The sequence below is a fragment of the Ctenocephalides felis genome, unplaced genomic scaffold (assembly GCF_003426905.1).
Source record: "Ctenocephalides felis isolate EL2017-DRISC unplaced genomic scaffold, ASM342690v1 CF-g0.4_SCAFFOLD_01170, whole genome shotgun sequence".
Taxonomy (NCBI): domain Eukaryota; kingdom Metazoa; phylum Arthropoda; class Insecta; order Siphonaptera; family Pulicidae; genus Ctenocephalides; species Ctenocephalides felis.
In genome coordinates this window covers 11120186-11176476 of record NW_020537324.1, presented here as the reverse complement: position 1 = coordinate 11176476, position 56291 = coordinate 11120186, and the positions used below count along the sequence as shown (strand labels likewise).

Genomic DNA, 56291 nt, shown 5'->3' with positions numbered 1-56291 from the left:
AAAAAGTATAATTAATTAAAAAAAGAACCGATGCAAAAGTTTCAGATTCGTTTTCATTTTAAAGTTTTAGATTCGTTTTATTTTGATGCACACCAATTTTATCTATATAAATAATTACTACAATTCACTGAATATCCAGTCACCATCTATCTCCAACATATCACTAGAAACTTATCCAAGTTACAAACATATTTCCCTAAAGTTCCCTGAAAAGCTTGCAAAGTTTTTCGTTGAGCTTTGAAAGCTCGCAACAGATGGTAGAGCAGAAAACATTCCAAATTTCACAAAATGAGCAAATGTACAATACTATATTCTTCTCACGTTTTTATATCGCTCGGATCAGATTAAATGAAAATCTATTAAGACTGTTAAGTAAAACAATCGCCTCCCCAGTTAATTTATTTACTGCTAACTGTATTCTTGCAATTTTTATTCCAACATAATAAAGTCAAGGATTGACATGAACAAAGCGACAACAAACATAGAAATTGCAAATTTTAGTATTATAAATACTTGTTCAATGGAAACGCCCGTAGATGATGTGAATTTAGTATTTTTGTATCGAAACGACGAAGGTCGAGTGATCGATAATTAGTTCAAGAGCATTTAATTCAATAACAGTTGATTTTTAAGAGCTTTGATAAATTCTACGTTATTTATATTTTTTTATTCATTCAAAATTAATAAAATTGTATTCGTTTGTAAACCGCTATAGTGGTGGCAGATTGATACCTCAGAATTTAAAATTTAAAAACATCTAATGCAAGTCAAAGTCAAAGTCACAGTTTAATTTCATTCAAATTTCAGTATTGAGACATGGTTGAAAGATAGATACAAAAAAAATATTTTTCCTCAAAATTTCAATAATGTGTGATATAAAGACACTAGATAGCATTTTTTATATAATCATAAGAAAGTCTGAAATATGATATTACCAGTCTTTATTGTTTTATGACTTTGTAATATGTGTTAGCAACAAATATTCTTAATAATACATATTAAGAATTGAAAAAATAGTTGTACTAAATACATTTACAAAATTATCAGTATCAAACTACTTTATCATATTTCTTTTCATGTTATTGTAAATATTAATTCAATGCATTATAATCAAAAAAATGTTTATATTTGAATTATACAATAGAAAGCGATATTGTAATCTGAGCACTTATTCATAGATAACTATTAAAGTTTGTGTGATTGTGATTAAACAATGTTGTCATTGCATTATTTGACTTCGATAATAATAAATCAATTGATATCTGTATTTTTGTATGAATCGATTGTATAATTCATTACCACAATATAAACGCAAATGTTTAAAAACAATTTTTTAATTGTCTACTTTGTCATCTATGTAATAATACAATCACAAAAACTTCAAACAAATTATAACAAAATATGAATTTAAACTATTTAGTTTTTCTTACTATTTGGAGACAAAAAAAGTAAGTTCTTGGTTCGATATTTAAATTTATCCTATATTGTGTTAATTAAGTTTCCTATAGTGTTTTTAATGAAAATATTCGACCTTTGCACACTTATTATGGGTTTTATACTTTGGCAAAATATTGGTACTTAATAATATATTTTGTATTATATTGTATAAACTATAGATAGCTAAATTTTATATAAACTATGGATAGCTAAAATTTATTTATCTATAGGAAAATGTGAAATGCTGTGCCAAAATCCCCGTATTCAAGTTTTTCACATATATCACTATTTGCAACCAAATTTTGCAAATATGCAAATATGTGCCAAAGAAAATTATACAAATTGCATAAAGAAATACTATAAATTGTTACTTACCAAATTTGTCATGATGAGTGATAGATAGGTATTTTCTCATTGAATAGTCCTGCAAATAAAAAGGCAAAATTAGAATAGATATTAAAAAATGTATAAAATAGATTCCTAATATCAGAAATTTCTTACTCAAGTAAACTTCTACACAATTAGGTATGAGACCCCTTTTAAAAAATTATGTATGTATATGAGATAATACTTATATAAACCAATTAGTAATTTTGTAAGCGAGCTTAGACAATTTCCATCTTTGTTCAATAAAATTATCTCAAATGGTGCATTGGTGACACATATATGAATAATAATACTATACCAATATATACTAAATAATATTAAAAAAATCTACTGTAAAGATTCGATATAAAATATACACATATACCTATATTAATTTACATGTATATATGTATGTGTATATATATTTCACTAGAATCATTGGGATATTTACAAAGTTAATTTGTGTGCAAACAATATTTGCATTTATCTTAAAATATCGATTCAATTAGAGAGTTAAAATTAGATTAGCTGCTGATTCGATATGGAATTAGCTGATATTATTTGCTGTCGTGTCAGAGATTATATATAGAGAGTAAATATGTACATAATCACAATCCAACAATGGATTCTACACACGTGTAATATATATATATATATATATATATATATATATATATATACATCAATAGTTTAGGACAAAGGTTGATGAAACATCAATACAAGAATAGATTGAACAGCACGTGTATAGTTCCGCATTTAATAAAAGAATCATATCGATATATTCATATGGAAAAGCTAATAGAAACACAAAGGTATTGACATCTATTTGGTTTTAGTTTTTAGAAATTTCAATCCTCATTCTAATAGTAAATTTAAAATCATAATTAATATATACTAAGCATAGGAATATGAATATTACACAGTAAAATTCCAATTTAATTAATATTTATAGGTTTACTAGAAGCAAAGCCAAGATGTTTTTCCTAGAACTTTCGGAAAAGAAGTCACGTCTATCGCAGTAAAGTACATGGAAAAATAATTATGTATTCATAAAGCAAAACGTAAAAGCACCATGAGGCAGAATATATCTTACATGGAATTTCTGAAATATTTCTAATATATTTTCATATTTTTTATATGCTCTTACGTGTATAGAAATACGTTTAATTCAATATTTGCAAATAATAAATAATATTTAGTAAAAAAAGTTCAAGCGAAGGCAATCAAGCGTAGGCGATCAAGATCTGTAATTTTATTTTATTTATGAATTATATAGTACCTAATCTCACATTTTTAAACTGTCAATTATGAAAGTTCGATTTGTTTATTATCAATAATATTTCAGTAATTTTATTAATGTTAAAAAGTAACTCAGTAGTTGCCTTTTCTAGTTGTGACATTATGCTGAATAGCATTTTCTTACTTTATATAATAATTTATTCAGACAAATTTCTTTACATAAAAATATATGCATATTTAGTAAAAGTTATATTTGAAATACTCATTCAGTACAAACAAGAACAAAATTAGAACCGCTTAATCATTACATTTTTATTTCTTCAGTATGTTTTAATTTTAGTGTATTAGTACAGATTTTATAAGCATGAAATTATTTTACAATATGAAAATATTGTAAGATAAAAAAATAGTTTGTAATAACTTTTTAAACAAATATCGAAAAGGTGTTATTTCTAAAAACATAAAAAAATTATTTCTGATTAGACATTTTTGAACTAACTGCTGTGAAATTACTATGTGAGAAATAGTACTGAAGATCGGAAACTCACAATTAGAGTTGATCTTACAATTAGATTATTTTGTGCAAAATTAATTCAAGTTAATTTTAGAATACAAGCATAAATAATGAGATATAATATGATAAATAAAACTTTATAATTCACCACAATCTGTGATAAAATTCAGGACATAATAAAATGCATTCATTAATTGTTACTATTTTAACTAGCATCGGTACATATATTTAATAGTAGTAAGAATTCATTTAAATCATTATACAAAATAATAAAACAAAAAATAAATAAGATAATAAATAATTTATAGAAATATATGTTTTACGTTCGATATTATAATGCAAGTCATACATATATTTTAGAATTCATTCAATAAACTTCAGACCATTTTTTTCGGTATGTATTATTCAATCTGTAATTCAATGTTCCTATAAAAGTTTGATACCTTAATTATGTCTACCATAAACTGGCAAATATAAATATTTGCGGATCCAATATACACAAAGATAGAATAAATGATGTGCCTCACATTTGCGTGTTCGACCTACGCAATCTGTTCTCAAATAAAAGACTCGGATAATACGCCACGTTGAGTTGAGCAAACATTGTTTAGATAAATTAGACAAATTGGTCGGTTAATTACTTCGGTATGTGCTGATTTCAATTTTCTAGCACAGATTCATAAGTAAAATATTATTAGGTAAAATAGTTGACAAGAAAAATAAATGTTTTTTTTTTGAAGGGCCGACATTTAGAATCCACCCAAGATGTGGGCGCCAACGAATTTCCTTCAAATCTAACGAGAGAAAATAAATACCAGCAATTTCCTACTCGAAATATGTATAGAAATGTTAGTACATTTCATAAATATTAATACAAGTATTATTCTTGCTTTCTACTTTTTCTCTAAAGGTTAAGCAATTGATGGCCCACTCTTTATAGTATGTTAGACATAAAAGTAACCAAGAGTACTTGATCCTAATTTTTTTTTTGCTGAAATTGTGTAATTATACATGGCTAAAAAGTTCATTAGGACTATGAACTTCATCATCATACAATGTTTTATCAAAATCACAACAACAAAAATTCAATATTTAATAACAAGGATACGACAAGGTAGATATCTCCACCAAAAACTAAACAGAATGATTTCCAACGGTATTTTAATTATTGCTTCAGTTTTTTTGCAAACGTAATATTATGCACTTTTCCGATAATTTTCAAGAAATTGCTCACCATCAAGTTTCAACAAAAGAATTTTTAATTTTTGAGATCGGTTCAGCCGTTTTTAAGATAGCCCTGATGAAAGTTGAATTTTGGACAACATACACATACTTCTTCTAAATTTGATTTTGAACTATTCAAGATAACTTAAAAAATTAAAAAGCAAAATTAGATAATCGGATTTTTTTGACAAAAAACGTAAAATTAGGCTTCAGGAACATTTTAATTTTTGTTTCTATTTAAAAACAATCAATAAAAATTGTACTAAATCATGCATTGCACAACCTGCAGATGAAAAGCAAAACAATTTTTTATAATTAGTAAAGTACGAATATATTAATTAATTTTCATTATAATTAGAACACATCTGTTTTCTTTGTTAATTAAATTTGTACCTGAATTATAAAATAGGAAATGTTTTCTTCTCACCTGCTTAAAGAATCTGAAAACTTGAGAGCCGTTTTAATTATGAATAATTATTTTAATTAAGCTCATTAAAAATTTCCACGTATGTCACAATAAAAAGTGAAATTAGTAAACAATCATAACTTCTGAAATACTTCTTGTGATTTATATGCGACCCAAAAAAATTGTAATGCCGCATAATTTATTCAAAATTATGAAATGCATCAAAATTGTATACAGTAGTAATTTTTAATTCTGCATATATTAAGAACATCAAAACAGTTTTAATTATAATATCATAGTAGTTCAAGGTTTTATTGTTAAATTAAATTTCTTCATTTTTTCATTCATAACAATTTAATAAAATAATTCTCATGGTTGATTAGATAGAAGATAGAAATAAAAATAATTATTTCATATTTTATTATAAGTATTGTATTTACATTAATCCAAGTAAACAATCGACTTTCAGTTTTTTGTAAATGCTCATATCTCAAGTGATGTGAAGTGATTTTTGCCCAAGGAATTTATAATTCACACTTCTATCAATTAGGTGAAATTTTAAAAATAAACGACGCAATATTTAATTATTATGTACTGTGGTTTAATTGGCTTTTAACACGCATGAGCACTAAAGCAAATACCTCATTATTAAGAGTGCAACATAACTTGGTATATTATATTCATGACACATAGTTGTAAAAATGATGTAATATGTGTTCCAATAGTAATTGAAATTATCACGAGTTTAATTAGTGCGATTTGGTACTATATAAATATATAATTTGGTAATAAAATAATATATAAATATAGAAATAAATATGTTCATGACAATATATACATATTTTTCATAGGTTTTGCTCAGACGTAATTTATATTTTTAAAAATTTGCCTACAATAACTGGTAAAAGAACTAAATATAAAAGATATTTATTCTACATTAGGTATGTGTTATAATTCAGACGTTAATATCAAGAAGAACACAATAAAAAAACTAAACATTTTTTTTCTTTAACAGTGAACCAAAATCAAAATAATTAAAATACAAATTTCAAAATTAAAATATTTTTAATATAATTTTGTTATTAATGCCATATTTTTTTTACAAATTGGATTAAAGTTTTGATAAAAAAATTGATTGAATAACATTTTTTTAAGGATTTCGAATAATCTTTTTATGATGATAGAGATCATGGTCTTATAGAACATGCTAAAATATTATGGGCCTATGGCAACTAGTTCAATGTTAAAATTCCATAAAAATTTCTTTAGAAAAATAGGCGGTGCTTTAGTAATGTCAGCAAATATTTTACTCTTTGTCGACGTTTTATCAAAAACGGCTGAACCGATTTAAAAAAATTAAAAGTCATTCGTTTCAACTTAAGGATTCTTGTTGCCAGCTTTGCGAAACGATCGGCTGAGCCGTTTTTTTTTAGCAAATTCTCAAGACTGTGAAGAACATGTGCTAAGTTAGAAGATAAAAAAAATTAAGATAGATCGTACATAGTTCGGAAACATCGATATATATCTATATATACTTATTTTCAGAAAAAAATAGTATAAAAAATAACTAAATTAGTATAACATAAATTGATTGTAAGTATGAAAGTATGATGAATGTAATAGAATTTAAATGAAAGAGGCACCTACAACAAATAATATGAATTGTTCACTCTGAATATTCACTCTTCTACCACAAATGCTTATTTTTTAAATCTCTATTTTTAGTAAACGATTCATTTTTCTCCCCGCTTTTAGTCAGTGAATATTTTTCATAGAGTTTTAATTCAGATTTTTTTGCCATTAAGACAAAGCTAAAATTTTGCCTAGCAAAATAAGTTATTAAGGTTGTCCACCCCTAAGACTTTTTGAAACACATATTATAAGGTCTTGAAATAAAGAAAATTGGTTCCAGATTTTAAAAAAAGTTTTGTTTTGAACAGCCCTTAATTGAAAATATCTTGTTTTATACTTAAATTCAAACTTCAGGAAAATCCTAATCGAAATTCAGGAAAATCCATTTATTGACTAAAATGATGGATAAAAAATCATTCTATTACCAAAAAATTGGGGTTTGTAGTAAAATGGTAAAGATTCTTCACCAAAATTACGAACTCTAAAAAAAATAAAAATAAAGAAATTGGTGGAAAATATAATAAATAAATATTAAGGATGGCTAATCGCCACCACTTATCGTTAGGTTTATAAAAATATATGTTTTTTGGTTCCCAGTCATAGTGATAGCAAAATTTCATGATGATTGGTCAAACGGAGGAGTATTGCTACTAACATCATGATATGAGACATATATATATATATATATATATATATATATATAGTTACACTTTTTTATTATTATTCCAGAGCCTGTAATGATACGCGTGTGAGTATTTAATTTCTGTCTTCCACTAATTCCACTTATCAGGGCGCCCTTCTTAATATTTTCGATAACGATGTTCGCAGCATGTTTTGGATCGGCGTCTCCTATTTAGTCTTCACATGTCTAAATGTCAGTTTATGTACACAAAGTATTAGATTTCAGTCTTGTTCATTAACACGTCAAATGTAAAGTAGTAACCAAAGCATAGTGATTTTGCAAGTGACTGTCCGTGCTGTGTCTATATACCGATTGTTGGAAACTTTATCACCGGCAGTCGGGTTGTGTAACTCGGCGCGAATTAAAGCCGTCGAGTCGTCTCTCTTGGTCTCTTGAGCCGCTCGTTTTCGCGATTAGCATTTCTCGGTACAAGAGCGCTACTTGAAATTAATTTAAAATTGTTTCCAACGTTCGACAGACTTCTAGTGTTTTGTAATTGAAGTGTTACAGTTAAATGCAGGATACAATGCTAATCGTATGGGGTAATTGAATTATTACACAAGAGTGCAGTGCTTTGAACATTTTAAGTGCAATAAAAATTTATTAATATTTGACTTTGGAAAAAGAAATGTGTTAACATTGTTACTGCAGTGAAATAATGTTATAAATAATAAAACATTTAAGAGTGCAAAACTATGTTTGTATTTTAGTATTAGAAGCGTGAGAAGATGTAATATTCGCATAGCAGAAGGGCACAAAAAATATTTCCTGCAAGAGGTGAGTCTCAAATTACTCCTGATTTTCTTTTAAATATTTTAAAAATGAATTAAAAACATTTATTTCAATCAAATTTACTTATAAATTAGTATTTGTTCAACAACTAATAACGCACAAACGGTCCAGCCGAACTCTACTAAAACCAAATATTCTAACTAATCTAACATAACCAAATATTAGTATTACTAACAGGTGAATTTAAAACAATTTTTGAATTTTCTAAACTAATACAGTGTTTTTCGCTAAAACGTGGATAAATCATTTTAAACGTTGTATGGATCGTCTCCAATTAAAGTGGTAATCCTATATTTTTATTCTATTATTATAAGCCAGAAAAAATTATTAATCACATATAATAAAAATATTTACCACAAGGTTAGTTATAAATTGAAATTACCTTTATTAAATAAACCCTAAAAAATTAAATAAACCTTTCAACTAATAAGTTATTGCTTAAGTTTGTTTACATTCAATAGGAGAGATGTAAGGAAATCATATTTGTATTTTAGTAATTTTGATATCTCTTCAATAAAGTGTCATAATTTACTTGATAAATTATTTTTTAGTCTCAAATATATAAATCGAGTATAAAATATTAATTAATTACTAACTAAATTTACTATATTGGAAAAGACTATTTTGGATTTCGTGCCATTTAGATGTTGTATCTAGTTTGAATTCTTGTAATTTGTTTTTAATATTAAAAGTGTAATAAGATCAATTTATTTTAGACTATATTTTTAGAACAGACAAATTTTAAACTTAAGATTTGACGATTAAACTAGTTATTATGAAACGTTAAAATAAATAAAATGTTTTGGAAAAAAGTGCAATGTTTGGATATCTGATTTGGAACGCTATTAGCAAATTCAAAATTCCCTCTATATATTTATATATATATATATTATATATATATATATATATATATATATATATTTGCCATATTACGATATTTCGCTCTCAATGTTCTATAATATTTAGGATTATGTACATAAGCTTTACAGGAAATCCCATTATTCGACTTTGTGCACATGACTTCCACTTTATGTTTGTCGGCTAACTTTGATCCCTTAATCCGATTTTGATTTTAAAATTTACTTATAGAATGCATGAAAAAAACTTACGGAGTCAAAAATTGAACATGATTTTTGCTTTCAATTAAGCTTTTCATTTTTTTCAGGAAAATATAATAATTTTCTTATGGCGATAGGTTTTAGGATCTATCAAAAGATCTGATATATTATTTATAACTAAATTACTTTAATAAAACTAAATCTATGCTCTAATATATGGAACGCAAAATTATTCTTTCAAATTTTTATATACTAAAAACTCAAAAACAAATTTGATTCATGTGTATAAAATATTGGTATATAATACAAATTATTCACAATGCAGTATTGTAGACAATTTAAAATAAATATTATTTGAGATTGTTCCATCTAAACATACAAACAATATCGCATAGAAACATTTTTAAGCGAGAAATAATAATTAGTGATTCATTTAGCAAAACATGTTATTCGAATCAAAACGTGCTAATTTAAAATAAACACATTTAAAATAATATTTACTTTCTATTTTACGTCGGTTTAAAAACTGAGTAATGATATATACATATCAATTCTATTTGAGATGAGTAAAAAGAAAGAGATACAGTAAAATTAAAATTGATGAAAAATTTGTTATAAGAGGCATTTTGCCTTAGGGAAAAATACATGATCCTTCCCAGTAAATTTGTAAGTCTTCGACTCAATCAGTAAGAATTCATATTGAGCAAATTTTTAAATTGTGAAGATACAATATTTGAATTTTGGTTCAGCTTTTAAAACTTTGACCAGAAGCCTAAAATCGGCTCACACAAACATACATACTTTTTCCAGATTTAGTTTCAAACGGTTCATCATAATAAGAAAAATTGTGTTCTAAACTTTGGCGATTATAATGAAACTTTCCATTTGTTCTAATTGAACTAAGTTTATGGTCTAAAAAAGTGATTCCCAAAATGGCCCACGTGGAACCCCAGGGGTGCATGGAAAATTTCAATGGGTTCATGGTAGAAACGAAACAGGAATTTGGAAAACCACGAAATGAAAACGGAGGTCTATGTTAGTACTAAAACCCCGAATGAACATCTAAAATTATAGGCCTACAAAAAGTAGTTCAACTCGAGTTTCGAATTATAAAGAAAATTTTATCACCACAAGTTTAAGAGAAATTATATATTTTATTTATCGTCGTTTATTTACACAGCTTATTCATGAATGAAATTAAAATTTAATTAGGTTATAATCAAATCAAATAATAAATCGACATAGAGAAATATGTTCCATCATATTTCTCATTTTCCTATTACATTTTCATTTCACCTCCTACACTACGTTACTCATCAAAAGTTATATCCAGCGGTCCATGTAGGAATTATCTAATATTTATCTCTGAGAAAAGAAAAAACGGAGTTTTTCTCTACAAATCCCTACGCGTGCTGTAATGTTCACGCATTCTTTCCTAACGGTTTTCTGCTTTGGCATGTTTTATTTCTGACAAAACTAAAAGAAAATCAATGCCGCTTATAAAGGCGAAGTATGTAGGCGAAATGATAAAAGCTCGAGTTATTGGAAACAGCGAATTTCACTTATATTATATAGAATTTCATTTATATTATATTCGTTTTCGATTTGAAAGAAGTTCTCGATGGTATTTTAGAATTTTTATAATAGTTTTGAAAAACTTGGTCAAATTTTTGTATTGTATGAAGACTTTTGAAAAATAAAGTATCATGTATAACAGTTGAATTCAAGTAGACGTGGATTTAGCTGATAAATCTAATTTTGGTATGGTGGACCTCTAAGGTGGACCCTTTAGTTTAGTGGGGGTCGGTCATACATTTGGTCACTATTGGGGCGCTCTAAATGAGCCAAGGCAGGATTTTTCAAAATTTTACCCAAAGTTTGGGTCAATGCAGGGCCATCAGAATTCATTTTAGAGATATGGTTTCTTCGGTAAAGTATCTTCTCTTGGTCCCTAGTATCCTATGTGGCTATGCGACATTTTGTACCCATACAAATAGACCCGCCCTAATATATATACTGCCAATTTTTATTATATTATGCAATATGTATTATTCACAGATTAGAATAATTGTGACCACATGAGACCTTTGTCATCTACTATAAATAATCTTCTTCTCCTCATAATAATATTTCTATTACAGTAACTATAAAGAAAAACTTCAAACTATGAATCTCAACTCAAAAGTATATTATCCGCTCCAACGTAAATAATCTTTCAAAACTTTGTTCACAGTTGAAAGTATAACTTTTACAACTTGTATTATTTAATTCCGTTTCAGACTTGACGTGAAAAGGTAACAATAGAATTATGTTCAATAGTAAAAAGTTGGTCAGAGGCGTCATGAACATAGTTCTGTAGTCTCTGAAACTTTATCATTTTAATTATAGTTGACTGAAGACAAAGAAATAGGAGATATTAATACTTAAATGAACAAATATTTGAATTCAGAGAAACCATTTTTGAATTTAACAAATGAGACAAATATAATATTGAAGTTTATACAAGAAACAGAGAGAAAAATCTATATATTAATATGAAGACAAATTGAATAGAAATATCTCTGATCAGTAAAAATTTTATCAGTAACAAAAGGTGTTCCGAAATTAATACAGGATTTGTTTGAAGTATAAAAAAGTTTAATTTTTAATTATTTTTGTTCAATTACAAATTTAAAATGGAACTTTCTCATACAAACTTATAACTTGAATTCAAGCAATGGTGTTTGATGAAATATGATAGTATGATTCGAAGTTAGATCTAGAAGTTATTTGTTTTATTCAAAAATAATAAATTGTTCATAAATAATTGCATAAATCATACAACTATCATACAACTATGATAGACTTCTAAATAACCATCAAAAAGGTGCCAACATTTTTATGCAATTTATATTTTTGAATTATATAGTGCCAATAGATTTGAAATAGTTATGTGTTGTTTTATAGTCAAAAATTTTGAAATTCCATCTTTTCAAGAAATATTTCTGAAAAACTATCAATAAAGCAGAAGCTAACAAGGCATCTAACGACAACTTTCAACAAATGCTAAGTGTGCCACTTATATTAATTAGTTACATTCATTAAGTATTTACAAATCGAACTATACTAGTATATTTCAGAAAGTGTTAGTTTATAGTCAAAACTATTCAATTCCCACCCTTGCAATTCTAAACATCATCAATGGAGAGGCAACACAAGCATAGAGCAACCAAATCCAATAAATTCTAATTAATATATAGTGCTGCTTCTATAAAATTATTTGTGATGCTCTATTAGATTTTATAAAGGACTATTGTACAAATCCTAATACAATAATACTATCAATGAAGAGCCAAAAAAAAACAAATTGAGCGACTATTTCCAATAAAAGCTTATAGACACTTGACGCTGTTCTATTAAATAATTTGTTGCATTTTACAAATCGTATATAATAATAGTATATTCTATTCTATTAATTTCCCACCCCTACAAAGCCATATGATACTAAAAAACTATCAATGAAGTGCCAACAAAGCATCGTTCGGACAAATGCTAATAAATACGTGGCGCCGCATCTGGCGGCATGCGAAAGCTCGTAATATCGCATCGCTGGGCTATCTCCCGATACTACGAACACGACGATCCGAATACCCCGTCGTGCCTACGCTTGTAACTCGCCCTCGCAGCCGAACGTAGGGGAGAGCCGGGTGAAAAGATCATTGGAGGAATTGACCAGAACTAGTGCCCGAGTATGTCATTGAGGCATATTATTGGTCATTTTTCCTTATTTGTTACCAAGTAAAATTATAAAAAAATTAAAAGACCAATGTTGCCTTATCATAGCTTGTTGGAATTTTTGTACCGTAACTTAAAATTTTTGAAATTTTTTTGAAAACTTTTAAAGCAAAAGATTTTATTGAGAATGATTTGAGAATTTTGAAAAACTTATTTTTTTTCTCTAATTTTTTATTTCAAGTTTTGAAAATTAAAAAACTAGTGTTGCATGTCATTCAGCCCTAACATATATTGAAACGTTTTGTACCGTAATTGGAATTTTTGTAAAACTTTTATTTTTTTTTAAAAGTTTGAAATAAAAAGATTTCATTGAGAATATTTTGAAAAATTAAATTTGTTGTACATTTAATTTTTTTTTATTTTTGAAAATTTGGAAATCCATGGCGGTTGATCTATAATTCTGTCGAAAATGTTGAACACATTTGTTCGAAATACTTAAGTAAACTTCAACCATTATTAAACTTAGTACTGACAAAAAAAATGAAAAAAAAAATTGTTCTCATTATTAGAATTTCTATAAAATATTCGATTATTTGCGATTATTTGCCAAATGAATACGTTTTAAACACTTTTTCCTTCATGCTTTCCCAAAAATTTAATCGTCTTTATTCCACCAATACAAGTGAAATGTTTTTAGAATGATTCTGCTTTTTCAGCACATTTTGCCCCGTATCTGCGAAACGACTAAAACTACCTTTTCCAAATACTACATTTTCCAAGCACTTCATTAGTAGTAATCAAATGTTTTTTAAAAAATAGATAATTTTTTTTTATAATTCACTATAATTATATAAATATAATACTCTCAAATAAAGAATAAATATACATGATGAAGTTAATAAGCTGGATTAGAAGATCTAAATATTATTACAAGTGAATTATTAATGTAACATTTTATTTTAATTGAATTGGGCTCCATATTACGAACCAGAAAGACCGTAATAGAGAAACAGTAGTAAAATTAATTCCAGAAATCTACAAGAAAGAACAGACCATAGCTCCTAATACTTAGCACTTTTAGTAGCAAGACCAACTTCAAGAGAAAAATCATGAAAAATCTTTAATTATTATAATCTTTATAATTAATACTATCAATATTGAAATTTGAATAACGTTACCTACAAATCTACTCCAATTTCATCATCAACAATTATTGTATTTCATACATTACTGGTATAGGTAATTACTAGGAAAATTCTTTATGAATTAAGTAACTATATACATTAAACTATATGAATTAAGTAACTATTTAAAGCATTTTTATAGGCAACTCAAAAATATTATGAAAGGGCCAAAGTATTTATCGAATTGGTTAAAACGCAAAGACGCCGACACTAACACAATGAACAATGAAATGGAATAACATTCAGACAATTACAAAAGCCGCTTAGAGGATCATCGAAACTCACTTGCCAGAAAACTACGCCATAATACTACCAGAGCCAGATTGAAAAAGAAATTTATATTTCATTAAATAACGTCAATTTTCAAAATCTCTAATAATGGTTAGAAGATTTTGTATTTTTAAAGTAATTTTTTCTGCAGTTTTGTTCATTTCAGGACATGTGTAAAAATTACTATATAATTAAAAAACATGTAAATATATATTTGCTGGCGTAAAAAACATTAAAATTTATACTTAGCATAGAATCGAAAATATATAAAAAATTCTTAGAAATCTCATAAAAATATTAGTACCAAATAATAATAATTAATAGTGTAGTAGAAGATATTTATGAACTAAATAATAGTACGTTAACTTGTAAAATTCCGAATCAAAGTAAAAGCTCATTTCCATTAACTCCAACGAGCTTTCCCATCCTTTCCTTCCCTATACGAAACGTCAATTCTGGCCGCTCCAGAGCATCCGGGCGCATGCGTTCAATTTTCCGAACGTCACGTAGTGGCGGATCGATTTTCCGCGGTGTACGCGCCATCTTGAAGGAAAACCAAGGCTATCCGCGGATCCGTAGTCGGGAAAAATCACCGTTCAAAAGCACGATACGGGAAACGCAAAAATACAAACGGTGATCGAACGCTGATCTTTCGATAATTCAGTGAAATTGTTTCGCGATCGGACAGGGCATCGCGAGTGCATTCAAATGGATAAGAAAAATGTTTCATAAATTGTGAATTGTGTGGAATACCAGGATTGCTGTAGTAGTGTTGTAGCGCAACTGGATTCATTTGTAAAGGATTCGATCGAAGGTTTACAATTATAAAGGACTTGCACTTACGGTGAGATCAGAATGAATATATGAACTTAAATTTACCAGCTAATTTAAAATATATTATTAGTACAACATTAAACAATCACATAAAAAAATTCAATGCAACCAAGAAAAAACTTTTCATCGTCCTCATTATACCATTGCGTAATTTTGGAAGCGATTGATTTTTTTCTTAAGCTTTTATAAGAAATTTTCCTCTGCATTAGCTGAGTTTGCGAAAGTGGTTACAGAGTACAATCGATTAAACTCTCCATGTCAAGATGATATATAATTTGATATATCTGCTGTAATATTTTAAACTGTTTTTTGTATAAATGATTATTACATTCATATCAAGACTGACAAAAACATTAGTAAATTTTCATTAACAAATTGCTCTACGATTCAGTATCATATAATTAATCATTTTGTAGGTTCAGGTTATCGATTTGAAATTAATTGATAATATCTTCATAGGTCATGTACTTGATAGTTTTATTGTATGTGTAGTAGATCATTACTAAATTGGTGTTTCAATTAGTGTTTTCATAGTGAAGATGTTTCGATCCGTGGATAATTAATACCGCAATCAGAATTGTGTAGTACTATGATACTGAAGGTATCAAGAGCAATTTGTATGATTTTAGGAATATATATATATATATATATATATATATATATATATATATATATATATATATATATATATACTAGAATTGCTATTATATAGTTCTATTCCAGCATATCCATGAGTTGAAGAGGTCATTATATTGATATTTTGGCAAATAATCACAGAAGTCACATTTTTTTATTTTTTTTTTCTTAACTCTGTTTTATTCAGCAATCAGAAATACATAAGAATTTCTATAAGCTAAATTGACAATATTTGAGAGCGATGTCTAAGAAGAACTCCAATGAGATCTTATTAGTTTAACAATTAAAAAGATAATGATATTCTAATAATCTAAGACTAAATCTAAATGCTATTGACGTTTCAATCTTCTAACGCCAAATGGTTGGATAATGTCGCCTATTGATGGGTTTGAATGTGATTCCAGTTTACGTTTGTATTTTTACTTAAATTCTTTGAACGTTAATTGCACCATTTTCATGTTGAGATCGTTGTGAATGTCACCGAGAATTAAGTATTGTACGTAAAATTTTTGACTGAATTCTCTGCATTATAGCTATATTTGATTTGTAAGCACATCCCCAGAGCTCAATTCCGTAGGTCCAGATTGGTTTAATAATTGATTTATATAGAAGCCACAAATGTGATTACTTTTTCCGTTTGGATTTTTAAACTCAATAAAATGTCACTTTTTATGTTATTCATTAGAAATCAAATTTATCATCATATATCGCTTTAATAAAATAAATTTGAATTAGGATTTTAGATAAAAGCAGTCTTAGCTGTTTCTGAAACTTAAACTTATATTGCTTTACTTTGGCAAATTTCAAAATTCTTATTTGTTACCCTCCGGATTGACGTTATACATTAGTAATGTTAAATTATGTATTATGTTTTAGATTATTTTGTTGTTATTGTATATTGTTCTATTGAGTCATTTATAATGTTTGTTTGTTGAAAAACCGAAACAAAAAATCAAAACCCAAGCCAAAAATAAGTCCAATTATTAAACGAAATGAAATGAACATCCCTCTTTTGGGCGTTAATGCGAAAGAAAACAAAAGTTACGTTATATTGCAATATTTTGGGACTATGAATCAAAGCTATTAAATATTTGCTTTATTTTTCAAACCATTTTTTTTAATTTTAAATCTCACAAAATATTACTATCACTATGGATTATTTACCAATTTCTTTTATAATCTGTTTTTATTGGTATTTTTCCATATCTGATATACAAATATTACTACAAAATATTAATAATGGAAACACATTCTGGTATGCAAATGAAATGCAATTAGATTAAAGTTTACAATGCACATATGTTCATACGATATGTGACGGCTGTTTCTGTGAATTTATTATAAACATAAAACGCATTCGTAGTTGAGGTCAAGGAGGATCAGGTTCAGCACGTAGTATAAAAAATTATATAATGGAATTATTTTATTTGCAAGACGCGTTTTTATTAGATAATTACTTGCAGGTTTAATGAGTAATAGTATTATGAGTAAATATATGAATATATTTTTTGTACGACCAATGATTTGATGGGATCTAATCGATGGTAATATGAAAGAATTGAAATGTTCAACATTAATGAGCATTTACGGCATCAATTAAAACCCAACGTGTAAATAAATTACGTGTTTAAGACATTTTAAAGATAGCCACCAGAAAGTAATTGTAGATCCAACATAGATTATCCCAATATAGAGAAAACCAATATGGAGAATTACTTTCATAGACATTGATTTTAGTATTGACTGTTGCAAGACGCATTATAAAATAAAACATACATAAATCATATGTGCTGATTGTTGAGTTATTGTCATCATTTTGTGTTAGATAATTTTATTATATCAAATCCCGAGGAAATTTTACTACTAATATATATCTTGCATAACAGATGCTAATGCATTTATATAATCATAAAAATTGTTATTGCTCAATCACTCGTATTCTAATTATGCAGTAATTAAATCACAAAGTATATGTTATTAAAACACTTTGAAATCGATTAGTTAATGACGTCTGATTTTGAATTAGATGCAAAAGATATAAATACAACGCGTCATAAAAGAAAAACTAAATAAATGCATTATTGCATTTACCGAGCCATACATCAGTAATAATTTCAAAAATTAAATGAATGTACTATTTTTAAATAACGCATAATGAATTCATAAAATGATAATAAATTCCATTTAAACTGCAGAAGCTTTAATTTAATTGTATTAGCTCTGATATTGCCTACTTTATTGATCTAATTTACATATCAACGTTACGATTAATTTTCCCCAGAGAGATAAAAACCACTTTTATATGTAAATATATCAAACTCAATACAAAATCTATATAATTTTGACATTATTCTGCACAAATTATCGATCTGCGAGAAATTCTCCTCTTAATCTAATTACTGAACCTTTCTTAATAATTAATTCCTAAAAGGGTGCTCGGTCCATCGTTATTTTAATTACATCTTTAATGTAATTTACATTAATAAAATTATCACTTATTTGAATTAAAATATTAAAAATTATTTGAAACCACAAATTTCATCTTTATTTGGATGAAATTATGATCTTTATGTAGATAATCCAGAAATATTCATTTGTTAATAATACGGATATGCTAGTTTATTTGTTCGATTTAAAGGAAAACTAAAATGAATTTCTGTTGTTAAAAATAAGATAATGAAGACGATGCTTGAAAAATAAATTGGAATGAAATATGTATAAAAACAATTCATACTGATTTTACTCAAACACCAGTTTTTATCACGTTTCCCGGAAAACCGTTTTTATAATGGTTACTCTCTTAGTTTATTTAGTCTGCTTATTTATACACAATTTCAGAATTATTTGGATAATATACATTATGCTTTAAAGAATTAATTTGTATATCAATATTCTCCTCAACAAAAATAAAACAAATTGACTACGTTTTGAATGTTATAGTGAAAAGTATAGTTTAAAGTAGGATCGAAAGGAACAAGGCATCGTGATATACTTTTAATTTAGACTAATTATACTGGTATATTTTGAAATAGACATAATGATACTTTCATCTTTAAATTTCAAAATTAGTCAGCCACATTTTGAAATAAAGTAAACACATAGACAAACAATTTATCTAATTATTAAATGCTTCACGAAATTTATTATGATTGACCAAACAAAAAAGGTTTACTATATTTTACAAACCTAAGAACTTTATCAATGGCAAAAAACAAAAAGTATATAATACAATTATAATTTGCTTTTCAAAAATATTTACCCTTGCAATTTATTTTTGAATTAAAATCATATTATATCAACTTGATATTTCATTATTTGCTGCCTCCGGCGTGAACCGAAATTCAAACATAAATATTAACAAAGGACGAAAAAGTTGTAGGAATGGAAGAGATACGAATATGGAAAAAACTTTTTACTTTTCGGAAAAGTACTGTGTTTACTTTAATACGATCTCTGTAGGCAAACATAACCCGCATGAAATATAATAGATTAATCCCAAAGTTCCAGAGAATAGATTATTACAAAAATATTATGCGAATTGAATTAGAAGAGGATTAAGATTGCATAAATATTATGTAAATTAAATTTATACTCTTAATAATTGCGTATACTATTCATCTTATACTTTATGATAAATGATGCTGTTGAGAACAACTAAAAATAATTTATATTCAACAGCACAATTCAATTTGTAAACGAACATACAAGTTTTATTTTTGTAATTTGGTTTATACTTTATCGATATGAAGCAAATTCAACTTCTATGCTCTAGTATTATTTTATATTAAAATCCATTTTTAGTGTCATTTTATATTTACTTTAATAGCAGTAGAATTTTGCAGGATCATTTATAATAATTGCTAATGATTGAAATGTTAGTTGTAATAATATTAACCATTCTATAAATTACTCGATGAAAATTAACACAAGTACATGATAAATTTTATACTGAAACTAAAATACCGAAGAACGTACTATTATAAACGAATAATTCAAATAATATGTCAAATTTATAATTATTTTGATCCCTACCGCATTGTTAAAAAATTGCACAAATTAGTGTGTTTTACCATTTGTGATGTTAAAAAATATATATTTTATCAATGTGCACATACTCATACCATGGATTAATAATGGTTTCATATGCTGTATTAGGATACAAAATTTTGATTACCACAGAATGATGGCTATGATGCTAGCCGAAACGCATGGATGTTAAATAAAAAAACTCTCATACTATTTTAATTGATGTTACGCCCGAATTTTAAACTCAAATTAAACATATATATATCAACATCAATTATATATATATATATATATATATATATATTTGTGTGTATGTGTGACATATGTAAAACTCGATCCATTTGTCGATCCCTTGTCCGGAAATTCAAAATTTCTATATCCCTATTCAGATTAGGAGAAGCTTATAATAGAGCAAGATTTCAGAGATGATGGATTTCAAGATTTTCGTATTGTTCCTCAATATTAATACATAATCTTACACAAATCGCTTATACAGGAAATTAGTTCGAACTGCTCAAGTCTTTATTACTATTTGGGGGATTATAATATTCTAGTTATAACTATTATTTATAATAACTTTTAATGATCATTTAATTATAAAATTTATAAAAATAATTGAATGATTGCATTAACAGGATTTGCTATATCATATTGACCTCCTAAAATTATATTGCTATAAAAGTAAAAATAATATTGAACTAAGAATGCATTATAAGAGAAGACAGCATTAGTACATACAAATATTCATTTCTTTATTGATCATGATTTGAAAAACTAAATCTGAAATACAACAGAAAATGTTCAGAAAGGTCGAAGGGGTATCATAATACATTATAGAAATCTAGTACAAATATCTAACTCATTTGCTGTTAATCAGAATTTACTAAGAGTGAAAAAAATTACTATAAATAAAAGCGTAGATAACGTAAAAACTATAGGAACAATACCATAATGAGATTAATATACACCAGAAGTATGCAGGATTATTTATTAGACATATATGTCTGAATGAAACCAAGTCGTTCTTAATATATCCAAATCAATCTAATTTGTTCTGATAAAATCTGAATCAATCCAAGTTAAAAATGAAATAATTTGTTGTATAAAACAAATTATTAATGAATAAACAAAAAGATAACGCAAGTGAAAGAACATAAATAATATTAGACTAAAATCAGAAGTGTGGTTATAATACCCACATAATTATAGTTTATTATTTTTACCCCAAAAAGGGAGCAAGGAACAGTTTAATGACCGTTGAATATCAAAACCCTCAGTAATGCCATATATTATTATAGACCTCTCGTATTTCCATCACGTAAACGACCTATTTTTTAACAACCTACTCTTCGCAACCCACTTGTTAATAACGCAAGCAATTTACGAGGCGCTCTTCTACGTTAAGAAAATTTGTGATGTACGCAATGCTCTGGAGGATATTCTTTCCTCGATGGAGTAGAATTAAAAATAATTTATATATATATATATATATATATATATAGGTATATATATATAGAAATAAAAATTACATGAATATACCCATATAGCATCAGTAGCATTTGATGGAGACGATGGAGAAATTTTCAAAAATTCACAATGAAAATCTAGAAAAAAATAGACTGATATTCTTGTAAAATATAATTAATTTAAATATATTAAGTAATCAATGAATGATTTTATATAAAATCATACATTAATTTTTCCAAAATTATAAATTAATGTTTAATAATCGTAATACGTTATAATTAGATTCTCAAGAATAAATTCTCAAAAACGATAATTTTTCATTTATTTTCTAATTATAAATCAGTATATTATATTGAGGGTATTTTTTCACTAATGGGTATATTTTTTTATCACTGCCTTCTAAATCTTATTGACAATGGCCGAATAACTTTTGCATCAAATGAAATAACTTGATTTCACAAAGAGTAGAGTGAATCAAAGAAAAAAATGTTTATGAGTAAAAGAAACACGATATCCATTGAAAGATGAAACTTATTTCTGTTTCAGTGGATATTGACAAATAAATGTCAAGGGTACAAAGAAATTTTCCAGGAATACTATTCCGAGAATAATTGGAATATTTTGCGAATTTATTTAAAATTAAAATAACCCACGTGCAATCACTTTTATATAATAAACTAATTAGCTAATTAGATGATTTTGAAACGTGAAGGTATGAAATATCATATGTTCATATATTTTTTCCTATAAAATATTTACACTTTTTTATCATTCTTGTTATGTTTTAATGGAGTTCTACTTTTTTTTTTGTTCTTTCAACCACTCTCTTTTGTATGAATTTACGTCAGGAAAAAAATAATATCAATTATGATTACAAATTGGACAATTATATAAATTTAATTAGCAAACTTCAAAATTACACAATTTTACGAACGCAGAATAATTATATATACGCGCGGTCTCGTGTGGACGGGGTGTCACCAGTTCAAGCCCCCGCTCTAGTAACCTGATATCGTGCAGCAGCAATGTTTATTTTCAATGAAAAATATAAATGACAAAATGAAAGTAACCGATTTCGGACACTGTGGTGTAAATGGGCAATAGCAAATTTTTCACACTATTCTATCCAGAATCGAGTTGGAGTTTAACCCAGCTCTCGGACCTGCCCTAGACCAATACTACTCACTATAATTTAATATATATATATATATATATATATATCTTTGTGTGCATATTAAATGTCTAAATACCATATTCCACATCTCTCTAAGCAATTATGGAAATACTGGCAATATCACACCATACAGCTTTAATTCTCATTAATTTGTTATGAGAGTCCTGCGGCGACGAACTGAAGTTTACGACACTTTTTATGTCTCATATGAAATAATATATAATTCTTTTGTTGTTTTGGTAGACGAATACACTCAGACTACATTTCTCCCTGTAATCGCTCTAAATTGATCAATAACTTAATGATAAAAGCTACTTCAATACCTTTGAAATTGCTTTTGTGTTTGTACTTCAATTTTTTTTCTAAAAATAGTTTGACGCAAATAGATTGTCCGTTTTATAGCTTCTATTATTCTGCTACCAACGCAATTGCAGTAAGTTTTCATAAGCTGAATATATTTTATAATGTTTTGCACGTGTATAATGAAATGAAAATAATGAAAAATGCAGGAAATATTTTTGCGTGGTATATGCATAGATTTGATTAATTGATTCATATAGCATTATTAGGATATTTAATTAAAATTTGAATTTATGATTTATGTCAAGATTATAAAATCACAAAATTGCTGTACATATTGCATTAAAATGGAGCTTGGGAAAACGACTTTTGAAAAATTATAATCTCTATTATATATATATATATATATATATATATATATATATATATATATATATATATATATTCATAAAAGAATTCTGCCTTTTCCACGAGTTTTCTCATGCGTTAAGATAAATTGCCAAGCGTTTTACAATATCTTCTGCACGTGCCAACTACACAGTTTTGTATGTAAGTTTAAGATGTAGAATTCATTTAATTTAAAATGTTCTAATGAGCATTTAATTTTTTAATGTTAAGTTAAAAAAATAGAGATTAAAAAATGTCATAGAATTTCAACCAGATTTTAAAAAAGTATACTTGTGATTATTAATTAATATACATTTGATTTATCTGTCTGAATAGTTTTCAAATGCTTCCAAATAATAAATTTAACATAACTAATAATATATATGTAATTGCTCCTAATATTAGGTTGTCAAATATCTCTCTTCCGCTTTTTTGCTCTTGGTTTATAATACAAAAAGGCGGAAGGGAGATATTTGACAACCTTATACATCAAAGTAGATGATAAACAATATCTTGGTATTTGTTCTAAGTTACTATTCATAAAACGTTCATATAATTTTACTCGGAATGAAAAGAAATTTAAAAAATCACAATAAAACCCAGTAATAGCGTACACAATTAAAATTTTGAAAAGTTTGTTTGAAATAGATTATTTAGTATTATTTGCTCACTCGAATAAAATGCAGCAAAATATTTTTCATGTAATTTTATACTACTATACTGACTGAATTACAAATTTAGGTTATATAAATTGAAACACAATATATGAGGTATAATGAAAAATATAAATTGGCTTCATTATTTTATGTTTTATGAAAAATATTTTGTTCATAAAAAAATCCGGGTAAAAAATATAAATTTGACTAATTACAATATATCCAACATATCATAATTGCAGGGAATTTTGAAATGATTTGGTAGAATACACACCCATTATTCTACAATATAAAATATTTTTCATTTGTTCTATTTTGTATAGACTTAGAAATTTACGCTAAAACTAAAAAAGTATATATTGCAAACGTCTTGCAAATAACCTCTTAATAATTCAGAACTGTCGATTTACTTACGAGAAGCTTTTGAGATCATTCATTAATACAAAGTAATTTGTACACATATTTTTAGGAACCAATTAATGTATTGATTTTGTAATTGGACTATTAGTACTACGAAATAATAAATAATTAAATTCAGAACTATGAAATTCAGAGCTCTGAAAATATAAAAATGAATCGCAAAATGTGTTGGTAAGCGCATAACTCAACAACGCCTGGGCCAATTTCCCCAATTCTTTTTTTTTAAATGTTCGTTAAAGTCCAAGGATGGTTCTTACGGCGAGAATATATCGAATAATTGTCGCGAAAACCCTAAAAACAGCCCTTTCCTTTTTCTCATACAAATGTTTTCTAACTAAAATGTAGACTCAATTTGAGCTTTATTGCTATTATATAAAGTTAATATTAAATTACAAGCACTCACTGTGTACTCCGGATATTCGAATTTTGATAAATCTTTCTGAAGTTTGTTAAGAAAATTTCCTAGGATGTATTTGATTATAAAGTACTGGGATGTATGTGCAATATTGTAAAAATAAATGGAAAAAAATGCAAAAAACGACATGTCATTGTTTGTATTGAAAATAAATGAAACTATAATCTGCCAAAAATTTAAATTTACTCATAAACCTAGACAATATTATAATATGTATAATAAATTCATGATTATGAATAAGAAAAATGAAATGTATACATTATTATTGCCAAAAAGCAGCTGAGATATGCCAGAAATTAAAATAATATGAAATATAGTATATATGTATGGCAGATTGAATGATACACATATGAACAGGATATGAGAAAGCAATTATTATTTTTAGGTAAACGGTGAATATTTGTATATTATATTAAAAAATTGTAGACATGGGTACAGGACAACGTCTGTCGGGTCATCTATATTATATAAAAGTTTGACAGATAATCTCTGGTTATGAGATTTTTTTAACTGCAAGAGTAAATTGTAAATCGCTTATAATAACAGTTGCTCATAAAATCATCGTTTGATAATACAAGGACGGGCAGAATATTATACATAATAATACATGATAGCATTCAAATAATAGGTTGTCAAATATCTCCCTTCCGCCTTTTTGTATTATAAACCAAGAGCAAAAAAGCGGAAGGGAGATATTTGGCAACCTAATATTTAAAAGTACCTACACTGTATAAAAGTTTTTATACTCTAGTTATAAGAACTTATTTCCAAATTGTAAGAGTTAATTGTAAATCGCTTATTACAACTGAAGCTTATAATAATATCATCGTTTGATAGTTCAAAGTCAGTATATTCATGAATATACAGAATGTTTTATTACGGTTTTGTATATTGTAAATTAAATATCAACGTGATTGATAATATGTGCATGTTAACGAAACAAAGCCAGACGTACTTATGGTTAAACCACAATATTCAACATAATATTCAAAACCTTAGGCCAGTATTTATATAGTCCAAGAAACTAACAATGATACAAAACACTACTAATCTTCTTCTATATTACCCATATAAACCAATAAACTTAATCAACGATGTCTAACTCAATTATCTTATTCCCGTAGACCATGGCACCGCCGACACTGAAGTCTTCGCTGTGGAAACGCGAGGCGCCGGCGGACGACGATACGGGTGAGACGGAGTCACCATTCAGTTCCTCCACATCATACCCCGATGCGGGTGACGCCCTTCCCAGCACCATTCCACCACCGCGCATATTCAACAAACACTTCAGCCGACACCCAACCGAGACACCGGCCACACTGATCGGTAACGTAACGAAATGGAACCAGGACCGATTTCTCTTTTTGACGTCTTTTATTTCTTCTATTTTCTATCTATTCAAAACGTTAATAGTCAGAAGTCTGAAGGTGGAAGTCAATTTTTTAGACATGCTGGCCATTTAGGTGATACTTTTTAGGGTTGAACTAATTGTAAGTATTTTCTTGCAGTGATGACCAGTAATCAAAGTATTCTCTTAAGAAAACAAAAAATTCTATGAATTGGCACCACCTTGTGAAGTTATAGTTTTAAATACTTAAATTACAAGAACGAATCAGATTATTGGCACAAATTATATGATCTTTGAATTTTAGGCTAACAGTGCTCATTAATTCAAATGCTAGTCGGATTTCAATCTTTTTTTAGTTAGGTCGTTCTAATAATAATTATTAGTCGGCAGTTAGTAGGAAATTATTAGTAACAATTGCAATCAAAATTTGTTTTTTTTTGTCACCATTTTGTTAGGTCAAAAATTTAAATAATTTATCTATTAGAACACATATCACATAGATCGTCATTAAATGCAAGATTAGGTTTTGCTAATAAAATTAATGTTTATTCGCTAACAATGTGTTTTTAATTCCAATATAAGTCTAATTATTGTAAAATAATAAAAATTTATATAAAAGTTTGTAAATTCCAAATAAAAGCGCTTGACAGGGACCTGAAAATTAAATTCAATTTAGCATAAGAATAATTTTATTAAGAGACGCAACTAGTGTGAAATTTTCAAAAAATCGATTTTTCAATTTTTCTATATTTCTATTTTGAGTTACATCCATTTAAAGAGTATATATACGATCATTTAATTTTTAAACGCGTTTTTCTCGAAACAAGATTTTCCGAATTTGCTGCAGCGATTACTCAAAAACAAATGATCCGATCACTATCAATTTTTTTTACATGTTCTATATATAGTTCTCCGTAAAATGAACTATCGATTTTTTGATCGGATCAAAAATCGAATTTTGGCAGTCCAAAAACGACCAAAATTTTGGGTAGAATTCGACTTTTTTTAAAAACACCGTCATTTTGTCAATTTTTGATTTTTTTTCTTTATCGTAGTTCATTTTACAGACAATATTATCTAGTTTAACGAGATTTTTTTTTATTTCATCCACGTAGAAGGCCGGAATCACTGCAGTAGTGAAGGGCCTTTTTTTGACGCGCCGTTGGAGATCGACGATAACTTAAAAAATAATTAATTTTTTTCTTCAAAATTATGTATTCTTAAAACATATATAAATATATTCCTAAAATTTTGAAATGATTGATGAAGTAGTTTTTATAATATAAATTCCCAAAAATCACCTTTTTTTAGGCGGTTACACTAGTTGTGCCCCTTAAATTTCATAATTTAATGATTCTGTGCTTAGATATGTTATCTCAACTGGATAACCAGATTTAGATCATTAATAGCTTTCAGTAATTTAAATCGGAAACTGCTATTAATATGAAATATTATTTTAGAATAGTTTAACGTATTCAAAAATGACCAGCATGTTTTAAAAATATACTCCCTACTAGATTTCTGACCAATTTCTGAGAATTTTATCAGAAGAATTTCCACTCTTTGCAAAATGTTTAATCATTACTTTGAAATCATTACACATTACTTGAAACCGTTCTACGTTTGTTGTTTGTGTTTTAAATGTCGAAAGAATATATTCAAGAATATAAAGAGCTGTGCAATGGTGAAATTTTTATTTGAAAGAAATTGTTATTCTTTTTTCTAAGCCCTTGACGATTTTACTATTTTTCATATTCTAAAAAAGAACCTTATAGGAATGAAACTTAAAACGTTTAGTTTATCTACAAACAAAAATTATTTTATATTTGTGTATTTGTAATTCAAAATTTTTAAATAAATTAACTATACAATTATAATCAGATATTTTCAAGAGTAAACGATCACCATGGTGCAGATATCAAATTTTTCGACGTTTTTTTATGTTGAATGTTGTACAACAACGATGTATATAAACATTTACAAAGTATACCAAAACTAATTTAAAGTTGAAACCTAAATTTTATGTTAACACAAAGAAAAAAATATAAACTACACTCCGTACAAAAGTAATTTTATATTCTATGAAAGGAGATAATTCAGCACGTTGAATTATGCTAATGTGATAATGTAGGGTTTTGCTCGAAAAACGTATAACGTATTGCTTCGCTGTTTTGCTAGATTGTTATGAATTATCTGCCTTTTGTTCGTAATCTCCTTTAATCTTTCTAACTTTTGCATAAATCTCACACATAAACACTTTACATGCACACAAATCATAATTCATACATTGCATTCATCAAGTTGCAGCAACTCATTATTTATACAAACCATGTACTTGGAAGAAGTGGATAAGTGTATCGTTTTAAATATTTACATCTGAAGCATGGAAAGATCAACTTTTATTTGGAATGAAAAAATGATCAGAGAAAATAGACATTTTTCTCTCGAATGTATGCAAAGTGATGCAATGGAAACAATTTAGTACAAAATTGTGCTTCCTATATACACTAAATAATGTAAATTTAGTTTTTGAATTTTCACGTACGCTTGGAGTTATTCTTCATACATATATGCTTAATAATTACATCATAAATTTTAGAATATTTAAATTATTAATCTGAATTTTCTAATTAATATTATTAATTAATTACGGCATCCATGCATCTCTAGATATTTCTTTCACAAGGCGTGGCAATGCTTCAGTATAAGCTTGCGCTGAAGACTGCACTACAATTGAATGAAAACCATTATTTACCTAAATGCATGTATTATTAAATATGTAATTTTGATTCAAAATTATTTATAAATTATTGATTTTATATAATAGATACATTCGACGATTCGAGTAGTATAGCACCTACAAAATCAACAGCAGAAGATGTCGGCGATCAGGCGATACAAATCACAAAACAGTTAGCAGAAGATATGGGAATTTCGACATGGGTTTTAGTAACAATAATTATAGGTAAATTTTATAATAATAATAATAATATATATATATATATATATAAATGAAATTGTATAATCACGTTGACTATCAATCGGACAACATGTTGTTTGTATAGCCCCAAGTGGTAAGCGTTGGTAACCCTTAGAATGCTTTTTTTACATTCAGAGACCATTTTTAAATGGTATTATAATCTGTAATTAAGACATATACACCACAAATCTCTATTTCAAATTAGTCATTTCAGTAGTCCAACCATTTTTTATCTAGCTTGATAGCTGATAAATTATATCGCCTTTTTGTCAACGTTTTTCATTAAACTTTGATCCAAACTATTTTAGTCCATTTTCAAAAAAAAAAGTCATATATTGGCGACAGAAAGCTTGCCATCGAGCAAACTAGATGCTTCAAATTATTGATCGTTTCTTGCATTATCGGATTCTCAGAAATATTCCATTGTACAAATATTTCCCTGTGTGTAAACGATTGACTAATTCAAAAATAAATGTTTGAATTTTGCTTTGTAATTTAATTTGTAATAATATTTCAAACCTTCAATTTTTATAAAACACTAAATATAGCTCTGTTTTTATTATTATTTGATCATGAATAAATAATAGCTCTCAAATTTTTGCATTTGCGAGATGTTGCAGAAGCAGCCTTTGTGTCTTTAATTTCTGTTTATAATACACTTTTCAAACTTCTGCTGTCATTGTCTATATATACCATTATCTTAGCTTCTGAACTCCATTATCTTGTTTTTCTTTGTTAGATGTCATTGATTTGCATACTTTTTCATCGCATTTTTAAAATATCTTTTCTTTATATTCAATGTGAACCATTTCGCTTCGGAAAATCTTTATATAATCGAGAACTCTTTCATTAATTCTTCTTTTTCTGTTAAGAAATTTTCAGTTTTTTTTATTAACAGCTCCTCTTTTTTCAAAGCCGTTTTTAAATTTTCTCCCATAATTTTGTTTCAATATTGTTAGATTAAATAATACTTATTACAATTTATATGGTTGCTTTTAAATATTTTCAATTTATAAACATTTTCCTTTATGTCCTACAAACAATCATCAAGCGCTCCATCGTTTTATTGTTATAACGTTATAAAGTATGACCAAAGCTGCTTTACGATCTAATAAAAAGCATTCATATTTCGATTGAAAATATAGAGATTAAGGAAAATCACGACCATAACAATATTTTTTTATTTCACATAAAAATAAAATTATTTCATAGATCATTACTCAAAAATTACTTATTTTTTCAGGAGTATGTCTCGTAATATTAGGGATATGTTTCTGCTGCATTCGAAGATTTTCCGCAAACGACGAGGAAAAGATGGAAAAGGAAAAGGGATGAAAGGAGTCGACCTCAAATCTGTACAGCTGTTAGGGTCAGCGTATAAAGAAAAGGTCAGTTTGCTTGATAAATTGTGAAAAATTGCATTAGAAAAGACACGTAGCGAATTAGAAAAGTATGCGCACCATCACGTAGAAATATATAATCAGTTATGTAGAAGTTTGACATTTTGCTCATTCTTGTGATGTTAAAGCTGTTAGCGTTGTTTTGACATTAAGACATATAGATTCTATAATATTTTTTTTTGAATTTTAATCCCTTATAGATGAATTTTTGATATTAAAAGGTTTTGATACAATATTTTATGTCATCATCAGTGTATGTCAGATTTTGGAGTTTTAAATTAATTTATATGCACATAGCACATAAGTAGCACTAACACTTATCACACTGACCTATCATTAACAAACCAAAATTTATATAAATTGATAACTTTGATTTTTGTATATAAAATACAGATTTAACACTAATATCCAATATCCACTGATGATGACAAAATATTATGTAGAAATGTTTAAAATATTAAACATTATTCTATAATGTCTATAATGGCGTTTTATTTGATATAATGCCTTAAAAATATTTATTCATTTATTTATTGAAAGCATATGTTATAAAATTGTTATGAAAAAGTTTCACTCAATAACACTTTTTTTCAACTATAAACAATAAATATTCAAAAGAGAAGTTTATTTATGACAAATATAAACAGAGATTGTATTGTTATAGTGAACGCTATTGATTAAAACGTTATAAAAAATTAATAATTTTATATTTAGCAAATCACAATTATCCTCAATCAAATTGAAGTATTTTCAAAATATGCACTAAAGGTCATAGTATTTTGGTTTTTTATCCCAATTGGTTAATTCAAATGCAGATTGAAATAGTTATTTATTTTCAGATTTTATAACTATGATTCAAACTTAATTATAAACTTAATTATAAACACCAATTAATTGTCACAGCTTATTAATTTGGAAAATTTTCCATCAGTTTTATCTTAAAAGCATGGTAGTGTTTTTGTTATAAAAATATATATACTACTATACTATATATTTAGTATTTCCTAAAGTAGTTTATAATGAAATTATCGAACCTTCTAAGTTACGTTATATTTATAATTGTACGTTAAAGCAGTGTGTTATTAATAAGATAAGGTATTAATAAGAACATAAAAAATTTAACAACAAGGTAACAATATTTTTTAGTAATGCAACTTATTATTACTTTAATAACTTTTTTTAATCGAGAAAGTTTTCTGAATTATATTTGTCACTAAAAATATTTGTGTTTAAAAATATTAACCGCTAACCGCTTGGATACCGCAAGTATATTTTTAAATTATTTAATTTTTATAATGTATTATATTGATAATTATGATTAAATATGAATAAAAATTTATGTAATTTTATATAAGATTACAATTGCATTATTTCCGTAATTTTATATAAGATAACAAATAATATTTTTTCAAAAGCTAATTTGGAATAACGAAAAATATTTTCTGATAAAAATTATTAAGTATTTTATAATCGCGTGTAAATATTTCATTTACAATTTATTTATAATGACTTTATCTTATTGCTCGTGTCTTGAGAATGTGAAGGCAACCTTTTGGGACAATTTTGTAGTGTTATTTGTGTGACCCGTTTGCGCACGTTACAGGTTCAGCCGGACACTGAAGAACTCACGGAAAACATCGAGGAACCCGATGAAGACAAACCGTCCGAAATCAAATTAGGAAAACTCAACTTCAAGGTAAAGAACTCATAATAGAATAATAATCTTCATATTAAATTATTGATTTTATTTGCTTTTGGTTGTATACGGTCATGAAAACAGTCTATATTTATTGATCAATTCATAATAAATTGATGATACTTTTATGAAACTGATATTGAAAATAATATTATTGTTAGGAATATATAGAAAATAGAAATAGTATTGTAGGAATTATTTAGAAAAAATATTATTGATGACAAATAAATAAACTCGTTGGTATTGGTATTTTGCCTTAAAGCAAGTCACATGAACTTCCCGATATGTGTATATAATCAACTTAATCAATGAAAAATAAATTGATTTATGACTGGTTAAAAGTATTCCGAGTGGATTACACATAATTGAAAACGAATGAACACGCTAACTCGGAGTATTTTCAAAAAGCAGCAAAAGTATTTTTCAATAATTTTCATTTGAACCAGTTTCCGTAGAAATTTAATGGTTTAGTATGTTCATTAAGACCAAGTACTCTATCATTATACCAAGTAAATCGTCTAATTTTAATTTTAACGAACATCAAAAAAACTACTAATTTTCTCAAACTCTGGTGAATTTTGAAAATTAAACTACTTGTCGTAAGACCGTAATATTTCAGTAAGTTCTATAAGACCATGATATAAGTTCCATAAAAATCGATTTAAATATTTTTTTCAACAGTTAATTACAAGAAAACGGCCCGGTAGATTTTTATCTAAAACTAATCCGTATCATTCCCAACTAATATCTTTCGAACAGTTTTTGATATTTTAAAATCGATGCGGTAGTATGAGCAAATTTAGTCTCATTCGATTCAGAATGGCTTGAAATGGGAAGAAAACATAAAACTAGCAAAATTTTTAATGAAAACATAAACTTCTCCTTCTGGAAGAATCGTTAAAATAATTTAATATTTTAGTCTTTACGTACCTACTACCAAAAACATCTATAGCTCAAGGTATTTTCAATTATATTTTGGAGTGAATGTAGATTTGATGTTTATATATGCATTAAGAGTTTTAAACAGAGATTTTTTTTTTAATTTCTTTGCAAATACAGTTTCGACTATAGTTCTAAACTTCATTCAGCGGAAAACTTGTTTATTTTAATATTAAAAATAAACAGCATGTGTGCAATGAGTAGACTAAGTAAAAATTTAAATAGTACATGATTGAAATGGGAAAGTTAATCTTTGACAATATTGTAAATTTATACAATTATAAAAATTCCAATAATTTAATTACAGAGTGTAGTGTTATGGAATATTGTTGTTTGCGTGTGTAATATTAGGAAAAGCGAATTTTCCACCTGAGTTATCGCTGAAACGTATAGATTTTAAAATAAATTTAAATTTTTTTTTATCGATATTGTGCTTGACTATCAGACTCTAATAATGCACATGTCAATATCAAATTCAAATCACTAACATATCGATGTATTTCCTAGAGGCTGTAACTCAAAATTCCTTAAAAATCGTTAAAACGAGGACTAGAAAAGTAATCAATTCAATACTGCCAATTAAAATCAAATGGCAAATTATTAACAAATACATATATGATTATGTGTAGATAAACAAGTATAAATGATGGTAATCAGTCAATTTTATATCTTTATATCTTTTTGCGTTTTATTTGTGTTTCTGTTTGTTAATTGTTGATTGAGCTGAACAAATTACTCACTTGTGAAGTGTAAATTCAAGTGCCTGTATTATTTGTACAATGATGACAGTAGAAGTATTTTTCAAATATATGCATCAAACACAATTTTAATTTACTGTATATATATATATATATATATATATATATATATATATATATATATACATTTTCCAATATTTATTTGGAGTATATACCGATTCGCACAATGACGTCAAACAACCATGACCATCGGGTACCACAGTCACGTTACGTTTCACATACAAACTGAGATAAAGAACTAATCTTGAACTTTTATTAGTTATAAAAATAGTCCATAAACTTCCACAACACAATTCACCACAAAGCATGAATTAGCTAATTAGAACGACGACGTAAATAAATACGTGTTTTTGGATTAGTTCCAGAGGATATTAACGCGTTTCTACGAATTGTATTATCGAAAAAAGTGTATTTTTAGTATAAAGAGAAACTATTAATGTCTATTGAATCTAAATTAGCCTCATCGGATAATACAAAGTCAATATCAAACTTTATAATCAAAATAAACCCAACAATAAATAAATAATAAATGGTGATGATAAATATCGAATACAGTTTTGGTTATTAAAATAATGGTGATTTAGTTAGTTTCGAAACATCCAACAACTAGTTTATAAGAATACATATTCGTGTGTATAAATAAGATCTGAAGTTCAATATTAATTAAAGAATTTTTTAGTAATCTCAATCTTCCCAATAATTTGTACATTTTCCTAATCAATTCCAAGAACTACTTGGAACTACTTGGAACTATTTAGAACTATCAGTACTGCAGAATTATAAAAATATTTCTATAACGCAATAGAGATTGCTAATTCATTTCACCTTTAACATAAAGGATATCTAATATACAAGTTACAATAATGCACAAATTATAATCAAAACTATTTAAGGGTTTAAAAAGCTTGAAAATCGGTTTGGAATGAATTTTGTAACCTACTCCAATTTCTCTATATATGCTTTTCTTTAAATTTTTCAAATTTATTACAAGTTTATTTAGAAATATATGTTGTAAACTGCTTATTACAAATTTATCACTTTTTTACACAAAGCAAGAGTATATTTAATTTGAATTAATTTTACTTAATGAAGTAATGATGATAAACACCTTAGTTTCGGAACATACAACTAATGTATAAGTATACATATGGCTATGTATAAATAAGACCAGACGTACAAAATTAATTTTGCATATAAAAGTATTCTTTATTAATCTTAATGTCACACATTTTGTGTGCCCAATTGTGTGCCCACATGCCCAATTGCTACTTGAAACTATATCGAACAATCCTAATGCTAAAATTGGCCACTGAACAATTATTAATACATTTGACGTTGCTAATTTAGTTCACTTTTAATATCTTGAATGTTATTAATTATTTATGCTCAAGTCTGCATACACATAGCACTTAAATTTTCTTAAATTATCGTACAGTTAAAGTTTAGTACACGTTAAGAATCAAATATCAACACACAAGCCCAAAATCGATAAACGAAATGCGCACTGGCTATTCTATAAATAGTGTTAGAATAATTTACATATTCGGCTGCTTATCCATTCAACCCCGATGAAATGCTGGAATAAACCCCGAACTATGATCTCTGTGGGGGTCAAAATAATCAACTTGGTCCAATAATATAATAATCACATAAAATAAGGTAACGATAGCATTTTTATATCATGGAACTATGGGTGTAATTCTGCTTGTTTTTCTTTCTATAGATTGGGATGGTGCGGATTACTATTGTATTACAAGCAATAATTTCTGTATCATTAAATATCAACTTAATTACTCATAAAACAGTTGATGAAACACATCAACAAGAATCATTAATATATTTCTTATTAATAATTTATTTAACGACGATCGCCTACATATTTTTAATAAATGAGAAGTTATATTAGTCTAAATAAAACCTGAACAATGCGACAGCATTCATTGTTAAGTAAAAAATAATGAGGTCTGAAAATGCTTGGAAACGCGCAAACTTGTGAAAAATCGTCGCTAAAGGTAACGTTGGGGTCCAGTATACCCCAGGATTTTGATAAGATTTAAAAAAAGGACTACATTATGTATTTTTTTAATAATTTTTCCATACATTTTAAGTTTAAGTTTTTCACTCTTTTGTAGTTAATTAAACCATCAAAATATTTTGAATAAAAAACCTAAAACCACTTCAGTAATTTTTATACGTTTTGAGTCTCAGTTTGACTCTTTTTCGGTGGATAGAACAGAAAAATTCCAAATTATTATAAATAACACAAAAACTGTTAAAATTAATACAAGACCTGATCAATTGTCTTATTTATAAAATAGAAATAATTAATTAATTTAAAAATTAAACAAAAATTAAGTATAACCATCATGTTGAGTTATGTAAAACTGATAAATTATAAAAATATTTTTTTATATGATTCTATTTCATATATATGGTAATTATAAAAGCCTTTTTTATATGATTCTATTTCATATACATGGTAATTATAAAAGCCTTATATCCTGTGTCTGTTTTTTTTAATAATTTGTGCGTTTTATCACTGAATATGAGTCAAATTGGGAACCGAAACATATGGAAGTGCAATAAATATCAACATTTTTTGAAATATGATTTAATTTTTTATTACCTACATAGATGCCTTTAATTAAAGATATTTGTTTTTTATTTATACACGACTAGAAACCTCAAAAAAAGTTCCAAAATATAGAGTGTACTGTTCTGTTATTTACATAATTAATTTTCGTTTCACTCATAATACAAAAATCTACTAAAATAAAATATATCGAGATTAAGAATAATGTATAATAATTCAGCTGTTCGAACCAGGAAAAATACCCAAGTTATATTTATCACAAAGTTATTGAATAATATATAAAACCCGTGTAATATACAAATGTCTGAGATTTAAAATTATATTATTATCATCATTACGTTAACACAATTTATAAGATCCTTCTACATTTCATTAATTTTATATAAGGTTGATTACCAAAAGCTGCATTAATTTGAATGATAAATATATTTTCAACCATTTTTATTTTTATTTGTAATTTTCTGTTACATTTTTTATTCCGCTTCATAAATCTCATGAAAAATTAATTTGATAAGGTCCTCAGTAACGTAATTTATTTGCAGGGGTTACTTGAATAAACACGTTCTTGTTTTGATAGCGCTTAGGTTGAGGAAAATTAATTAAATGATAATGCTGTCATAAATGATAATTTTTTGGAATAAATTGGCGAAATGATCAATTATAAATAAAATTATTTGCTACTGAAATTATTAACTCGAATCAATTTTTGGTTCGTTAAGATATGAGGTGAACGTTTCGTTTTGTAGCCCAAGATGTTAAAAAAAATTATGTAAAATTTTATAAAGAATTAGCAAGAATTCTTGCAAAGAATAAAGCAAGTCGATAATTTCATATATTACAAAAATTTGTAATGGGTAAATAAAATACAAAGATGTTTACGTGTGTCATTTACCATCAACAGCTTCAATAAAAACACGTATTTACAAACATTTAATGAAGGTTATAGGCAACAAGGTCTGAAAACATTTTAATTAACTGAATCGAATAAATCAATTTAATTAATGAGATCATTATTTCTTAATTGAACAGTTGGAGTACGACTTCAACTCAAACTCCTTGGCTGTGACCGTAATACAAGCCGAAGAGTTGCCCGCGCTGGATATGGGTGGCACATCCGACCCCTATGTCAAGGTCTATTTGCTGCCAGACAAGAAGAAGAAATTCGAAACCAAGGTCCATCGGAAGACCTTGAGTCCTGTCTTCAATGAGACTTTCACATTTAAGGTCAGTATCAATTGCAACTCTTGCACTTTTCCCGGCGGAAAAACAAGTGATATGTTTTGCGAAGGTGTTGTTTACTGGATTGTTTCTAGAACAGGAAAAAGCACTGAGAGAAGTTTATTTAACGGATACGTGATTGAATTTACTTAGTACTCATGGTAGAAAAGCAAGACAAAGTGTTCTTTTGAATGACTATTTTTTAGTTTCTATTTATTTAAAGTTTCAATTCACGTTCGAATTCCCTTGAATAATGGTAATTGACCTTTATTATCTATTTATTATTCATCACATTAATTTGATATAATGAGAATACATCAGATTTCATATGAAATGGTATATATTTTACTGGCACAAAATATTATAATAAGAATAGAATAATAACTAGAATTAATGTATAAATTAATTAGTAAATATAATGTAATACTTCATTCTGCAGTTTATGAGAAAATTTTAAAAGTTCAAAGAGTTTCAATATCAATAAAAAACGAATTACAATTGCAATTGCAATATTACCGATTTTACCAATTTTTTTCCTGAAATTTTGTTTATAATAGTCAAATTGATCGTTTTTATTTAGAAAGTTTGTGTTTCATAATATATGAAGCTTATTATCTGCTTATAACTTTTTTATAAAGTGCGAATATATTTTACTTGAATTAAAAAGATTATTTATAGACATTCTGAAATATAGAGAAAATAATACAAGATAATTAGAAATAATTAAAAAAATATATTTTATGCAACATTTTATTCCGTCGTTGATGACTATTTTATGAAAAATACTATATATAAAGATACTATTGAAAAAATATTTGTATTTAAATTTGTAAAAAATGTGAAGAGTTAAACAGTTTTCAAATCGATATTGAAGAAATTATAATTGCAATTGTAATAAGATGTTAACAAATTTTGATATGTATCTTATTTTCTTTACATTAATCAATTTTATCAAGTTTACTTAGAAATACATATTTAGTTCAGAATTTTAAACACTCATTCATTTTTCTCTTTTGATAAAAGCATTGATAAAGCTTTATTAATTATATTGAAAACTATCTCAAGCTTTATTGAGGGCTTCAGTATGCTCCCGATTTTAACTTCTAATATGAGCAAGAAAGTTAAAAACCAAGTTCACATTTTCCAATTATAATGAGGAAAAATTTAGCAACAAATACAATAATTTGGACAACTATTGACTTGACAAATTATCGACATGACAATATATAAATGCCATAAAATTGCTAATAATTTGGAAAATAATTGAAAATGAACTTCATTTTGAATCCGACCATAGTAGCGTCGTAGATGAGTTTTCTCAAATAAAATTCCAAGTAAAAAACTAAAACGACTTCAATAATCTTTCAGACGTTTTGAGTCCCAGTTTGACTCTTTTTTGGTGGATAGAACCCAAAATCTAGTTTTTGTGTGTTTTATAATAATTTGGAATTATTGAGTTCTATCCACTGAAGAAGAGTCCAACTGAGACTTAAAACATATAAAGATTATAGAAGTGGGCATTGCTGCAACACATATACGTCAACACTATTAGAGACAAATCTAATATATAGAGACTACAAAAGATTAAATAAGCGCAAGATTCCCTCTTGAGAAATACTAGGTTAGGAGAGGCAATAGCAAACATGTTTCCAATCGCTGTTAAAAAAACTATATCACATAAAAATAAAATGTTCTTTTTTATTTTTACGTTTCAAGGTTTCTGAACATTTTGACATACATTAGAAAAAATTGATGTATGTGTGTGTGTGCGGATACAAATTTTCGTCGACCATTTTGGGAACTCGGATCAACCGATTTGAATGATTCAAAGAACATTCAAAATTTTCGAATGTTTTCAAGATATTCTAAACTTTTATTTTAATTTAATTTCTGGTACCAGAAATTTGGCAGTTAATTTTTTAGTATGCATTTAAAGTCTATCTTCAATATATATTATTTATTCCCCAGGGCGTTCCTTACGCGGACGCAATGAACAAAACTCTAGTCTTTGCGATATTTGACTTCGATCGGTTCAGCAAACACGACCAAATCGGGAAGTTAAGGTTCCTCTGTCAAGTGGATTTGGCGCAAACCATCGAGGAATGGCGCGAATTGCAGAGCGTCGAAGGCGAAGGTGGACAGGTATGACCGATGACCAAAATATTACCTCCAAAAGCAGGTAACATAGGGAAATTTAAAGGAAATATTATGGAAGATTTATACTTATATAAAACAGTCATCCGGGAAATAATGATTGAATAGAATTATATGTTTTTATGATCGGGGTTTTAATTTTCCTTTGATTATCGTAATTTAGGAACCAGTTCTCGGATGAAATAACTGTGTTATGTTACAGATTTCTTTTGTTGAATAATTGCTTGATTTGGTAGTCACGAACTTCAAAAAGGTATGTTTTGCTGTTAGATCAATTGTTTTACACTATATCTACTTCAAACATCAAACCTCTAACATTCACAAAAGTCAGAATATAACATTAGTTGACATCAAGCATGTGTTACCTGAAATGACAACAAACAGTTGCAGTTGTGATAACATTGTTATTTAATATTTGAGACATTTGGAGGTTAGATTGGAAAAATATATGTAGCACGATGAAGAGTAAAGACATAGCTTTTTGGCATTTGGTTTGTGACTACCAACATCTGCGATTTTTCAAGAAAAGAGACCGTTAACAGAAAATAACTATTTTGTTCTGAAATTTGGCCTGAATTTATTTTTTTTGTGTATATACGAATTCCTGATTATATTCCGTTCATTTGAAAGAGCAATATGATAATTGATAAAGAATCTTGATAATATTTTTCGAGATGAATTTGACCATATAATCAATTTACCGTAATCTTTCCATATCACAAATTTCATTTACAATTACTATCATAAAAACACATAAGTTCTAATTCCGTTTACCTAATCACTCAATTTTACAAAAATAGAGATTTTATAGGTACAATCAATTATGGTACGTATAATATATTTCTGATATGATTTTTAAATAATTTTTTTCTCAAAACAAACACATAATTCTATTTGCAAAAATGCCCCAAATGATATTCATGAAATTATATCAAGCACAGATATTGGCACCCAGTTCAGACCTTTTTCTCGTACCGAAAAACACAAAATATATAAAGGATTTATAGAGAAAAATAATAAATATTAATTGTGTTGAAAATAATAATAATTAATTTTAGAAAAAATAAGTACATACCATACATAATATCATTTTACAAAATATCGATGCAGAATTTGGAAAAAATTAACCACGGTCGGTGAGACTAATTAATAAGATTTATTTAGCCATTTCAAGATAGAAACTAAAGAAATTGAGTTTTATTATTTATATACACCCGAAAACGCTATTCATATATGTTTGATATATTTAATTCTTTAGTGAAAGATATTTAAGTATCAAAATAATATCATATACCATTTTCTACGGTTATATATAATAATACGTACCAAGCAGCCAAGTACTAAATATGCCCGTGGTTAATTTTCTGGAAATTTTAATAAATCCTTTATAATCATCAGATTTTAAACCAAGATCTAATATTATGCGCTTTTTCTTTTGGTTTGAAATCTGATAAATTTTATTGTCCTTACATACGCATTTAAATTTATATTTTATAATATACATATATTGAATCATACTTCTAACATTATATTTAAATAATTATTAATTATTTTATTCTTGCTAAGAATTTCATTTCGTATTTTTGAGTATGGAATGCAGTATATAATTAGGTGCCAGTAACCATTTTCTTTCAGGTTTTGCTAAAAACGAACGACATAATTTGGCGAATGATTTTGTAATAATATTTTTTGCAAAATCGCAATTTGTTAAAATTGCGGAACATTTTTTATTGCATAGATTAAAGAAGTTTGCACGGAGAAGAACGACGTATGCATATTTTTTGAATGTTTTATTAAATCAGTGCCATGAAGTTTAAATATTCAGCCGAACATTTTTTTGTAGAACAATTTTTGGATATTCAATTTTTTTATAGATACTTATATCATCAACATATTTTTCTGCGATACGAAGTGCGTTTTTTTAATTTACTCTACAGAATTGGATGAATTGGAAGTACCTGAATTTTAACCACTGTTAAAAATAAAAAGAGGCGCTAATTGATGGAAAAATTCATCCAATTCTGTGTCTATAAAATATATAATATATATAATATATTATATAAATATGATTTTTATATATTTATAAATCTATAAATATATATGGTGCAATTGACGTGATCATGTTTCTCTTTTTCTCATATTATCTCTGCTGTGCTTTTGGCCTGTGTAATGGTTGTCTCGTCGACATTTGCATGCCGCTTCAAAAATCAAAAATAATCAAATCAAATCATTCACACGTAAGTATTTCTTGATAATTTGGTTGACAATAATTGATTTAATTGACTGATTAATACAGTACAAACCAGCAATAAATATTTGTGGAAGAAATGTCCATTGCTGGAACAAAACGACAAAGTATCTACAATTGCAATGTTGGTCAAGATTAGAATTTATATTGAAAATATAATAGATGATTTTTGCAATGATGGATCACTTTGTTGGAACTGTATTTATTCATGCACATATATTTTATTAGGTATAAATGAATTTTAAAACGATGCTAAATATTTTATAACACTAATGTATTAACACTAACCTTTTTTGAAATTTGTTTGCCAATCATTTTTTTGCTAAAGTAATACGAATTTGAAGTTTTTATCTAACCTGTTCTCAAAATTATACTCAAAAAAAATAATAGTGAGAATAATTTAAAAATTCAGTCAATACTAGCTTAAATATAGCTTTAATGTTTAAAATAGCCTTAAATCATTTCAAGATATAAAAGGAAATATCGAGCAAAATTTTGCTAGCCTAATTAATCACGTATTTTTTTATATACAAAACATAATTTTTTGTTATTTCTGAATCTTCCTGACCAAAATTAATACTTATATTTGATTTGACACAATATTTACACAACTTCTGTAAATTCTGTGAATTAATTAACACAAATCAGTGCTCAAATTACAATGAACTTATATAAAATTTTCCATCCCAAAAATAATTTAAAAATAAAATATATAAAAATACATTTATTTCTCTTGTTGGCCATTTACTCGACTTATCGTTAATTTATTTCATGCCATAGAATCCTTTTGCTAGTAGAAATATTTGCATGGCGATTGAATTTCATCGAAAACCTTTAGTAATTTGTTATGTGTGGCGGCTGATGCACGATTTTGATTACTTTTTTTCTATCCTATAGATTTAGATTAAACCTTTAACAAATTTGAGTAAAAAATAATAGATAGAATGAAAAAATAGAAGAAATAAAAATATTTCAACATATGTGCTGTTGACATACTCAAATTTGTTGTTAGTTTAGCATGTTGTATCATATTTATAAGTAGACCAACCAATACGCTTTATGATATTAACAAATTCTTATAGACCAAAAAATTAAATTTCATAATAGGTCGATTCTAATTATATTTGTATGCAATCAGTTTGTATTTTAACTAAATCATTTTTTTAAAACAATATTTTGACCAGAACGATGATAGCTTTCTTAGTAACTATACGCTAAAAGCTTTTAACATATACGATTTTGCCAAATTTACCATACTAGTAGATATTTAATGCGTGCTGATAATTCCTAATTTTGCATATACCTTACTCAACATTTTTACTAGACAGTAAATTTTTAATACAGCTCTGATCTAATAGATTTTTTTTCTAATCTTTTCTATAATTTTTACTACTTTTCTATAATTCTATTGCCTTGAGCATGCTTCCAATTAGTTTCTGAAAGTTGTATAGAAATATCCCAGAGATGTGAACAGTGTCCCTTCCATATACAAGTGAGTCGTATAAAATACAATTATATTTATCATTTTTATTATAATTAAAAACGTTACTTGTAGTTATAAAAATACATCATGTAATATATTTTGAGCGCATTTCTCACAAATCATTTGGATAAAAGAAGTCATATTTTCAATAACTTATAAGTAGATTCATCAAAATCTTCGAAAAGCGCTCAAAACTAATTTCATTTCATTTTTTACGAAATTTACGAAATCATTCAAAATTCAACGTTTTAAATCAGTTTATAATTTACATAAACCATTTATTTTTATTTTTATATCCAAAGTTGAGATTAATTCATAGAAGTGTTTAGTCCATTATAATAGTGTATTTACAAGTATCTATAAAAATGAATTAATGTCAATTTTTACATATATTATTATAGTTCAAAAACATAGAATTTAGATGACAAACCTTTAGTTAAAATTACATGTTGTAGCTTAAATTTTATTTTGATTAACAGGGCTGATCTGGGTGTTTGAACAAAAATTAAATTTAAACAAAACTATAAAAAGTAGTTATATTTCAAATTACACTTTTTCATTATTTTGTTAATACCAAAATTAGTTTCAAACAACAAAATTTGGCTTATAAATGTGCCTTATAACTACCTGTATAGAATGTCAATTATTGAAAGAGCAAAAAAGTACCTTATTTATTTTTAGTTATCTTTAAACTGTGTTAGATCAATTGTTGTACTTTTATTTCTTTTTAGAGTTTTATTGGTGTTTTCGTGCGTATAATTTTAGAAAATGCAGTGACGTTTTATTCCACTGAGGAAATCAGTGGCGCCTGTATGAAAATTTGCACTATGGAAACTGATGTAAGAAATAAAAAAAATAAAAAAAATTATAATTGATAGTGCAAAGAATTATTTTTTAGATACAAAGTATATTCTATCTTTAATAATAGTAATCAGTAATTTTTATAATATTCTATCTCCTCATTATTATATTAAATTTATTAATTTACATCAGTTTCCAGTGTTTCTCAACGTTAGTCATTGCTTACTGGGGTGAATTGCTTCTAGGTGATAACACAGCTATAAAATTAACCAAATGTAACCCAATGCAATGCCCCTCTATTTACACTCTATATATAAATTTACAAATCTCCTACTAGTTTTTAAAAAGCCCCATTCCTGACTTGAATATTATTGTTCTAGTGTATTTAAATGGCAACACCACTTTTTTTTTTAAATAGAAGCTGTTTTGTCAAAAGCAACACACTTTCTCATTTAGATGTACGTCCCGTGGTAAAACACCCACTTATCAATGTCGATTTGTTTGAAACCACTTTTGATGTGAATTCATAAAATTATGATAAAAATAATAAGTAAAAAAAGTTGTACAAAATTGAGCAGTTGTTTCAACGCCATATAAAGTTAAGACTCTCATATCTTACTATCAAGGAATATTTCGGCCAAATTTAAAATCTAGAGAAAATATTAGTATAAAATATTTGCAAAGAAAATTCTCATAAGGTCGTGTATCGGTGTCTATTCTCTATTTATTTAATATGCAGTTTTTCATATTAATACAAATTAAAATTAACGAATACATCAATTTCATGAAATAAATTCATATTTTCAAGAATAAATATCAAAAAATGAGAATAATATTGAAGCAACTAGTTAACAATGACCCCCGTGGATTCCTGAATCATAATTCTAAGTTGTTCAATCGTGAAATGATTAATTAGCAAACTCAAATAATTTATTTGAGCAATTTTGGCTTCGAGAAATCGTTCAGTTATTTTGCATCATATCTGTATTCCAACTTTTCTAATCGAAAGTACGAAATTATTTGTCAAGCTTTTCGCAAATCTTCCAAATTTCATATAATTTAATAAAAATATAATTTATAGCTGCTTGCATAAAAATCTTCAATTATTTCCTAGATGGCATTAAAACAATTTGCAATATCAATATTTAATGTTTATCACAACAATAATTTGAAAAGCTATAGAGGAACTGTTATAATTTGATTCATATGATTATATCTAACTATTACCATTTTTTCATAATTATATGAATTCATGCTTCACGTTGCTCCACCTCACAAAATTATAAAAAATATTTATATGTTGTCTCTATTTAAAACACTATCTCTAGTAATGAACGTTACTTGAAACTATTATTTTTTAATATATTTAATGATATGTTTCTATAAATGTGTTTTTTAAATCGTTGTATATCACGACCAATGTGGAATCTAATCGTAATGGCATAATTAAAAAAAATACCCAACATTGATATTTTTAAAATGTTACACATCACGTCCTATTGATTTCATATTATACATTTTTAATAGATATTTTATAAATTAAATGATGAATATGAGTTTGTGTTTAAATGTTAATTTAAGTTAAACTAATGAAAATTTATTGGTGCTTATTAAACACCGATTTATAGGACAACAAGCTCGGGGATATTTGCTTCTCGTTGCGCTACGTGCCTACGGCAGGCAAACTCACCGTCGTCATTTTGGAGGCGAAGAATTTGAAGAAAATGGATGTCGGTGGATTATCAGGTTCGGAAAAAGAAAATTTGTGTAAACTATTTTAATATCAACTCTTATTTAAAAGATATTGTTACTGAAATTATATTTTTTCATAATCATTTGAGAAAAAGAATAGCGAATGGACTAATAAAAGACCATAAACTTCATCATCCAAAGACCATGAAAGTTTCGTTCAAATCGTCAAAAAACTTTATGATTAATTACGATGAAACGGCCTAACTGATATTTACCAACAACTAATCAGCATAATTACTAATTGAAAAACACTTTTTAAATATTCAAAACTGGTTTAGCAAAGATTTGATTTAGAAAAACTTTGCGCTTCTCTCTAAAATCTAAGGAATTGTCTAGCATATCCTCTGGCAATATTAACTCAACCCGAGTCCATATCGAATTTCACAAAATGACTTGAACTTTTGAAGTTGGTGCAGCCCTTTTGGGAAAACGTTGACAAAAGATTTTGAGTTAGTTTATTTCTTGATCGCCATTAGTATAGAATGTTATATTATACTCTGCATCCATTACTAGCCTTTTTAGAAAACGTAGACAAAAGGTTTTGTCAACTGAAAATGACTTGAACGTCTAGAAAAATGAAAAGATGAAATCGGATTTTCTGGTAAAAACGAACTTCTTCTTATGTAACAAGTTTTTATAAAACTCTATGTAGCACGGGCTGTTTAATATCGTTAATCTCGAGCGAATATTTCTGATTTGAAATTAATTATTTAACGAATATTTAAAATTTGAAATACAATTTGAGTTAGTTTGTTTGTTTATGACATTAGTATACAATATTATATTATACTCTGTGATATCAATTGCTATCATTTTGAATAAAATATTAACAGAAATTATAAAATTTGAGAGTACAAAATAAGAGAATATAGAAAGCAGTGTGCCCTGATTGTAAATCAATATTCGATCAATATTTAAAATCGATGGAATTAATATTCGTACCACTTCTAATACAAAAGTATGCCATTACAAATCGTACGGTTTTTAATTACAAATAAGTAATTAAATTATTCATCATCTATTAAAATTTTTGCCACTTCTGATTACAATCAATCAAATAATTCTTTGAGACCATGAGCTGATTTTTCATGATATTGCGAACGTTTTTCTAATGAGATGCATTCATTGCTTTTAGTTTAAGTATTTTTGCATCATATCAGATTTAAGCCATTTATTTCTTCAGTCTTCATCGGTATTTTGCGATTCAGTTCATGCAATTATTAAAATTTAAAATTATAATGAATATAAATTGGTTTATTAATATTTTTTCTTAGATCCGTACGTGAAAATAGCGCTGATGCAGAATGGAAAGCGACTGAAGAAAAAGAAGACGAGCATTAAAAAGTGCACGCTGAATCCGTACTATAATGAGTCGTTTACATTCGAAGTTCCATTCGAACAGATACAGGTACTTCATATGTGGAATGATTTGTTGTTGAACGGGAAACGTTTTTTCGATGTTAACCCGATGTATTTTCCAAACGACCTTTTAGAATTCACTGATGCAAAGTATCTAATCAATTAGAAAGGTTCATTATATATCTATGTGAATCTATCAATCTCTATCAAATCGTGGTCGGATGATTTTGTATATTTACAGCCTTTACTTTTATTCCTAAAATAGTATTACGTACTTGAAATCGTAACTCAGCTAAAGAATTATCCAATAATTGCATTTAACAATAAATTTTTAAAACTGGTTAGAAAACGTTCAAAGTTGTTAATGTTAAAGAAGAAGAAAAATTAAATAAAAAAATACATTACTTAAAATTAATGTGTAATCTTTATCGATGATTATTTAAAAATTTATACTTGGAGCTTGTAACTTAAATATTAAATTTGACATGAAATGCAGTCGAAAACTTATTAAATTATGTAATTTGTAATTTGTAAAACAATCTTGCAACGTTATTCTTTCTATATTTTTAAATTTCCAGTTTTATGAACATTTGCAATAACGATGCACCTTGAACCGAAATTGTTTACTTGCCTCTATATGTTAGAAGAATAGTTCATAAAATGTATGTAATAAATAGAGCAAAAAAGCTCAGATAATTTTAGCCCAGATAGCTTTTGATAGAGCAAAATACTCAAAAAAATTATAATATGGTTTCGCAAGTTCTTGATGTTTTTCTTTATTTTTTTATCTACGTCGCAGTTAGTATTTTTTATCTTTGCACAGTGAATCCAAATGGTTTATTTCTGTATTTGAGCCACTATTTATGTATCGTATTATAGCTTTGGAAGAATCAATAGAAATCCTTATCGTTGTGCATTCAGTGTTTATTCAGCTGTTTTTTGTGTGATTTGATGTATCATATATTTCGTTGTATATATATTGAAAAGCAATTGAATCAGAAATTTGTAGAAAAAAATATTTGATTTAAAAGGTTAACAATGAAACAGATTGTAAATTTTATTTTTACGACGTGTTGTCTTTGTATAAAGTCAATAAATTTTATGATTCAATTGTTGACAATATAAACCATTGATCATTCTGTGTACATACGAGTTTTTTTTATAAATTCCCAAAAAGTATTTTTGAAATTGTTTGTTTTGTGTGTTGTGTAATATCATTGTTTTCATGATTACCTATTTGATTGTTTCCATTAGTCCCCTTAATGTATTCGATTTGATAATTATCTTTTAACTTTTCTGTATAAATCACTGTACAAAGAAATATTTTCAAACGAGTCATATCATCCAATAAGGTTTATATAATTATTAAATATAAATAATAAAATTTATAGATAGACATTATATAAAGTAATATTTTTTCCAATTTATTATTATTAAAAAATTAAGCAAATTTACTCATATATTGCAGATTTAAAATATTAGATAAGGCATTAAATAAAGAAAAGTTTTACATCTACTCATACGATTACTATCATGATTAAATCGTTTGATCTGAAACTCAGTTTTACTTTTTATTAATATTCTCATATTTACATAAACGCTCATGTACTTTATTATAACAGCCTCAAGATATTTTCAATCTACATCTATAAACCTACATCACCAAAACAACGACAAAAATCATTTATCCTAACAAACATTATTCCTGCATTTCATAACATATTTCTGCACCATCATTCACTAACTCTTCTCTAATCTGTCTTCCAAAGCTTTATACGAAATCATAAAAAAACTGAAACTTAAAGTGACACAAATACTCTTCCAAGTCATTCTACCATATACTGCTACCTGTAACTGTGTATTGTATTGATAACTCTTCCAAAGAGTATTATACACAATTATGCTTGACATTATTTATTAAAGAATATATAATTAATTTGAATTGCTAAGTACCTACTTCTGGAATAATAAGGTTGTATAAATATAGAGGTTTTTCATACTCTTATACACGATAAATTTTAAAAAGCAACTAAATAAGTTAAAAAATGCATATTTTCCATTTGCTCTAAATTGATTTCTGATCTTGTATTATGTTGAAAATATCAAAAATCAATGAAAAGATCAGATTAGTTTTTATTCGATTATGCAAGAGTTGGATACAAGGCAATTTAAAATAAATTAAGTATTTCACTATAAATAATGAAAAGCATAATGTAAATATATTGATACTTAATCAATACAATAGTAAAGATTGAATGTTTATGTTAAATGTACCACTTAAAAAGTAAGTATCCTAACTATTTCTCTTGTTTCAAGGGGTCGTATCTATGTTTGATGTATTACCAAGTAATGAATAGCTATGAATTGTGGAGCAAAATTTTCTAATTGTAGATAAAACCAAGTTTAAGGAAAATGCAGTAAATAAGCTGCAATATTATGAGAATTATTAGAAAATTTTGCATTTATCAGATGTGATAAACGGCTTGATGATCATTCGATGTGTTTTACTTCTATTTTTTAAATCTATTTTTTCTCAGGAAAGTTTTATTTATGAGAGGTATTTGGGTAATTAACCGATAACTGAATCTACACATCTAAATCTCTATCTACTTCCTTGAAATATTGACTTTGTTTTTAAACATTATTTTTTCTAATCTATTTTTCTTTTTTTTCTTCAGCGTTTTTCGCTAAAAAATGTAATATTTAAAAAAACAAGTCCAAAGCATAGTTTTCAATGTTAATAAGTGGTCAAGATTTGACCAGGGCTTTTTCTATTTAACACGGGACCCTTTGGGGTAGGGTACAATGGTATGAGTATAAATACCTGAAACTTATAATAATAAAAAAGACTAGCAAATGTAATGAGAGAAGAAGGTTGTAGAGTAAAGTTCAATATATATATCATAATCTAAATAGTGGTTTTATTCACATATCTTATTGTGATGGAATATTTATAATTTACAGTCCGCTTATATCTAATTAATCATAGTAATCCTCATCATAATTGGTCCATTTCGAGTCGCATTTTAGACAATTATGGTGAGGATGACTATGATTAATTTGATATAAGCGGACCGTAAATTATAAATATTCTGATCTATCACCATCTCATTCCATCACTACAAGATATGTGAATAAAACCACTATTTAGATTATGATATCTTCTCTCGTTACATTTGCTAGTCTCTTTTATTATTATAAGTTACAGGTATTATATACTCATACCATTGTATCCCCTACCCCTAATGGTCCCGGGTTAAATAGAAAAAGCCCTGGTCAAATCTTGGCCAATAAGATAAACTCTTTTAGTTAATTTTAGTAATTTTGAAAATTATTTGCTTTTTAGTATTAATAAATACTAAGATTTTATTGAAAAACAAGATGGATTCATCGCCTCTCGGGGTTCGAAATATTTGACTACCGTGTGTGGATTTATTAAATTTTTATTCATATAATTAACGTTTAATTATTCGAATTCTTGATAAAATAACTGGCGTAAAAATTAATATTTTCTGCAGATAATATTGAAATCAAACAAATTATCTTAAAACAGACAAATTTAAATATTAAAAGCTTAACATTTGAAAAGCAGCATAATGGAGAAGTTTCTGCTCACAGAGCTTTTATCTCTGATTATTGTTCCAAAAATGAAAGAAAAAATAAAAAATAAATAAAACCAAAAAATGTACGTGAAAAATCAAACTAGCCACCAATGGCTGACTTAAAAAATTACAGCAAAAACTCAAAAACAGCTATGATTAATTCTGGTTCGATAAAACTGTACCTTGTACCCATACATTCAAATTCGTCAAATCTGCAAAAAAAACTTTTCGAAAGAACTTTTATCTTTGATTTACTGTTCCAAAAATGAAAGTAAGAATGAAAAAAATGAAAAAAAAATGTACGTGAGAAACAAACTAGCCACTAATGGCTACCTTAAAAAATTGCAATAAAATCTCAAAAACAGCTATGATTAATTCTGCTTCGATAAGAATTTTATCATACCCATACATTCAAATTCGGCAGTTTCGCGAAAAAAACATTCCAAAAGAATGATTATCAAGTCGGTTTTATAAATATACACATATATATATATACTATCATCCCTTAACCGCCTTCATCCGCGATTTCCGCGGTTTCTTCCACTTCGTTCCGCAGAAAGTGAACCTGATGGTAACCGTGGTGGATTACGATCGTATCGGCACATCAGAACCTATCGGTAAAGTGGTGCTGGGCTACAACGCATCTGGCACGGAGTTGCGCCATTGGTCTGACATGCTGGCGTCGCCTCGCAGGCCGATCGCGCAGTGGCACACGCTCAAGGACCCCGAAGACGATAAGAAGGACTAAACTGGCCCCGACCCTTAGGATGCTGGGGATAAAAAGGTAAATGAGGGTGGATTTTGGGATAGAAATTAATTGTGGACTCTACTACAGTTGAATATTGTAATAGATACATTGAAATCCCGTTAAGGGGTACAACTAGTGTAACCGCCTAAAAAAGATGATTTTGGGGAATTTATATTAAAAAAACTACTAAATTTTAGGAATATATTTATACATGTTTTAAGAATACATAGTAAAATTTTTGAAGAAAAAAATTAAATATGTTTTAAGTTGTCGTCGATCTACAACGGCGCGACAAAAAAAGGCCCTTCACTGCTGCAGTGATTCCGGCCTTCTACGTGAATGAAATTTAAAAAAAAAATTCTCGTTAAACTAGATAATATTGTCTGTAAGATGAACTACGATAGAGAAAAAAAATAAAAAATTGACAAAATGACGGCGTTTATTTTAAAAAAAAGTCGAATTTTACCCAAAATTTTGGTCGTTGTTGGACTGCCAAAAATCGATTTTTGATCCGATCAAAAAATCGATAGTTCATTTTACGGATAACTATATATAGAATATGTATAGAAAATTTGGTAGTGATCGGATCATTTGTTTTTGAGTAATCGCTGCAGCAAATTCGGAAAATGCTGCTTCGAGAAAAACGCGTTTAAAGATAAAATGATCGTTATACTATATACTATATATATATGCTCTTTAAATGGCTGTGACTCAAAAATCGATTTAAAATTTTGGTATGTTATTTTTAAAGGTATAACCTATCGAAATATGGAAAAATTGAAAATTCGATTTTTTGAAAATTTCACACTAGTTGTCCTCTTAAGACGATTTCTTAGAAACCTTGCCAGAAACACCATATTTTCTAATTTTGGTAAACGTAGGTATTAAATAGTACATTTCAATTGAATACTTAGTAGTGCAATTATAATTGCTTTATTGAATCCTTTCGCTACGAGAATATTTATCTCAGGAGTAACACTGCTGTACGAGACGGCAAGCCCCTAACCTCTTTCTTATACAATATATTTCAACATTTTCAAATCATTACACAGGTCCACAAAGTAAATAAGGTTGCCTGTATTGGATGTGCGACATATATTTTCTGAAGAACTCTTACTCCGAACACGAATCTAAAGTCAAATTCGGGGGTCAAAATGCAAAAAACGGAAAAATAATAAATAACACAAACTCCGATCTAGTAATTTTTCTGCATAACAATTAAAATCTTATAATTCATATCGTTTCTTCGTTCCCTATGTTCTCTTCAAAGGACCTGGCAAAGGATTTTTACAACGCTTTTCTCATCTTTATTAAGTTTCTTTGTGTGGAATCCAGCAGCAATTTGCAAACATGTTTCCAAATAACCGCAAACGTATTTGCAGGTTACTCAGGGGCATTAGGGAATAAATATGTTTGTGGATTGCTGCTGGATTCTACAAAAAGGAACTCAAAGATGAACAAGTAATGCAGATATCCATTGTATGGGTCATTAAAAGTAAAAAGTGCCGGAAAAAAGCCAGAAATTTTAACAACTTTCTTCATTTTGTGGACCTGTATTATCAATGAAAACGACACTCTGAATGCCGTCTTTAGACGAAAATTATCATCAAGCGGATGTCGCCTATAGGCAACAGTGGACTAAACCTTAGTGGACCTTAATTGTCTTGAAAATATTGGATTTATCACGCATAATTTTAAAAAATTGAGCTTTAAATAGAAATATTTTGCGGTTTGTAATTTTGCAACAATTTGGAAAGTTTTGCCATCCATGTACATAAATTTTCTGGTGTCTCGTCCTCTGATTCCCAATTTTTGAAACAATCTTTTTCGGCCATTTTTCACACTAAAATCAGATTTTTGCAGCTATTTTATGCGCTTTCCCACCACTTGTGGGCACTTTTGGAAGTTCGTGCTTATTGAAGCCATATCACTATAAATTTTCCCAATTTATCAAACTTCCTGATGGTGATTCCGAAGAATAAAAAAATTATACAGATAAATCACGCAATGTAAATTTATCTAACGCAATATGAATTCCAAAATTTTAATTATTTTTTATTATTTCAGTCTACTTGATTTCAAAATTGAAGCTGGAGAAGGACCGCAACTATGAAGAAATCGGATATATCGAAATCGGAACTAAATTATTATTTAATCGTTATATATAAATATAAATAATATAAAAAATATGCTGTTGAACTATCTTGTTTAAATGTATAAAGTTACTCCTAGTATTCTCTGTATTCAGTATAATATAGTCCATCGTTCATTCGGTTCATTCAAACGCGTTGATAGTGTGTATACCTACGTAAATTGAGATTGTAACATAACACGTTCATGATCATTCGTTTTCATTTATCAAATTTAATTTAAAATATTTTTTGTAATCATAGCATTAGAGAAGAGTCTCACTTATTCATTAGTTTATTTCTATTTGTATAAAAAGACTTGATAAAATTAATTAACAGCCTATATTTATCAAACTACATATAATTATTGTTAATTACCACTTGATATTAAGTTTATTGCGTAGACGATGTATGAGACTATGTGTTTGAATATTTATATTTGTAAATATGTTGATTTGTTTATTTAGATCAGTTCCTTAGAAAAAGACTTTAGGAATAAAAACCTAAACAACAAATATTTAAGAACGAACTACTTTTGAATACGTAAACATAAGTTTGCAGAAAATTTTTGTTACATATCAATTGACAATACCGATGCAGAAAGCTTATAGAATTATTTTAACTGTTAAATTTAATTCGGTGATAATTATTTAAAATAAAGAACACACTTGTAAATGTATCATTTTTGCATAAATTTATCAAATTTTGATTCTGAAGTAAATGCTATATTTGTGATAGATTTTGGTAGGATATTTTATGCAATTGAAAAATGATACATATTTGTTTTACATGTTATAAGTTCATTAATGTTAGACTGAACTGAATTTTATATTTTGTTGTATTCTCATCATCAAAACATAGGTACACAACAAAAACGTAGTATTTTTAAAAATGTGAACCATATTTAATGTCTCGATAACAAAATGTAATGTATAATACATTAAGTTTTATACTTACGAAAAGTGCCCGAGGTTTCTGCCGTAGATTCTAGATGCACGCGCGCACGTCGTTTTTATCATTATAATTGATTTAAAAAATAATAAATGTATATGTACATACAGCAGCCTACAATTCAAATCAAAATATTATTCTTAAACTACTAGAAATTTAGTTTCTAATCCCAAGAGGTTTTGTCGAAGTAATTAGATTCACTGAAAGTATATCGAGAAATCTTAGTTTATAATAGTTTTCACAAATCTTTCCTGGATATATATTTTTATTTTATATTTTTTGCTGTGTGTATAATACAAATCTTAACTAAATATTGGACCACATAATATGGACTCTGATATGATTATAATTATCCCATTTGCCAAAAGCGATTCACTCAAGCACTGCAATCCAAGGGCAAAAATTTCAGTTTGCCTCGTTTTAATAACGATTGTAATTCAAAAGAAATGCAGCCATCGTTATTTAAATAATAGGATAATAGGTAAATGCCTTGGCATTCACGTATTAATGAACTCAGTTAATCAGTTAAAATGTACCGATATCAAATTGGAATTCCTTTAAGTAGAAACGTGAAGCTTAGATATGTTACTCTATAGGGCACTGACAATATAGAGCTACTCCTCTAAATAGAAATTTTAGTATAAATAGAAGTCATTTGTTATTGTAACAATATTATTATACAAAATTTATGTATTTTAAATGAGGGTGTAAAATTATTGTGTATCGAATGGAGCTTAGTAATAATATCAATAGCTATTTAAAATACTAGATATTTATCTAAAAATTGATAAATTTATTCCATAAAAATTTTACACGTATATCAGCATACTGCTATTTTCCTGAATATATTTATTGATATACCCCAATATGTCTGAAAAGTCAGGTTTGCGCTAGGATTGCATTTAATTATGCGAAAAATATATGTCGAATAAATGTGCACAATGTAAATAAACATTTTGTTCTTAGTAAAAGAATTCTTAAAAAATTGACGTGAAGAAAGCAGGAGAATCAACATAATTCAAAATTGTTTGATATATGTTCCAACTCAAAAACTTGTATGATATGTAATTCAAAAATTAGAAAATATACCATTTAATGTGATTATGAAAATCAATATTATAAATAAATATTACGAATATTTCATTGCTCTTAATTTCTATCTACATTCCATATATTAATGGAAATAAGAATTGTATAATTTTTCACTAGAAGTTATGTGTTACAATTGTTGGTTTATATAAACTCAAGTATATGCATGAACATATATCATTCATATACTTCATTATTTAAATGTTT

At 27.1% G+C, this 56291-nt stretch overlaps 1 pseudogene; it reads left to right on the top strand.

Moving 5' to 3' along the window:
• Window positions 1–15209: 15209 nt before the first annotated feature.
• LOC113368030 lies at window positions 15210–54066 on the top strand (annotated as a pseudogene).
• The last annotated feature ends 2225 nt before the right edge of the window (window positions 54067–56291 follow it).